Source organism: Chlamydotis macqueenii, chromosome 21 (genome assembly GCF_036417535.1).
Source record: "Chlamydotis macqueenii isolate bChlMac1 chromosome 21, bChlMac1.mat, whole genome shotgun sequence".
NCBI lineage: Eukaryota > Metazoa > Chordata > Aves > Otidiformes > Otididae > Chlamydotis > Chlamydotis macqueenii.
The window spans coordinates 3,828,180-3,889,127 of NC_141576.1; the positions used below are offsets into that span (position 1 = coordinate 3,828,180).

Sequence of the window (60,948 nt, forward strand, 5' to 3'; positions counted from 1 at the left end):
GACCTCTAGATACATCTGCCTCTACTACAGACAGATTTCGCTTTTCTGTAGCTCCATCAAGCTCACACTGTACGTAGGACTGAGGGCTTTTATAGTAGCAGACTATCAAAGGAACGTAAGGAATGCAGGGTGTAAACAGATTAGATCTTTTCCCTGTCTTATAGAAAGACCTAGATTTTTTCCCTTTCCTCTGAAGCTTTAGAAATTTGAAACACTGAAGCATGCATGTTACTTAAGTGCGCCCTGTCCTCAGTCCAGGATTCAAAGCCAACAATTCACAGGTTTTTCCTGTTTAATCAGGGGTTGTGCAGGAACTTAACCAAGCTTTGGAACCGGATCCACTGGCAGTTTGGGTTCAACTGGAAAATAAATAAATAAATAAATAAAGACCTACAGCACATTAACCCCTCACGTTGCTATTTAACCCTTATTGAAGTGTTTACCCTACAATTAGCAACGACAATGATAGCCACTGGTCGTGCCTCCCCTGACTGGATTTACCATCCTACTGGTATGGAGTTTGCTGTACTGGATAAACAACAAGAGTTGTTTATCTAGAGTCAGTCTGGATATCTCAACAGAAGCTAAATCAGCTGACGTCTTGCCTTGGTTACATGAAGTATTTAACTCATGATTCAAATACCAGCCTTAGGAAAGCCGATGCACTAGCAGAAGAGGGATACGTGAATCGCTAGAGAATGATTGACCCATCCTCTGTTTCCCATCTGTACTGGACTCCTTTCATTGCTTGACTGGAGGTTCACATTCAAACGTCTCACTGCCTTTCCCAGATCAGTACTGCCAAAGGTTTGGCGCTTCACGCGATACGTGAGATTTCTATTCTCGTTTTTGTACTGCAACTCTACACCTACATTCACGTGGAGAGGCAGCCAGCTCTGTCAGCTAAGGAGAGACCAAGGACTAGCGCAAGATAAACACCTGGAAGGCATAGACCTCCGATTCAGAGATGTACTTGAAGTTCAGAAAGCAGAAGTACTTTAGACTAGGAACACTGTCCTTCCACAGAGCTCAGTGAAGACGCAGGAGGAAGGCAGCAGATATATTTAATGCCAGGACCGAGGTAGCCAGCTGTATCTGCAGGTGGGAGCTCAGGACAGCGTAAGTAACGCTAACCATGATGGAGATATACTGGCAAACCTGCAGCTAGGTGGAAAAGTGAAGTTAAATTTCTTAGCTAATTGATCCAAACGGTCAACTTGAGACTGACTACAGCATCCTTTGTATGAACAACACTACAAGAGCTGAAGTAGGTGGCAAATTAGTGAATAAGTCTGACATGATCAACTTCTCCAAAAGCTTAACCCACTAAGAAAGATCATTAGCACATATATTGAAAGCAAAGCAATTGCCTGGAAAAATCAAATATGTACCTAATGAGTTAGAATATTAACAGAAATCCACGGAATTATAACGGTAGTAAAATCAAAGGTCCCATCTGAAGAACCTCATTATCCTAATTTTTTGAACTACGTTCACGTTGCTCTTTTGCACATTCAACAGCACTTGACATTAAGTAGTGAATAAGTATTAATTAGCATTCCATCCTAATCAGGGCAAGAAGGTTAAACACTATGTAGCTAATCTTTAAAGAAAACTAAGAATTGCCTGAAACCCTAAAAGGGGAAAGATTTCAAGTGTGTATCCTAGTAGTAGAGACTGGAAAAGGAGAAGAAACAGTGTGAAACCTTCCTTCACTGATCTTCTTTCTGAAATATCATTTAATTAGGAGGGACCAAGTAGATACTTCTTGTCTTCTGTTCTCATTCCAGGAAGTTTTTTAGCTAAGGATTCTTGAAATTTCTCTCATGTAGTTGTTTATGTATCCTGCCCACATCTTCATAAACAGATAGATCAAGAGACAGCGTGTAACCTCTATTCTTCACATGAGCACCCCGCTTCAGAACTAATATAGGTTCCTCAGCTCTCCAACAACTGCTGTTTTAACTGAGAATCAGGGTGGAAATTAAATAAAAATAAAAATAAATAAAAATCCTCTCTCAGACACTCCCTCGTCTCCTCCAAGGAATAATTCAATGGAGAACTCCTCAGGGGAAGCTTGTGAGTTTGTTTAGCTCTGTTGTCTTCCTGGGAGTTTTGCACCACGTGCTTTATTCTGCTACTAAGTTCAGCAAATGTTTAGCACCTTCAGAAGGTTAAAGAGTAATTTTCTCAAGAGTCAAGGTCTCTTTTATTTTAGACTAATTGATTTGGTGTTAAAATCTACTGAAATCTGAAGTTGTAAAAAATGACAATGGAGCAAGAAAACAACAACAACAAAAAATTGAATTATTTAAAATGTCCATGATCACTGGAGCCAGTTCTCACACAGCTCAGTCTTTTTAACCACTTGGCAGCTGGGCAAAGAGCTTCAGAAGCTAAGCAAAGCCAAGAATACAGCCTTCCACATCCGATTCTTTCCCCAAAGCCTGTAGAACCTCTCCTGATCGACGGACTCACTGAGAAAAATAAATGGAAAATGCTTTTTTTTTTCCCCCCGTTTCAGCTATAAAAATACAAATCCACATACTCTACCCAGAGACTTGAGCCAAGCCTCATTTTTCGGTATGCTGACGAAAACAGAGATTTCAGAGTGAAGCCCTACCTCCGTCATGGGCTGCAGGGAATCAATACAGTGCTTTGACTATCTTGTTTTCTTTAATCCTTGTAGAACAAGCATCTCTGGTTCGAAGCAGACTGACAGGAGGCAAAGCTATTGTTTGGGGGCTGTTCAACACCATCAGACCTTGTCACAAACCTGTGGTGTATTTTCATTTTCATCCTTTCAGCAAAGGCTGCGTTAAAAAGCAGTCCCAAAGGCAGAAGACAGAAGGATTAAGTATATGATGCAATCTTTGCCTAACTCAGTCCTGCTCCCAGGTTCAAATCTAGAAACAGGCACTAAGGTAGGGAAAAGCTGCCTTTAGAAGATTTATTTGCCCGGTTACCTAAAGGCAAACACTGTAAGGTTCGTGTGAGTCACTGCCATCTATCAAAAGGGCTGCTCCCACCGGATAACGCAAGAGCGACCTGAACCCAGGAACCTCAGACAGAGTGCAGATCTACACAATCAGGAAAAGAAACCAAGTGAGCTAATGCTCTGCATTGCACATCGCTGGCATGAATCACCAGAGATTCCGATCAGCAGTTACCACAGCCAATCCCTTCTCCCTAATTCTGCTTCTCCTACAGCAGACCCAGGTTTACATGACCAGCAGGAAATCAAAGCATCCCTCAATATACCTAACTTGAAAACTCAGGGTGACTTACTGTAATTAGCTATCCCGTTAATATAGCACCACACTTGGGTTGACGTCCGATCAATAATACAAAATGGAGAAATTTAAAACTGGGATGCCAGCAACACTTCCAGAAAAAAGGAAGTCGTGTCCAACTGGAAGCCCATGCAAGCTGTTAACTCCAGAAAACCTATGTGTTGTTTAAATATTGTTGTATTCCAGGTCTTACATTAATGGGAATCCTCTAAGCTCCAAATTTGCCCCTTAGTATTACAGCTTTTACCATTCGTGTCTTTTGCGATGCTCCTTATCGTTCAAGAACGGAGCATCTTCATAAAAAGAAGAATCCTTGTTTGTTAGCATTCTGAGCTGGAAATGCCTCTAAAAGGCTGATGAGATTCTGAAGAAACAGGTAACACCCATGTAACATATGCAACATATAAATGGTGACGTGAGGAGTTCTGATACCGTGACAGACCAAGAAGTAACACGCTGGCAGAAAGGTGCTCCTAGACAGGGAAGGACAAGGATTTTATGTGTAACTGCAAACTCCATCCTATTCTATCTAACTACATCTAACAAGCAAAAATGTCCTTACCCCTCATCCTTCGTTGTATTACTTGAGCTTGTGAAACCAAAGACCATTTTTATTTTTTTAACTACCTGGGTGTAAATTAGTGTTATTTTGTACGCAGTTGCAATACTTTAGAAAACAGGCATTTCTGAGTTGATAAAAGTGTTTCATAGTGGAGCTTCTAAAGCCTTATTTCTTCCTGCTAGGGGATGCTTCCCGAAAAAAAAAAGGATTAAAATACGATCCAGGCATAAGTAACGCTTTTCTTTGGGAAGGCAGAAGCTGCTGGTTAAGGTTTTAATCGGTAGCTCTAAGGAGTAATGCACAGAAGAAAAAGAGAGTTCTCAGGTTTCTAAATCCCTAGGACTTGGGCCAATGAGCTGCTCAGCTGAGTGCACATCAGATAACCGCATGGATTTGTGTTGGCCAAGAAGAAGCTGTTAAAAATATTCAACCTGCTTTAGGTACAAAGAGGAAAGAGGCAAGCCTCTGCCCGAAAAGAAAAAAAAAAGAAACAAAAAAAAAACCCCACCACCCTACAGTTGAATTTTAATGATAAATACTAAAAAGTAAAAATCATAGGCTGCAAACATTCAGAGAAGAAATATGAATTTTCTTTGCGAGGAAGGAGTGCTGCTTAGGTGGGAACTACCACCTCGGGTTTTACACCAAGGCTGCTGACTCAGAGCAGCCACGCAGGTCCCTGCCATTGGCTGGCCACTGGGAAACATGAACCACACCAGTGAGCTATCAGCCAGGGTGGAGGAACGTCTGACAGGCAGAAGATTAGGTTTTTAAGGCCATTTCCTCACGCAGTTTCTTTAACCCCTGAAGGACAAACAGCAACAATCTGTCTCCATACCCTGCCACCACAGCACGAGAAAGATGTTTTATAGCACGTCAGGTCTCTCCCGTTGCTCCTTGGCTTGCCAACAACAACAGCAGCCGTTTCTGACCCATGGACTGTACTCCAGCTGGTAGCTGAGGATCAGAAGATCCAAGATCCAGGCTTGCTGCTTATGTTGTGGTCCCAGATGCTGGTCTTCATGGGCCCAAGAACCGCTTATGTTGCCTTTAAACTTAAACACCTCCTTTTGGTGTTATCGCTACACTCTTCTGGATTCTTAACCAAGGGAAGAAGCCACCACTATTTTCCCAAGCAGACAAGAAACGTGACCTTTAAGAAGCACTCTGCAAACCCAACACACTAACTCAGCTTTTCTAAGTGGAAGATGCTGGCCTGAGACATGATACCACCATCCTGGAGTGTCAATGAGAGTCAGTTCTACGTTATCACATTCATTTTATCAGTGGAAAAAAGAAAATAATTTGTTTTTAACATACTATTCTGCTTCCCCAGTAGGATTAACAATGAGGAACCTGAATTCTTACAGAAAAATTGTCAGCCCAGGGAGGCAATTTGGCAAAGGTTCTGCAGTGCTCTGTGTTCCACCTAGAACTTTGGTTACCTTTAGGTGTCCATCAAGCACAAAGTCAGCAGAAAGCCTCTTGCTGAATTCCATGGATAGTAAAGGAGGCTGAGGCTGCGTTATGCTCAGCTTGGATGTAACTACAACATGAAAAACAATTTCTATTTTTATACTGGTGTTGAGGCAAGAGCCTGCATTCAGGTTCCATTCACTCAGTATCAGCATATTAATTTTGATTTATTCTTACATCAGAATATGAAATCATCTTGTTATGTAAGATAGCGTAGGACAGCATATACGTTATATAAGGCAGCGTAACTTGGATTTCAGCCGGAGCCACACAAGCGTTTCCACAATCACCACCGGGTCTCACAACACCTTTGCAGAATACGCGGTATTACGATGCAGATTATAACATCACAGCAAGTATCCCTGCGGGCCGAGCGGCGTGTTCACCTGAGCACGGAGAGGAAAAGAGAGATCCCTGTCCACGTCAGCCGGTTGCCGCAGACCTGGAGACATCCACCTTCCAAGGCACATAGCACGGAAAGGAAACTCTGTTTAGATTGCCCCTTGGACCTGGAAAACTATCCCAAATTCTGCTTCTCAGGAACCAGAAAGGAAAGAGATCTGTCTTGGGGGTTCCCAAGGCACATCAAGGGATGCCAAAAGATGTGTCCCTGTGTACCCCTGTCCTCAGACCAGTTGCTCAGCAAGGTCAGAAAGCTCCTGAGTGGGATTTCCCCCAGAAAACATTTTGAAATGTGTTCTCATTTTACCTGTCAGTGCCCTATAAATCATTAGCAATAATTATCCTTTTCACGTGAGCCAAAATGAAAACAAACCACTTTTTCATTAGAGAAGACATAGTAGATACTGATCAAAATCCTGATCCAAATTCCAGGGAAGTGGGTCAGAGCTTTTCTGTGGCCCTCTATGGGCTTTGGACCCACTCTGGTTTTGTTTTTTTTTTTTTTCTTTTAATTGCATATAGCCTATATATATATATATATTTTTTTTTTTTACATACAGCCTAGAATCCTAGGGCTGATTTTACCCAAAGAGTGGAAAACGACAGCAGTCCCAAGTGAGGTTTTACCCCCTGCAACTGGGGATCTGGCCCCGCACGTTCAGGCAAAGATCCCTGATGATCTCCCAGTGCAGACAGAATGGCTGGTGCTCCTGTCATCATTACCACCCCGGTTCAACCGAAGGCCACAGCGCTAAAATCGAGGGTCACGACATGGGAGGGCAGGTTGTGGCACAGAAATGATGTGAAGAGACCTTGAAGCAGGAGAGCATTTGGGAAAGAAAGAGGGAAATTAAGAAAGTCCTGCATGTCCAGTACCTCCTTTTTATACATTGTCATTTTCAAAATAAATCATTAACAATAAGCAAACACTCCCTTAAAAGTCCTGGCTCCTCTGCCGTGGTGATTTGCCTCTACGGCATCTGTTGTGGAACAGCAGGAAGCCTTTGTGCATGAGTTTCCCTGCTAGAGCGTAAAGAAAAGGCACCACAACAGTAAGAAGGGATTCTCACAGGTATGCACAGATTCCCCAAGGGAGGGGACAGACGCTTGGTCTTCTGAAAATTTCCCACTGAAGTAAGCGCCAACTGTTCTTACAGCGTCCTCAAGGGCAATCTGAAGCGACCTGAGGGCTTCGCTGGTTTCTTCAAGTGGCCCTGAATGCTTGGCATCACATCAGCAGGGGCTGCAAATTATTGCCGTGTCCTTTTGGAGGATTGTATTTCAGGCTGAAACCCACGTTTGTCTCCCGCACTCTGCTACAGCATTAACCTGAATCTGCATTTCACATTATCTAGGTTTGCTAGGATTTTAGTATCTTTAAAAAAATAAATAAATAAGAAAATAAAATAATTGCCCCTCCCTGTGGATGCTGGACATACATAGATGTATAAAAGTATCTCATAAAAATCAGAAAATAGCACCTAGTTACTTCATTTTCAGACAGCAAGCTGGAAACACTCCCCTGCACACAATTTACATCTGCCTAAGAAGTGAATTCTTTTTTTCTTTTTTTTTAGCTATCCACTCATCAGAACGAACACAGATTTTGCATTAGGCCTCCTTTGTTGAAAGGCTCCCCGCGTACCCATTTCCACAAAACCCACACAGCAACGTCAATCTCCTGGCTTCGCCGCTAACCCTTCTACGACACCTCTCAGACCCCTCGGAATGGGAATTAACTGGGTTTCACAGCCTAACTGGGGAGCACGGTAAGAAGCCAACAATGGAAGTTCCCATCCCGAAGTAAATCTCCCAGATATGATTACAAACAATAGAAATCACTACAGATCCCTGTGGTTAAAAAAAAAAAGGCAAGTAGAAAGTGTTTTGTCTTTGTTTCCCAGTGGTAAATTCCCACCTGCTTCTCAAGCAACCATATCAGTGGCTGGGCATTTTCAGAAATTATCAGAAAGCTAGGAAATAACTTGCAGGTAGATCTTCTAATACACAGGTCACCGACAAGGATTGCCTTGCTACTAATCACTCTCAAAAAGTCACCTTGGACCAGAGAACTGTTGCCATTTATCCTCATTTCATTCGACTCTAGCGCCTCAAAATTCAGTCATTTTTACCCTTTTGTTCCTAAACCACTTACAAAACTTCGTCAAAGCATTGCAAAGCACAATCACAACTGTCCCTCAGTAAAATTCTGTGCTAAGAGAAGATAAAGGCTAACCACTTACTTGTTCTCTCCAGTCGTTGTAATTTAAATACAAAGTAAAAGCACCAAACCAAATAATCTGGCTTCACTTGGCGTTGTTCGCACTAAAAAAAAAGTTAAATATCAACTCTAAGTTCAGGCAACGTCTTATTAAGCAAAGGAAAAACAAGGTGGAAGATGAGCACTCCGATGGAATCTCGGAACTGTAGATTTATTCCGCCAAGCGCTGCGCGGTGCCTGTTATCTCAGCCTTGGCTAAGCGAGAGAATGCTGGTGAAAATCTTTGCCTGGTACAGTGCAGAGCCTCTGCTTCACAGGCCAGGAATTTTACATTGAATAATTTTTAACTTCAGCTCTGGGAGGAAAAACAGGGTCTCATACACTCTGCCTGCTTGATTAGCTTTTATTTATTTATTTAGCGGAAAGAGAGCTCCTAATTAGGCAGGGGAGGGGGAACACATGCGCTACCCCTTCCAGCTGCCGTCCCGGGGTGGAGGGAGCAAGGGGAAGGGGTTAGCACAAGGATGATGAACTTTTCTGGGAAAAGGGAGAGACAATCTACAGTTCTTGAAAGATACAGTCTCTCAGCTGTGTGGTTATGTGATTACCCAGCTCATTTTCTTCTGTTTTTTTAAATATAATTTTACTGCTCTGGCTAATACAACCGAATCGACCCAGAACTGCTAAAACAACAATAGTTAGCAATTCTAATCAGCTATATTGTTATTTGTGTTCTGTTACCTCTGCTGAGGGCCAGCTGAAATTCAGGCCCCACCATGCTAGGCACATTACCAACACAAACTGGGAGAGTCTACCTTAAGTCACAAAATAAATATGCAAAAATCCAGGATGAGAAACAACGGAACAAGCCACCTCAGCTCCGTGAAGAAGTTATATATCAAACAAGCTGGGATTCTCCTGAACTGTACCCAGACATTTGAAAGAGCAGATTTTCAAATGGACTGACGTTCAAATGGGTTTGTGTAGTGTGAATTATTCAAGCCCTCTTCCATCTGGCAACGCGGGCCAGGAAACTGAGAAAGAGGAACAGCAAAGTGCATCGCTCAGTAAGACAGCGCCGAGAAGCCGCGGAATCCCCGGCCCGTGTTCATTCCACTAGTCCGTGATATTTCCAAGCGATGTTTTTCCTCCTTGCAGGGTGATGAAGTCCTCAGCAAACAATCACAACCTAATCCAATGCCCAGGCAGAACAGAACACTTCATTCAAGGCTTTAAGAACCTATTTCATCATCCTCAGTTTTGGCCTCACGTACATTTTACCACACTCCAGTAAGAAACGTCTATTCTCCCAACAAAGCCCAGTACAGAAACTGCCTCCTTTCCTGCAGGCAGGAGCACACCAAACCACAAACCTGGCAATGCCAGCTGAGCCCCGCTGCAAATATCTCAGTCCTTTCACAAGCCACCATGTTATCATCGTGTAGTCATTGTTATACTCGGGTTGGATCGCTTTCTTCAATGCAGCGGCTGCCCTTTCTACACTGAAAGCTGCGGAGTTCGGAATATAGTTGCTGAGCACCTGCACAATTAAAGCTTCGTTAAAACAGACATTTAAAATTGCTGTCTCTGTTGATTACATGTTGTTAGACCAGAAAAATCAGTTGAATAAAGCCTCTGAGTTGTTTAGGAAGTAAACAAAATTCCCCAGTTTGCTCCCATCTTGCTCTCCGTAGCGAACATCTGTAGTTCCCGGAGTTCAAATGTCTGTCCCCATGAGCAAACTGGAAACATAGCACAGATTTCATAGAAGAGGGAAACGTTCCCTTAAAAGAAACGGTCAGTGCTCTTAACTCCAGAGAACGTTTCTGTTGTCACACGTGTAATTTATTGCACACCGCGGGTAAGCAAACACCTGCCTGGGATGTACGGACAGGTACGCGCGTGGTTACCGTGCAGACAGCTGGGTTTCATTGTTCAACCGCACCAAAAACGCAACAGCAAGAACCTGGATGGAAAAAACTTGGAACCTTCTGGGTGGATGATGCAGCGGTTCTGGAAAGGGAATTGCTGGGAACACGCGGAGATCGGATAGGCGGCGGATAACAACGTCACTTCGAGCTCCTGTGTTTGCGGAAGGGGGTAAAGGGCTTGCTTCTAAACCCAGGTACGGACTTACTCTGCGTAACGAACAACAAAACGGCTTACTGGAACGGCAATAGATGGCCTAACGTGAGAGTCAACTGCTTCAAAAGACTCCAGCCAGTCCCAGTGGTTGGAACCATTATTTTCAAAGCACTCAGCACCACAGTTACAGATAAATTAAGTGTAGAAACCAGATTTGACCAAAGGAGAAATAAAACAGAACAGTTTAGAGAAACAAATAATCTCCATCTCAAATAGAGCTCTAGCAAAAGCATAAAAATTTGAGCCTATAGACAGTTTACACATTTTAAAAGCTATTTTATATTATTATTGAAGTGTGACTTCAAAGACACCCTCACGTGCCAAGTACAGACAAACATTCACAGTTAGGCTCAAGGAAAACTGCAAAGATTTACCATTTAAGTCTGAAAACAACAAACGTCCCCAAATTCAACTTCCTGCTAGCCATTCAAATTTGCATCAACTGAAAATGAAGGCCTGTTGGGGAAGGGCTGAAAGACCGGCCGGCCTGTTTTTCAGGTAGACAAACAGCAGCATGAATAACAACCTACGTTAGCTGAAAGCACTGAAACAAAAAACCCTGTAAAACATCCGTGACCGACGCCGCTGAATGTAAACCTCATCACGCCCATCGCCGGACAACCCGGGAACACGCACGCAGGTGTTTCTCAAACAGATGCTGCCCACAGCAATTGGAAACGATCGCTAAGCAACATCCATCACAGCGAGTTCAAAGTCACAGCTTCCCCACCCACACAGCTGATGAAGGACAAACGCTTTGTGTTTCTTTTCTGGATACAGGAGGTTTGGAGGTATTTAAAATCACGCATAGAGGATGAATTACAAAAGCTTGGCTTTCCCAGGGTGTATGTCCCTGAGCAGGGCTATACCAGCAGAGAGGGAATCTTCACTCTGGAAAAAACAGCTGAGTAACATTTGTGAAAGTCATTTTCCACCTTTCCACCTGTAGCAGAGTAGAAGGTAGAGCCAGACTGGTTTGGCCTCCAGTGATACCCAGCCACCACGTTCCGTAGGCTGATGCAGTAAAGCATCAGAGTCAAGATTGCAGTGGGAAACAAACAGGTCCAGCATGGATCACCTTTGCCTGTCGATTCCTGACGTCGAGCATAGTTCACATCCACCACCACAACTTGCACAAAATAGTCTGTTTGCTACACGTGCCTTCTCAATTACTCCCTCCACCTTAAATGCACGCACGGGCCAATAAAGCAGAACAGAAGTACCTCACTTAACCACCAGCTCAGGTCGTCAGCAGGCTGAATCACAGGCAGCCTACCTGTTGTACACACCAAAGGCAACCGAGTAGTTCTTATGTATTCCCAAGAAAGAAAACTTTTTTTAAAAAAGTCCTAATTTCAAGTAAAATTAGTGCTCAGAATTAACAAGAACCTTGCACAACTCAAGAACTGACTGACGTGGAAGACAACTGGCAATGTCCTCCTTTGTCAAATGCATGCAAAAGCTTCCCGTGTACCTCAAAATCTTGCCCCAGCAATCCCCGTGTCACAAGAAAACCTCAGAGCTTGTATTTGTACAACTCTGCCCCTTCCAAAGCAAACAGACACCATCAAACTGCAGCAGGCGTTTCGTATTGAGATGCATCAATAAAATGTGATTTATAGCAATGTCACAGGAACGTTTTGTACTTATCAAGCTCAAGATAAGATAGGAGGCATTGAGAAAGGCTCATTAAAGCACAGTCTGGCAGTCAGCACATTAACGAACTTGCTTTTCAAAGCTTATTAGTAAAGAGGCAACCGGTATAAGCGAACAGCTTGCAGGAGTAGGTGTGTGTTGAGAGGGGAGGATTAACCTGCTGGTGATGATTATATGAAAATTTTGATTACAACACAACTTCTGTGTTCAAAAAGTCCACTTATTTTATGATCCTGAAATATTCAAAAGCTCCCATGAGGATGAAAAGCTCACCATGCTCCTCCCATCCACATGTATTTCTAGTTCAAAGTTTAATCAGAGACTAAGTTTTATTTTTTCTCTCCTATGGGAGTGCCCTGAAGCAGTACCTGTATTTTTCAGGAGCACAGGAACACAATACAGAAACAGCACCAAAGTTAACTGTCTACGTTTAGCCTCCTGTAGTCTTTGGATGAGGCAGCAGTCAGGCCAAATCACCAGCTGAGAGCCAACTGGTGGATGGAGAACTGGTTAGTACTGGGAGTTACGGCTGTTGGGACACCCAGATGGGACTGAACAATGGTGAGCGGCAGGTGTGACACCGCTAAGAGGAGGGACTCTCTTGGCTGCAGCCCAGGTGGGGTCCTTTGTTTCTTATTCCAAAACCAGTCAATGCTGAAAGCCAAAAATTAACCTCTTTGGAGAAAACTCAACCTTGTAGAAGGAGAAAGGCTTCATTTCTCTCGCTAAGATGACTTTTTTTTTTTAATTGCTACTACTTTGTGTTTGCCATCAACCACCAAGTTTCCTGACACTCAGAAACTTGACCAAACCAGCAACGCTGCCTAAAATATCTCCTGGAACATGAGTTTCCCCCAGCCTTCCAGTGCTTTGCTGGAAATTCAAGTGTTTCCTGGCAGGAGAGCACGACGCCTTGCGTTCTAACACCCTCAAGTGGCCACCAGAACAGGGCGCTGCTTGCTCTGGGTCTGTGGTTTCCCACTGCTCAAACACCAAGTCGCTTTCCCTCTCCAGTTGCACGTTACATTTTCCAGCAGAAGTGCTCACCAAGACTGACAATTTTGTGTGCGCGTTACAACTTCGATTACTGCAGCCCATCAAAGTCACCTCTGAAATCCACAGAGCCTCCTGCCACCGAGGTACGCCAACGGCACTTTGTTGCACTGCAAACTCTGAAAAGCTTGGAGCTTTACAACCATTGCAGAGCGAAGACATCACATCTACCCCAGTTCTACCTTGATCTACATGAAGAATCATTGTCAGCATTCCGTGAAATTAAATAGTTAGAGCAGTCAGCAGCTCTATGTCAGCTTACCACAGCAGCAGTATGATATTCCATGTTCATTAAAAAAATTACCAATCAACTGCTAAAAAGTTCCCCGCGATTGATGGAGGGAGGAGCGAGGAAGGGAAACAAGAGCTGACAACTTCCATGCAATTCCCTGGGAGACCCAATTAAGACAAAATAAAAGAAAGCCATGTTCTGAATCCTGCAAAGTCAGTTCCTTTTCAGTTGGGACGCTGTATTTCTCACGGAAGGAATGGGCATTGTTGCGTACATCTATTTAACACCAAGAGTTACTGACAGCTATGCATGTAAACACCTGAAGATGGAACCTGTGGCTCAAAAATATATTTAATCTGTGCCTGCCCAAGGATAAATGGCTCTTACACTACTTAGGGCGTTTAGGGAACCAAGGCAAGCTGACACTGAAGTTGCATGGCCTACCTAAAATTTCAAAGTGCTGTAATGGTTTACTTGTCTTGAGTAAAGGAACTTCAGAAATGCTTACAAGGGCTTCCTTCTTCTGCCAGCTTTCACTAGGAAAAGAACAACTACAGGCACCGATCAGTCCCGCATCTAGTCCTACCACCGATCAGTCACCACAACTGGCGTTTCACCTTCGCTAACTCCGCTCCTTCTCTCCATCAGCAGTTTGAGTCACGGCTAGGGATACACCCAGCAGGAAGCCTGTCACATTTGAAGCCCAGAAGACTGCTACCATGCAACCGTAAAGGAAAAAAAAAAAAAAAAACTAGAAAGCCAAACTAGACAGACCAGATATCTGCTGCATTAATCACAGACATTTATCCAAAGAGGAAAGCAGTGAGGATACACTTGTTCTTCTAATTCTACTACATAGAGTCACACTCATAATGTGTTCGCCCAACATTTAAACAAATTTCCAACTACCAGCAAGGCAGCAAGGATGTGCGCTATCCCAGAGCTCATTAGTCCACTGCTAGCTAATCGAATAATAAAACACAGCTCACGCAATCAGCTTGCATATTCACACATCTCCCTCCCGAGTTCTATTTTTGCATTCCCTCTCAAGGCTCATTAATACCCAGTGAAATAAAAATACCTTTAAAATAGATTACACAACCAAAAGAGAGCAGCGTAAGTAAGGTAACGCATTTTCCGCTGTCTATGATGCCGTTACAGTAGAGGAAACCCTAACCTGTACTTTCAGAATTATTTGACCATAATGTAATTATTTGCCAAATCTGAAACACCCTTACAAAGGGCTCGACACAAAGAGAACGTTGGCTATTTTGGAACACGCAGTCTTCTACACCGCAAGGACAACAGTGACCTAAAGCACTCAGCTCCACCTACCCTGAAGTACGCAAGCCTTCAGCCTCGGAGCCTCCTCCGACACCAGCAGAATGGAGTTAAATCCTTGAGGTCTGGGAAGTTGACTTATAAGCTGCTTCACTTTCATCCCTCTGTCTCTGACTTCTGCCCCTTCAGCTTTTTCCCTCCCTTCACAATCCATCCTTATCATTGCCTTCCTATTTGTGAGCACGCATTAAGATAAGGCAAACAGATAAGTAACCTCTCCCTCGTAGATTTACTCGCATAATCTGATAATTTACTACAACTAGAGCACAAAATACTTTGGTCTCTCCATCCTGTTTAACCCAGTTCGTAAAGTAAATATTTGCCCGGTGGAAGCTCCTATTGCCGAGGGCACTGGGATGGTACACAAAAGGCATCAATAAACAGATCATGCTTCGTCTTCCTTTAACGTGAAAGCGGTCCGCAAAGGTAAAAGCACGGCAGAAGTCATCACAGGAGAAATTAAAGCATGGGAGCACCGTATCTAAGAACATAAGGGATTCCCCCGTTTGAAATCTTGGGAATCAAGGCTGAGTAGTGAGCAGAGCTGGCAGGAGGAAGAGGTTCAAGCAACCAAGATGATGGGTCTTGGTTAAACTGTTTTTTGTCCTGGTTTTGGTGCAAGTTTGGTAAGATGACAAGATACACACAACAAGTATGAAGCTTGTTGATACAGGATGTCACCTGTTGTGTTTTGATGAGAACAATACCAATTTTTATTTCCTAATACCCTGACCATTAGACACATTCTACACGCGCCTCTCTTCCTCTCCTTCCCAAAATCTTGAAATATCAGAACTTCTGCTGTACAGGCTGCCTGTCAGCCTCTCACACACTCCCATTTACCAGCTGAGAGGAAAACAAGCACAACAGAGACCACTGCTGCCAGTAGTCTTTACAATAAAGAACACAGAGAAACGATACCAAAAATACTCTATAAAAACTACAGCAAACACAGGCCTTCAAATAATCCTAAACATAAAACGCCACTTGAAAATGCCATGAACACAAGGCCAAAGGGAGGAGAGCCAGGCCTAACGTACGACTTTTCCCCACCGGTTTTCAATACTTGTTTGTATATCTGTTCTCCAGGGCACTGCACAGACAATAATATTTACTAATTAGCAATTGTTGCCTTCCCACGTCTCACAATGGCGACATTCAAGGCACTAAACCAGTTTTTGAGCATATTCTAACATGCGATACCATGAAGTAACAGGAAGAGAAATGCAGGAGAGTCCTTATTCAACACAAAGTTGAATTCAATCATGCGCATTTAAATATCTGCTGCTTTCCAAAAGCAGTTAGTTTGCATGAAAGCGTTGAAGATCGCAAACAAATAAGTTAACTAAAACCAGCAAAGAATCATCTATAAGTGAGACGGGCTGAGGAGATATGAAAGCTAAAAGACTAGTTTTTGTTCTTCTTTTGAAGATATGCATTCCAGCATATTCAAGTGAACCAGGTGCCAAAGGTGATTTTTTCCCTTTCTTCCCAGTAGCTGCTCCACAAAACCCTTAACTTCACAGGCTTCTGAAGGACAGGAGAAATACCTTCTCCCACCACAGCCATTTTAAAAGATGTTGCTTTTTCAAAGAAACAATGCATAGGTGGACTTGTTTAAGCAAAAGTCACTTACTTCTGTGGCTGAAACATCCACGACGGTGCAATCCTTGGGCCAGAAGGAGAACGCTGGTACTCCACAAGCGAGAAAAGGGAAGAGCTGCCAAAAAGCCCATTTTCCCACTCTTCCATAAACTTTGCAGGACCTTTTGCATTCTGGTTGTTCTGGCAGAAGATGGTGGAGCTGCTGAGCACCTGCCCAGGGCCAGCCCCTCCAGCTTGAGCATTATTAAGACTCGCTGACACCTGGTGGGGTTTATCAGCCTCAGGTGGGCAACCCAGCAAGGCACCACCCAGCCCAGCTCTCTGTGTGGGTCTGTTCCTCAGCCACCTGCAGGCATCAGTTTTGCTGGAAAATGGAAGAATCTTTAGAGGTTCAAATCAAAAGTGTCTGCTGATAGATGGAGTACAGGCCTGTTATCTGGAAATATCGCAGCCTTAAGTAAATCTGATTTCAAAAAATTGTCATACCAGACACATTCTAGAGTAATTATGGATCTTTTTAGAAGTCATCATCTGTATGTTGAACTTCTCTTTCCACTGTTCTGCACACAGGGAAGAGGTATTCCAGTCTGCTGGGCTGCTTTATCAGTTGCTTTGGATTTAATATGTAAGCTTAGCTTGTCTCATCTACACAGCTGAATTCATAATGTAAGCAATTAATTTTACAATATAGCAACACAGGACACTCTGGTCCATCCAGCGGACGTATAAATATCTCAGCATCTCAAATTAGATGTGATATATGTTTGGACGGCCATGCTTGGAAACTTGCTCTTGAAGTTACAGAGCAAGCCAATTAGCCAAACTTACATAGCATGGGAGTTCTGGATTTTCAAAATCAACTCTGACAGCAGGAGTTGAGGATATTGCGTTGTTAACTTCTGAAACACCTTGGAAACAAGCCTTAGACAGCAGTCACTTGGGACAGGGGAAAAAAAAAAAAAAAAGTCTTCCTGCCTGCAACAGCAGACAAACATCCCTGTTTAACCAAAGTGCTTAGGGGAAAAACGGCAACTCCAGACAAATTATCTTTTAAAGTCCATTTTACATATGCTTGCAATTGGGAGGAACAGTTATGAATGTGAAGTGATTAGCAAACATCCATATCCATTAAGTATAAAGGCAAAAGGCAGACCAAAGCAACTATCAAAACTTTGCTGCCTTTATTGCTTTAGATTATGTTATTTGAGCTAGAGAATCATTTGCCAAAACTCAGTCTTAGCTCTTTAAATTAGCATATGGTAGGGAAACAAGAGTGAAAAGCAAAATGTTTATGCCCAGCTTTATATGCAGAGGAGGTTTTGTCTGATCAGAGCAGAGAGGTTGCAAAATGTAAACATAGTAATTAAGGCACTCACTCTAATTGCAGGCAGTTAATTGTACTGTATACTGCCTAATTGAACCCCTCTCTGAACTGCAAGCCCGGCATTAGTACAGCCTCCCGACAGATCCCTGGAGTTCACTCGGGGAGAGGGGCTCATCCCCTCACCTGTTCATTCATCTGACATCTAGGGGTCCCCTCCTTCCACTTCAGCTTTTCATCATCATTCAACTCTCACCGCTACCCTCCTCAGCGTGAGTTACTAGAAGAGTTAAAGAACAGTGTCCACGGAGTTAAGGAAACAGATGTGAAATGGGATTTGCGGAAACACGTTTTATAGTTTTGAAATGACTTACGCTGTATTTTCCTTTTTCTGAGCAGTTTTGTACATTGCATACCACTAAAATGAAAAATACTTTATGAGAAAGTCCTCCAGCTAGTTAAGGTTATAACTCCATTTCTTCCAAAATCAGTTTTGATACCTCCTGAAAGCCAGACAGAATTCAGAGGAACATTGCTTTATAATAATAAGAAGTTAACAAAGGCTCCCCTGCATCCAGCATCCCAGTCCCGGCATTGCAACGGAAACACAGTAGCACACCTCTAAAGCGTATTTTGGTACAGTAACTGAAACACACTTTTGCAAAGCTCACAATCTTTCTCCTCCAGTCTCAACACAGATTGGGTCTGCTGCCCAAGAGATTGTCTTCCCCAAAACAAGGAAGGGAGGTGGGGGAGAAAAAAAAAAGAAAATAAAAAAAAACACACTGTGAAAAGTACACTTGTATTCACTGTCTTGAAGTCTAAAGACATGGAAGTGCCAAATTCAGGACAAGACCAGCTCCACAACAGATTTGTTGTTCTTGGTTTTGAGGCAGACCAACAAACAGCTGCTTCCCGCTCTGCAGAAATTCACCCGCAGTCGGGGGGTGTCCTTGTTCTTCCGTCTTCACTCAGTCATTTAGATTATTAATTGTGAGACTCCACATACATTAACTATTTCACATCCTGCAAAATTCCCACCAATAAGGTAGTGCACAAGCAGGAAAACATCGGCATGGATTCACCATCAGGGAAAAAGTCCCCAGATAAAGTTTTAAGCGCGTTTCCCAGCAGGATTCTCCCACGTCTAATCTGCCCTGTGGCACAGGCACTAAATACACGGAGACGGCCAAAGCCAGTCCCAGGCGCAGCAGAATCCCCTCTGTATTCCTCAGTGCTAAAGAGAAGTGAAGAGAAGCAGCAGGGATGCTCAGGCTCTTGAAGTGGGTTTGATGAGCCTAACACGCACTATTAAACAGTGATATTAAACATTTACTCCCTTATAAAAGTGTAATTGCTACAACCCCTCCACACAAAAAAAAACCCCTGATTTTAAAGACAGCAGCACCGAGGAAGAGCCACAATATGTACACTACTGGTTTTATGTTTTTCCTTCACGGTAGTCAACTCCTGAACAGCGAGTGCCTGGCTAACCTTTTACCGAAGGCTCATGCCGTATCTCCTGAGCGTAGAGCACCGCTAGGTCAGCGGGCTCTCATTACAGATGATGCTTTTACAGGGAGTGACATTCTTGAAAGAATAAAGTCAGAATAAAAGGTAAGGCGGTAGCAGAGCACTGCGGCTAGGGCAGTGGAACAGCAATAAAACAGACCGTTCGCTGAAGCCTACCACCACCACATCAAGAGTACCGTGGCCAAGTCTTCCAGGCTCGAATGTCGCAAAGCCTTCCCTAGCCCAAAACAACCACCTCAGAAGAAAAGGGCGTCCCTTCCATTGACATCACAGTTTTGGGTGTCCTAGGATCTCAGCACGTAGGACTGGAGTGCTCAATTTGTATCAGACAAACATAAAGTGGATCCTAAACCTTCACTGGAAGGTTTCTGCTTCGTTTTCTTATCGAACAGGTAGCAGCCTTCTGCGAAAACTGGGCAGTGAGCAACCGGCAACTCTGTGTGGTTGTAGGCATTTGGGATTGGCAACACTGACAGCTATCCTGTATTCGAGGGCACTGGATCCCTTGGGATGGAACGTTCATGCTCCAGATTGCCTAGGCTGTTCCAATAACTGGGAAAAAGAAGTACAGTACCTGTTGATTAGCCACATCTCCATTAACAAGGTCCCATTTCCATCACCCCGTCCCTCTGCAGCGGTGCAGTGTCAGAAGGAAAACACAGAATTCATGTTGCTCAGGCCCAAATCTACTTGCTTTTTGTTTAGAAAAATCCTGTTTTCCACAGAAAATGCACACGGAGAAAAATGTTTTCCTTCCATATGCACTTATTTTTTTTGCAGTTTAAATTTGATGCATATCACATACATTAATTTGCTTACATCCCCATTCTCTCCTAAATAAAAAATTCTAGCAGCTCTTCAGTATCTTACAGTCACTGTATTTAACTGCTGTTCAGTGCTTCTGGGGCAGATGTTCCCATCACAGGAGAGCACAGACTCATAAACTAAAACCCATACTCACCTGGGGTATGCTTACACTGTTATCAACCGCAGTTTCAGGGCTCCGCCAAAATTTAGAAGCCTTCAAGCCAACACTGTTATGGAGAATTAAAATTTGTTTCAAAAGTCAACACTGGAGATAATGAAGGTTTCATCAGAGAGCAGTTCAGGCATTTGTCTCCCTTTTGGAATTAGATAAAGTACTTTCCCTGCTGAATCTGAAGTGAGAATTTGGATAATTCATGAAATTACACGCTCGGTTCATCTTAATCACTATTCAGCTCCGAATCTCCTGAAAGAATATTTACCTGTAGAAACAGATTAGCTCTTGCTGCGTTATCTGAGGGCAGCATATGCTTTGAATTAGATTTTTAAATATTATCTCCCCACTTGTTCTCTTTGTTATATTTTCCAAATGAGAATTTCATATGAAGTAGAAGATTTTTGGCAGGTTGCAACTAAAATTAAAAGCAGTGTTAGGGCTTTTTTATTCCTCATTCAGCATAAAGCCCTTCTCCTATCATCATGACAATAAGATTCTATTTACCTCTCTCTCTCTTAATCGGAAATACATTTTCTTACTGAAATTGGACTGTATAATGAAGAAATAATCTGTAATAAAAATAATGCAGCGCCATTATTTTATATCTGTGGTGTACGTATTTAAATTATTCACAACCAAGCCAATTAAAATGTCAAATACTTCTGCTGAACGGATTCTCGATCTGCTATAAAAATGTAACCTGGAGACTGCTTCTCAGAAAGATTGGATTCTTTTTGATGTTTAATACTTTGTGCCTTGCCGTTTCACTGCGGTGAGGTGCTACAACATGGAAGGAGTCAGCTCTGGAGTGGCACTCAGCACACGCCAAAGCCAAAGCCGTGATTCTCTTTTTTTTTTAGCAGCTTCTGCACTGGGAAAGCTCCATCAGCTTCTTCTGCTTTGGCTTTAAGGGAGCAAAGAGGCAATGGAATTTTGGCGACAAATAAATGAGGCTAGTGTGTGCACGCTTCATCGCGGAGCAGAGAGCTGCGGACCGGCTGAGCGTTCATTCTGCAGATGTGTAGGAGGATGTGCAGTTCTGGAGATGATGCCATGTACCACAAGGTGTCACTCAGCCACCGCTTACTGTCCCTGGAAGCCTGCAGAATGAGCCCTCTCCTCAGAGCATGGCAAAGTTTTGACAAGGAGCAGTTTTTTAAGGAAGGGCAAGCAGAACACGATGCACAGGATCTCTGTTTTACTCACTGGTGATGACAGATGCCTCAGTGCTTTCTGAACTGCCTCTGGCACAAAAACTTTTACTGCTAAAATTTATCAAATCCCCACCAAAACCCCCCCAAAACAATACCGGAGGTTTTCGGTGTAGCTGACCAGAAAAACAACCTTGCGGAAATAGGGAAATGTGAGCTTTCTCAGAAAAGCTTCTACAAAAGTTTTGCACGCCCAACAATCATCATGATGCAAAGAAACAGAAATAAGCATCCAAGGGAAGTGCTGTACTACATTGCTTCTTTTCAAGTAGTCTCTGCTAGGGAAATCTGATTTTTTTCCTCCACAGGAATATATTAAAGGCTATATTAAGACTGTACAGTGAATGAATGAGAACTGGTGAAGCTGCCTAGCTGTTCTTTGAGGGGAAAAACCTCTGATAGCTGATCTACGCCAATTACAAGCCAGTTCTACATCCCCAGAAGTCTACCGAGCAGATATTGCAAATCAAGATAGTCTGGGCGATCAGACAGGCGGGAAGCTCAGGGAAATGGAGAAAATCTCTTACAACTTCATGCATGAACAGGCTTTAAGGCCCCTGCCTACTTTTGTCCAGAGCCTCTATCAGCTGGGAGCATTCCTTTATTGCCTTTGTTGTGTCCGCACAATCGCCTCCCATCAGATCCTCCTCTCTGCCTTCCTGCTCTTACGGCGCTCTTTAGAAACACGAGGAGACGCCAGCTCCATCAGGTAGCAGAGCGCATTAAACTCTGATTAGAGACCGCCTTCTCCTTCCCCTGGAGACAAAGAATCCTCACGTAAGTGGCACTCAACTCTCTTCAGCTGCCTGGGGTTTCTGAGCAAGCACTGCCCAGGGGATGTTTAGAGCATGAAGCCCTTGACAAGCCTCTGTTGGAGCGCGTAGCACAATGCCAGCTTTGTCCCACTGAACTGGCTTGCCTTTCTTCCTGCATATAAATATGACCGCGGGACTCCGCGCCTCCCAGGAAAAGCAGAGGCCTCAAACACAGGGCTTGAAGCTGGGAACCAGAAAGAAGTCCTGTTATGTGCTGGCAGAACAATGGGGAAGGGGTGGAGCAGCAGCCATGTGAACATCAAATACAGAGCAACCTCTCCTCTACAGTACGCCCCAGCTCCTGCTGCAGAGATGCAAGATGCACGAGCTCTGGGAGGAAACGCTGCCCAGCTAGTGGAAGTAACGCTCCTGAGCCCTCCGAACTCCCACTGAACTCCAAAGGAGAGGAGGACCAGGCCCTGAGGTCGGAGTGCTTTAGCACACAATCCATCTTCTGCTGAACAGACCCTGGAAAGGACAATGGCTGAGGTCTAAGCCAGAGGACTGTGTGGACAAAAAGTCTCCCACTCTGTAAAAATGGGAATTAGCTCTCTTCCTCGGCCTGATGGAGGGCACCAGGAGCCTAAGGAAGAAACACGCCGCATGAAGTCCTCAATACCTGACACCCTGCTTGCACGGGCCATCACCTGCCTTCCACAGAAACGCAATACAGATCAGAGACAGGCATGGCAGCAGCCTGCAGCTTTTACTTGAAAAGAAAGAGACACCAAAGATCTATACACAAACACTAAGTGGTGCAAACCACAATCACTAGAATTACTTTCTTGCACACATCACAGCCTTCCTCCAGTTTCCGTCTGAAGTGAACACAATGAAGGATCCTTCCCTTTTAGTTACAGCGAACACCATGAGCACTCGCAGCTTATCGGAACCCTTGCTCCCCCGACGGGCACGACCAAACAAACGCACAGACTCCCTGTGTCTGCCCACCCACCCTTTCAGGCAAATTGTTCTTCGAGCCCAAGAAGTGCAGATCCGGCTGGAACGTGATTTAGCCGCACCAGGAGAGGTCCTGTTTCCATACTGGTCATAACCAGCTTTTCGTTTACTTGTGTAAGTCAGGGCTTATAAAGAAAGCACTTATCTCTTCAAGCCATCATTGTTAAAGAAAATTCATTCAAGAACTGACGCAGTTACAAAGTGTTTAAAATGTAAACAAGAACAAGTATCTCCAGCCATCTCTTCCCCGTGATGCAGCTGTAAAAGTTGTTTTCAGACTGATTTAGCTCTTTTAACAAGAGGAGCATTCTTAGAAGCAGGTCATGAGCGAGAGCACTTGTGAGCAGGGCCAGCATTTGCTTTGAGCTATATCTAGTAAAGAGCCTTACCTCCAGACGGGGCAGAAACTGCCTTTCCAGCAAGCATTCAGTTAACATTTTTCAATTTGCTCCTGCATGAGGGCTCTTGAAACTGTTTTGTTTTGGAGAAGCAAAATTTTCATTTAGCTCCTTTTGTTCAGAAGGTGTGTTTTTAGCAAAGTATAGATATCACATGGAAAGTATGTAGGGTGTAAAGGGGATCTTGTGGCTGGCACGAATCATTATTTTCATAAATCAAACTTAAAAACAGTTTGACAATTGCTCCAAGTCAGTTTTGATAGAAATGGGAGCTTCCAGTATCAAGATTTTAAATAGAATCTAACTTTTGGGACACACAGGATGAAGTGATAGCCACAACCAGATAGCTGATAAGAAAAGTCAGTGATTTACTGATGAAATTCCTTAGGGGAGAGTGAGAGCTTTCCAAAGGTCATGGTCCTGGACTTCGTGTAACCCAGCAATAAAGAGCTGTGTGATGTGCTGCAGTAACACATACCATGTCTTCAAACAATATTTACTGGGATGCTGGTAAAAGCAGGAATCATCAGACAGGCCTCACAGATAGTGCCTGAGGCAGCGGGAACCGCATCGTACAAGAAAGGTGTAGGGTGGCAATGCACAAAGGATTAAAGAGTTCCGTCTTGGTAGCAAAGCTGAAAAGCCAGCATCAGTCTCAGCTCACCTGGCCTTCGGGGTGTGCGCGCACCAGCTGGTCACAAACCCAGTACGCAGTGTCAGACTGGAGGTTACATGTAATACAGAAAACTGGTAAGCAGCACAATTAGCCCACATGCAATTTAGTAAGCCAAAAACAATTGACAGGGTTCTGGTGTAGAAGAACAGGGCTTAAGAATTCCACATAAGGAGTCCACCAAAGACAACACATTTTCAGAAGGACCTTGCTATCAGTATTATTGGGGCTGAAAGCCCATAGGGCCTTCACTGAAATGATCTTTACGCAAAGGAATTTATTTCAGAAAGATGCATCAAGACTCCCAGGTTGTAGCTGGACACAGCATAATCCAATTTCATCATTTTCTGTGGTGAGACTGGGTGTTCTAGATTCATTACGTACACATATGGGACTGGTCTCGCAGAGCTTCTCAGATTCTTCAATTTTCCTTGCCAAATACTTGGAAGATTAGCAGAGATACTAGGTTATCAACCAGGTACCAATAGCTAGAGTCTTTGCCCAGAAAGACAGACACAAAGGACAAGTCCTCTTCTCTCCTTGAGCTTGTCTGGCCTCAATAAAATCACACACTCACAAGGGCATTTCTGCTGTTAAAGGCCAAATCTTAGTTCAGTTACATAAATCCCATCGACAGCTAGAGAAATCCTCTCTGTATGTGCTGTATTTTAAATACACCAGACCACATCTGGCGCGAGACTGAGCCTGCAGCTAATCCCCTGCTCTTGTGTCTGAAGTTGGGTCCCATCTGATTAACCTGGAGATGCTGTTTAGCAGGCTGGCTGCATTATAGGAAGCCTTAAAAACTAATTAGCACTTGTTTGTTGTGATATAAGAGAAGACGCTAAGCTGATACAGTTGTACTTAATTTACAGAGATGAACGTTTTAAATGCTAAGAGCAACTAATCAGCTTTGTTCTAACTTTGAACAACAAGCCAGGGGAATGCAGAAAACACCTCAGATGCAACCAAATAATCTACAAAGAGCAGTATGACAAAAGCTCCAAAAATCCTTCTCATTTTGGAAGTCCACAGAGAGTTGAATACACACAATAATAAAACTAGCACGTCAAATTCCTTCTGCTAAGCCGCCCGGTCCCCTCATCATAGACCTACTCACGTAAGATCTACTGAGAATTTGGGCTGCAGCATCTCCTAAGCGAGGGGTATGGCTTTTCCCCTTTAGACAGAGTCAGAAAGTCAAAGCAATCACACTGAGTAGACGGGTAAAAATCTGCTTTGTATCTCAAAATAGCGACATGTCAAGTCTTGGTTTAAACCTGCAGCCTACGGGTCTTGCAGGACACACGTTACCGATCATTCTCCACATCTCCTGCCCATCTTTCAGATCAGCACCAGAGCCCATTCTCCCAACAGAAATCTCTGTCACAGGGTACAGCAGTCCTCCACAGAGTAATAAGCAACTACAACTCCCCACCAACAAGCCACCTCCCTCAAGTGTTTGCTTTCTGACCTGGCTCCCCGTGAAGCAACATTTTAACAATTGTTTTTCTCTCTCACTCCCCTGCCTTCTATTGTTGGCCTAGCACTGGAGTTAGCAAGCTTCAGGATAAGCTGCTCTCGTTAACAGATCTTCCTCTTCACACGCTTTCTTCACCAGTACTTCAGCATTCCTTTGCAGTTCAAACAGGACTCAGATATGTCAAGGAGGGCAGGGACATGGGCTCACAGAGCTATCTGAGGTGACGGTCTCAGGATGTGTGTCCAACGCACTGCTGTGGAGGGATGAGAGAGAAAGGAGGCGAAGTTTGCAGGCTACATTTCCCAACCCTGACCTGAAGGCAAAAATTGCAACACAAACAATCGTTTCAAGACAATATTCATATCAACAGGTATGTAAACACTCTTCAAATTCATCATGAAAGCTGCCACAAATTTGCATCAGTGTGATTTATTATGAGTACAGAAAGCCTGATGTAGTTCTCTATGTCCACGTTTCTTGTCCAGCCCATGCTCTAACAGGCTCTTGAAATGACAAAACTTAACTGACACACACACAAAATAGTATTGCTGAGAGCAGGTTTAAGCTGATGCCTCTCGAGGTTAAAATATCTCCCACGTCATTAAAGCAGAACTACAACAGCACACTGAGTAGACTGGAGCATCAACTTGCAATTTCTTGGCTTCTCTGGGTAGTTAATTTATTTTTTTTAAACAGTGCTTCTTTTAGATTGTATTGAAATTTAATTTATTTTTTTTTTTATTTAATTAGTTTTAAATAAAAAGGAGGGGGAAAAGCTAATGCTCCAAAGGTTTTCAGCAGCGAAATACTCTGCGTGGTTCAGAGCGCACCCTAATCTATCACGCAATTAACTTACTTAGGATCTTTGCCATCCTCCTTGGAAATTGATGAAAAAGTAATTAACAATGGATGCTCACTTACAGCTAAAAGCTCCCAGAATGACTGACAGTTTGGAAAGAGCAGCAACAATACGAACAGCACTGCCTAAATCCAGGACACCCAAATCAGGTGTCAGGGAGTTTTTTTTCCCCCTTCTTTTGTAATCAGCATTAAATTAATTACCTTTAACTAACCACCTAATTTGAAGAGCTAGAATATTGATATCTAAAGGATTGACTGATACAATTCCCGGTGCTAGGGAGTTCAGCTATTTTCTGCTTTACCAAAACGAGCTCAGGCGGTGAAAACGAAAGTTAAGCTCTCCTGCAGTCATAGATTTGCAACAGGAAGCACCTCCCATTAAGTCTTCTTACTCTTTTTTTTCACTTCCCATCTTCAAGATCAAGAATGTTAAACCTAGACAAAGAATTAAGCTATTAATTTCTGTGAGTCAGACTTAGATTTCTACCAGGAGCATAAAACCGTCATCGGTGCTAGGCTGATTGATCTTCCCAGGGAGTTTCTTAAGAAAACATCACCCTGTTTTATTTTGATGAAATCTGTCTTCCTAATTATGTAAAACATAAAGGAAGTCTAACTGCAAAATAGCAACCCTTTCAGATTCAGGATTGCCAAAATAAATACATTTGTAAAGGGTTTACAGTCAGCAAGACGTGCTTTCCCGGCACTGGAACAAAGCCCTGGGCCATTTTGTCCTGGAATAACTGTGCTTCAGAAAGCCAGGCCCACACAAAGACACCACCCAACAGGAGACAGATCCAAAACCAGAAGGAAGCCCAAACGAAGCAGCGCAGTTGGAAGAAGAGTGACATCACCCAGCAGTCATTTTCTCGATGCCACCCATCAGCAACACGTTAGAGAAGAGATTCAACGATTCTGGTTTCCCTGCTCTCTCTCCGCACTCCCTCACCCTGCAGACACAAGAGATCGTATGGAAAGCACAGCTAAATGCAGAAAAATGGGAGTTTAACTTCTGCTGCTGTTTCTTTTAGGACGGGGATGAGGGGGAAAGAAATACAGTGCAAGAACTCAATCTAAAAACTTTTCTGCCTGGATGGATTTAGGACCTGCTTTACAGCTCACCGAAACCAGTGTGACCAGCCACTAAAACACCCAGGCCGACCCAGAGCAAACCAACAGAGAAGCTAAAGCATGCCACAAGCCAGAGCTGCCTACCACGCCCAGGGCGTCCAGACTTCCAACCACGCTCTGGAGCTGCTCCCAGTTCCCACAAGAGCCAAGGGAAGGCTCCAGGCAGGCTCAGGCCAAGGGAACACAGGCAGGCGGGATCCACATGGCAGAAGCTGACGGGCTAAACCGACCTCTCGGATAAAAGGACCGGCGCTTTCCCAGCCCCTGGCAACTTACCGCAGTCTCCCAAGGTATCACCCACCACGCGCCAGCCTCGCAGGTGACTCAGCCGCCCTCGGCAGGGCTGAGGCCAGGCCACAGAAGAGCCCAGCACCACCCCCAGACCCACAACCCACCCCAGCGCTGAGAAGGACAAGGAGGCGCACGCCAAGTGCCCCAGGTAGTTTTATCTGACCTGACCCAAAGGCACTAACGGGCCCAGCTGGGGTGACACCTGCAGCCTCCCCAGCACCAGCCTCCAGCTCTCCTCTGTGCACCACGCTCAAGAAATCTGACTGGAGACACCAACATGAGCAGCAAGCCCCTCAGACTTCATGTTCTCAAGACTCATACATGTCAAACAGGCAACGCAACATGGAACACTCAGACTGCCTGCGCTTAGGTGAGCGTGGTAAGGTCAACGTCCCAGATCCTCCTCTGCTTGGCCTTCTGCTGGTAGGAGGGGTTGTCCCACAGTTTGGGAAGCTCTACGTCTGTAGTCACGTTGTGGAAATCTGCAAATAGGACACTCCAAACTCTTCAAGACTCAGATTAGCCTGTGCTAAAAGCCAGAGCTATTTTTCTGGTTCATGTTGCTAGGAGATATAAAAGACAATGACCCAGAATGTGAAAAACAAACCAGAAAACCAAAACGCCACGCCCCGCACCACCCCCCAAAAAGTCCTCAACAGTAAAATTAGGAAGAGTCTGAAGTTAATGTCATGTAAATAATACTTAAAACCGCCTACAGAAAGATCAGCACTTGGCTTGTGACACCAGTCACTGGACTTAAGGAACACAAACCATACCAAGAAATCAGGGCACGATCAAAGTCAAGATAGGAGGTTTAATCTCGTACCAAATTGCAGTGTGTAACACCACATTCCATCGAGATAACTGTCTTTATCACTCCAACAATAGAAATGTGGCCATCTGGCCTGAGTAAAACCTCACCCTCTCCTGGTTTAACTGGCTCTGTAGTTAAGATACAGACCATAAACTCTCAACAAATGAGCATCCAGTTCAAGTAATGCTTAACCTTCACTGGCGCGCTTTGCATTTTGTCATGTATTTGACCACTGGAATTGCAGATTCAACCTATTCCCTTGAGAATGAAGATCTATTTTACTTCATCCAGTCGATGGCACACATATACAAATTGATTATCACAATTTGTATCAACTGTTCCGTAACTGAAAGCTGTTAGCGAGCTTTCATCTATTTAAGTTTGCCAGCCCAGGCGACAGAGGAAGCTCAGTCAGAGTGGATGCTGGAGGCTTAGGGAGAGAGCAGAGAGCTGCACAGCACGCTTTTTCTCAGCTGCTCCAAGGCACAACATGAAGCTAATCATACCTACTGCCTTTTTGACTTCTACTGAATGTGGGGAAGGTTCCCAATGGTTTAATTTTGTCGGCATGTGAAGTTTTACGATGCGGAAGCTCCGACTGTACACAGGTCGCTCTCAGACATACATGTAAAAGTGTGTTTTAGCTCCCACCAGCTCTCTGAGCCGGCAGGACAGAAGCCACCACCGATTCAGGAACTGTTTCCGCACAGAGCTAATACAAACCCATGCCCGTCAGATCGATGTGTTAGCACGGGCACACTTCCACACTATCAAGGCCGCAGGGGTTTTGGAAGAGAAGTTGTTCAAATCCTGCTAACAGCAGCAAAGCTACTGAAGGACTGTTTGCACTTCGCTATGGAAACTTGCCCTTAGCAGATAAGGTCGCGCTAAAAATAATTCGGTGGTGACAGGGGTCCCAAGACGTAAAGAATCTTCTGTCTCATCCATAATTTCTACACTGCCAAGACTGATTTGTGGTTTGCTTTTAACGTTGGAAGTCATGGTCTGGACAACATTGAAACATGACTGACTGCTGTTTTTGTCTTTTCTAGATTTTTTTTTTCTTTTTTTTTTTTTGCCAGCTGTGACATATGCTCAGTTTTCACACAGAAAGGGGTAGTGCTGATGCAGAAAGCAAATCCCACCCTTATTCTTGAATGCAGTAGATACAATGCAATCCTGCTGGGAGGGCAGCAGCAGTATCAACCACATTAGCAAGCGTCCCAGTTCTGGAGGCCTGGGACACGGTCAGTGAGGTGCTGGGAAGAGGACTGCCAAACTCATTTCACGGCAGACTGCGGAAATGTGCAGTCAGTAATGATTCAGGCTTGAGGTAAACGGGCGGCAGATGCTGACAAAAAGCATTTTCCCCTCTTTGTAACATATCTAATAGCAAGTGTCCTCAGTCAAGGTCCTGCACCTTACTACTTACAGCTCATTTTCATTACATTATAAAATAGGAGTTAATTATGTAATATATTAAAGCTGCATGCAAACAAGATGCCTCCCCATAGCTAACTTATTCCTCAATCATTATCTTTAGCACAATCACTGCTAAAAAGATTTCTGTTGCTGTTTTAAGCTCTCCCAAAAATAGTCTGAGCAGCATTTAAAATTAGCTTCATTTTGTGTATGTCTGTATATATATATATATATATATATGTATCTCTGTGTGTATTTTTTTTAAACTAACTCTTTTTGCCGGTCTCCCTTTTCCTTACTGCCACTGAAAGTTTCAGATTTCCTAAGGAAGTCTAGGAACTCTTCATATCATAAGGAGCACACAGAAATATCGTTGCCACCACCTGTCCTTCGAAGGTTGTATCTTGGGGGCCTGCGGTGTAACACGATGGAGAAAACAGAGAGAAAGCAGCAGAATGAGGTTGAAGTTTGTAAGAAAAGAACAGTTACATATTGGTATTTAAAGGGGAGTAATTGCCATCAGAAAATCACTGGGTTTTTCCAGGTACCGACATCAGGTTGTAGTATTTGATGAGTTGATGGGCTACACTACAGCATGGTGGAACAGCCTGGGCGTTTTAGGAAGCCGAGCGCTCCACTCCGAAGGACTGCATTCCTGTGGGGACCGGGATTGCGAAGCAGAAGAGCACGTTACAATGTGATGGATGTAAAATTGCAACAAAACAGATGACTTGTTTATAAACAACACTCATTACAAAATCAGTATGACATGACTAAAACCTAACCCCGTCTGTATTAGTCCCATTATAGAATAGAGCAACCTTAATGGTAAAGGCCTAATAATTTGGAGCAAACATCTCAGAGCTGCATCACTTCTTATTGAAACGATCATTTAAAACCACTTCTACCACTTTACTATGGGACATAAATAATCAGGCTCTGAAACAGGAAATGCAACTATCTGAATACTGTTGCTTCCAATGGGTTAGCGATAAAAATACGTCAAGGCTATTAAAATGATAAACACTATACCATTTCAATTTTTTTTTTCTCACCAGGGAGCATTAAAAATAAATGACAAAAATGCAAAGCAGCCTCTAGACATTTCAACAAACCTCAGAGTGTTGGTAGCAAGGGCAACGCAAGCACGCTTCAGATTCTGACTGTATCTTAAGTGCCTTCTTTCAAACAGTTTAAAGCGACAACCAAATTAATTCTGAGTGCAAGCAGGTACAACTTTTGTTTGCATTCTCAAAGTTACTATCACCCCATTGCAGGCACTGGCTTGGCACAGCACAGCTACACTTTCCTGCTAAGCTCAGCCGTTTGTAGCAGACGGCATTTCTGTGCGCGCACCGCTGAATCTCTCCACCCAGTTATCTGCAAATCCCAAGCAGATGAGAGAGCCTCAAGCTTTTGTAGGACCTCAGCATTCTTTCCTTCTCCTCCTTTCTCTTTGCCCATGCAACTTAGATCCCATCCTGTGTGACTGTAGAGGGACAAGAGCAAAAACCTTATTGTTCCTTTTCCCCCAGTTAGCACCTAAGTTGTCCCCCCAGCTTCTTTTTCACCTCCCTTTCAATTTCTTTTATAGTTCAACAGTTTTCAGCCTTCAAATCTTACTGTCAAGAAGTTAGACTTGCGCCCATAATCCCAGCTGTATTTCCAAGCAATGTTCCCAAGAAGCTTTTGATGGAGGCAGTGAAGATCAACAAAACAAAAACCAAAAACCCACATGCAGAGAAAGACACAAGAGACAACCTCACGACATAGCTTCTGTGAACTTTGATTAATGCCTAGGGGAGGGCACGTTGAAAATAAGTCATGTTTGCACAAGTCTTCATCACTTAATCTAGCAAACTCCATGCAGTTTCACGCAGCGAAATGCTTTAAGAGTGTCTGTATACCATTGAATTTGTTCCATTCTTTACGCATATGACACCAGCCTCTGGGAGGGCCTATATCTGGATAACAGATTTTAGTGAAACACAAGGTTTTAGACTGAAAATTGTAAGAAATTGGCACCGTCTCCCGTCTAGGATGAACTCACCTTCAGATGGTGTCATATGGATGAGAGAGACACAGCTCCTCTCAGGTGTGCAAAATACACTCCCCAATTGTTCCCTCTTGTTGTACCTCCACTTAAGTCAATTCCACCTACTGAATTCAGTCGGGTGACTAACGGCAAGGACGCTTGGTACTTCCTCTTCCCAACAGCCGTTATATTTTGTTGTGCACAGCGGTCAGAGCCCATTAACTGACAAATCCACTTTCAAGTCTTCCTCTCCCAGCAGGATAATTTTCCAGGTCAATTTCTCTTTGCATGTGACACTGTCACCTTGGCTTTGACAACAAAGTTTATTAGACTTTCCACAGTGCGTGCACAGTAGGCATTAAAGCATTTGGCTCATCCTTCCTCAACAGCATACTTCGTTAAAAGCAGCATCTTTCTCATGCATCAGGCTACTTCAACCAGTTTTGTGAGGGGGGGAGGAAAAAAAAAAAAAAAAAACAAACAAAAAACCCCAAAAACAACCAAACAAGCCAACAACAACAAAAAGAGTATTGCTGAATTTAACTACTAGTATTTCAGACCATATGGCTCAGCATCCCAATTTCCTTCGGCTCAGCCCTCGTTATTCTAGATTGTTTTGGCAACTAGAGTTAAGAACACAAGATATATTTGTAAGAAAGAAATGCAATAAGACTACCAAATTGCCAGGGAGCAAGGGGAAAGAGGAAAAAAAAAAAAAAAAAAAATCACACTTTTAAAAATTAATCAGAGATCAGATGGGGGAAGATATCCAAACCTCTAGACCCAAGACCATCATCTTCCCTTCAGTTGATGAGAGATTATCCTGATTATCTCAACCTCTAGGATATTTGACAATGCTTAGCAGTCTCCTCTTCTAGGAGTAGTAAGAAAACTATCTTCTTTGAAAGAGATTGAAAGTAAACACACTAATGTAAAAATTGTCACTTACTAAAGCTACATTCTCTGCTAAAGAGTTACTTTCACACCACTAGAGGTAAGGCCACTGTGGGTGGCTTTTGCCGTAGGGATTTGGTTATGAACTGTAAAGACAGAGCCTGCAGAAGAACAGCCTGGCTACCTCCTACTGTAGAACTGGGCAGGATCATTCAGTAGACTCCAGCTTCGGTTCTGGTGGAGGGAACATGCCGTAAGAGCTGAAACAGTGATCTACTTGGGGTGTTAGTTTTGCTCCCTTCATTCTGTGCTTGAAAAGGAAACACATGAATGACCTCCACAGTCATTAAAAAAAAAAAGCTCAAATATGTTTATTTTGGCACAATTTAAAAATATACAAATACATTAAATATCAGGGTTTATTAAAGCCAATTTTTAAAAAAATATATATACGTATGTAGTATTTTTTGGAGGGAGATGGAAACCAAAACACCACATTATATATTTAATTTGACAGTGCAAACACATGAGAAACTGTTTAGACCAGGAGTCCACCATGTCAGACAGCAATAACAAAAGCACAACAGTTCCTGAAACACACACACAAAAAAAAAAATAGTAAAAATATCTGCTGCATTTAAAAGAGTTTCCTGGGTGGGAGAGTACGGGAAGGGGAAGAGAGATGTTATCATTGAGGAAAGCTTGACAGCACAGAAGTCAGAGCATGAGATGCTTGACATTAGACCCAGTTACAATATGCACTTGATGATAAGTTAGGGTTCAGACAGTACAGTGACACGAATGATCCTTCCGTAATTTCAGTGTAGAAAGAATACATTAGCAACCAAGCAACACAAGAATGCACTATCACAGACATATTGGCAAGCAGAAACTCCCTGCTTTCAAAGGTGCAGTTTCTTGGCATTATTTGCATAGTTACTCCTTTTCCTTAGCGGTTAGGAAAATATTCAGCAACTAAGTTCAGGAAAAACCTATGACCTCCAGACATAATTTCGACCTGTGGAAAATCACAGCAGCACAAAAGGTAAAAAGACAAAGTGACAGAAACAAAAACTGCCACCTCCTGAACGATAAAGCGCAATTCAGATTGAAAACTGAAGGTTCTCAAAATGGCATCGTCTGCTGTCTTCAGTTTTGTCCAGTAGAACAAAAATTTTATTTATCATTGTGATAGAAAGACAATCTTAATTTTCTCCATACAGCAATTCAGGCTCTTCTTTTTTTGACACAAGGGCCTCTTCATGGTTTGTTCTTTATCCCCAGTCTTTGCGTAGCTTGTTTGGATGCTACAAGAGATCTCATTACCTTGTAAGAAGAGGATAAAAGTAAATACAACTGCACTGAAACTTATTGAATAGACCTGGTTTCATGTAAGCTACATACTCCTCCTCCTATCCCAGTTCTCATCTTTCAGTTCCAAATAAGCTTTCAACCACAGAGAAAAGGGAACCTGGATCACAAGGTTGGACTTTCCATATGGGTGTCATCATCTCAAGACAGTTATGTTCACATTTTCCTGAAAAAGAGAACCGACTGTTCCAGTTCATGTTCATGCCAGTGGATGACGATGAAGAGCTTCCAAGTAATTTATTTTAGGAGCATAAACCCATAATGGAGTGCCAGCTAAATCAAAACAGGCAAGAGCAACACAGGTAGGTGGGAGTGCACAAGCTGCATAGTTATCGTTTCACATATGGTGACAGTGACACTTCAACCAATTTAGCAACCTCAAGTTTTTCACTTCTTTCCCAGTCACCCACTCTTATGCCCATATCAGTGTGCCCATTATGCTGATATATATGTTCACATGGCAACAGAGGCAACCAGGCCAGGAAAAACACTGGTCAAGGACAACCTAGCCAAAAAAAAAAAAAAGTTTTACAGTTCCTTTAATTTCCTGATCAAGTGACTACTTGGCCACACAGCTGGCATAAGATGGGCAAGAACAAGTATCTGAGAGTGGGAGCCATTTAGTTTGGCACTTTCAACAAAGAAATAGTTGTTGAGCTCTGTCATAAGGTGCTGGCCTGCAGATGTCAGGCATGTTAATGAAAGGCTTGACCAAAGAAACCCCTTATTGCATTGGCAGAAGTTCACCTGACCTCTCCAGTTTGTCTCAGTACTCACTGACACGTCTAACAGATGCACAGCCACCCCGCAGGAATTTTAGTTTCCCTTCAACTTCTGTGTTAAGGGAAGGAAGCTAGCAGAGACAGTCTTTGCAGGGCAGACATAGCAGCCTATCAGTTACAAAGCCACAGGAAATGGCTCTTTGTCCAAGGACCGAGCTGAAGCCATTGGAAAAGCTTCCCAAGAAATTCCCACACTTGGGATTGCACCCATAGCGACCACAGCCTTCAAGAGCACCAAGAACAACATTATCTGGATGGTGGGTCTATATTCACTCTTAAAAACCAGGGTCAGCTATGTCACAGGCTGAAGAGGATCCTCCAGGAGGCATCATTTTTTTGCTTCAAAAGGATACTGGGTGTTAAGTATTGTTCTATGGTCCTACAACATAAAGCAGTGGCACTTAGTGTTAGCATTTGCAAGTGGGTCCTTCAAGGAAGTCCACATCCTTGAGTTATCCCAGTATTTTGTGTTGGCCTGCAGCACTGAGACATTCAGCTCTGGGGACACACAACACATCACTACACAGGAAGAAGAACTTGCCAAAACTGAAAGTGTACCAAGAGAGAGGCAGATTCTTTAAAGATTTTAAACACAGCATCTGTAGGAGACAAATGAAACCACAGAGCTGGAACAGTGCATTTCAAGATCACCAAAGCAGTTCACCGAACTGGATGTCGCCTACCACCAGTATCTTTGCATGAGTTCGTTTCTCTGTGAACATTTGGCACAAACCCTTTGACACAGTCATTTGGCTTCCATTTAGGTCAGCTGCTTGCGATGTTTTCCTGGCACTTCAGTGGATTCAGAAAAAGTTTCTTCGACACCGTGTACACTTATAAAGTTCTCAGGCAAGAATGAAGACTAAACATTGCTGACCCTGGTTTCGGAAGAAGAGATCATAGCAGCAGATGAAGACGTCACTAGTGACCGTTCTCGTCTGACATAGCGCGGCTTCCGAACTGAAAGGGTGGGCACAGAAACATCATTAGCACCTGCTGTGTAAGCATGCCTTTATCACTGATTCATAACACCACATGCCATCCAACAACTCCTGAGTGAGCAAAGTCATTCTGGACCTTAAAAGAATCATCAAAATCAAAACACAAAAGAAACCTACATAATGCTGAGACGTAGCAAAAGTCCACAAATATACTTTTTAAACAAGATTCTAATGGCCTAGTAAATAAAGTCCTCATTACAAACTGGCATTTCCATTATTTGTAAGCATCTGCAGTGCATGTAGCTTTTCATTTGCAGCCCTACCAAAAACCTCCACCACTCTACTTGCTTTCTAAAGAGATGTATAAATTGGTGTAAGGAAACTGAGACTGTTCACAAGCTGTACTGGTTGTCCGTTTAACAGCCAGACCCAGACCAGGTTTGGAACACATCTAAAAAATGTTTAAAAGTTAAATTTTAATTACACCACCTTGATTAAAGAGGCCTATGCATACATGAGGAGTGAGACCAGAAATATTCCTGAGCTTGGAAAGCCATTATTTCTTACGTTTTCAGAAGATTTGGTCTGTCTCACTTTTAAGTCACCACAAGTTCTGTCATTGTCTTGAAAGTACATGGATGAAGCACAGAGACAAGATATTTTACTTTATTACCCGGACCAAACAAATCCACTTTCCTAGCCACTCAAGATTAATTTATTATATAGATATAAAATTTTCTACCGTTTGCAAAACAGATCCTTTACTACCTGCTTCTTTTTGAATTTTGTTACATGGTCAGAACTGCTTAAAAAGAATGTCTGGATCTGATTAGGTGTAATCCATTGCCCTTGTAAAGATATATTTTGGGAGAGTCATATTTAAATATTTCATGCTTCATTAGCCTCTCACTGGCTCATCAGTAATAGAGGAACAGCATGTACTATTTCCTAGAAGTAGCACAAACTTAGAGGCCCTCCAAGAAGCAAGTTTTTCGCTCTTGGCTTACCAAGGGTCTAAACCAGGGGACTTGAGTACAAGCTTGTCAGTAATATTTATAGGTTGAAATTACGAAAAATTTGAGGGGAAAACTGAGACAAGCTGATTCGAATAGATCTTCCCCAAGAAATACATTTCTGCCTGAGTTTCACACATATTAAAAACCCACCTTGCCAAAAAAGAGCCAACCTACAAGCACCCCACACACCACAGACAAAATGACATATTCCAAACAGTCTGTGCTACTTGCTTCAAGAAGCTGATGAGCTTCAAATCAGCAAGCCAGAAAGTGAGCCAACCTGGCATTGTCAAAAAGATTCCAATCCTGAAAATAGGTTCCAGATTGAATAATTTATTTTTGAGCACTTATGAAAAAACATGGCATCTACTTGTAAGACTTCTCTATTAGGATAGAGGAGTAGAAGATTATTTTAGGAGCCCTCAAAGATCTCTCTTAATATAAAGTACTCCATCAATGCTATATGTCTACATTAATTAAAGCAATAAATCCTATCAAAAAAGACAGATTTCACTGGATTTCTGTCCCCTCAACAGATTCCACAGTTCTATATCAGGCTTTACAGGTAATTATTTTGACTCGCTGTGTGTTCTTAGCATACCCACTTTGAGATAGTTTGCCTGCTTTTCAATAACCAGATGCACAAAACAGAAGCCAACAGGTAAAATATCTGTAGCAGCATGCCCCACAAAACAGTTCCTCACCTGAAGAAGCTGGGGGAGGTATCATGGATGCCTGCATAACAGAAGAACGATCATGTCAAACAAAGCACCTTTTGTCTTCACAGTCTTTCATTAATACATACAGGAACATTTTAGGGTTCTAATAATATTTACTGCGTGCGTAGTCTGCCTTGGAGAAAGTAACTCAACAGAACCCATACGGTCAGTATTCATCTTTCACCTTTTTTCCCCAGTTTGGACAAAGAACCCCAAAACATCTTTTATTTTTACTTCAGACTCTTGTACATCAGATTAAGTAGCTCCCTAATGAACTGTTAAAACTTTAAGTTATTTTCTACTTCATGTTTTTTGCTTGCTTGTTCCTATTGAAAGGAGAGAATTTACTTACTGTTTCACTAGGCTGGAGAACAGATGCTAAAAGAGAGAGAGAGAGAGAGAGAAAGACTAACCATCATTAATCAAGAAAGCCAGAACTGCTAGTTTTCTCAAAGTACATGCATGCAACAGAATAGTTCTATTGGTAATAAAAAAAAATAGTTTTGTCAGGAAGACCACCAAAATAGATCAGAGCATTCAGAAATCCCATTAGTATAACACATTGTCTCTAGGACTCTTCTCAAGATTAGAGATGAAGGGTTGCAAAGGTCTCTAAGAATGATTTATTTTGCTTTCAAAGAAAGTAGCCACAGTAGTATCTCTTTAATATGAAAAAGCTTCAACGGGAAAAATGGCACTTTGAGCCCGCTACCAGAAAAAGGCAGAACCGACAGAAAGCAACTGAGCAGTGAAAGGTGCAAGCCTTCTGCCTTTATTGGCCACACGACAATCATCATCCAGACAGAACGAAAGCTGACATGGTAATAAGGCAGATAAATGTTTCTAATGCTCCTCCTTTAACAAAGATCAGTGCTTTAGCCTGCTGGACCAGAATGAGCCATCAGCACAAAACGCAGGAGTCAGATCAGTATCACTGAAGCCTCAGAGGTCTGGTGTCCTGCCAGCTTAGAAACGTCATAGCACAGCAGCTCTTGACCCACTTAAACTGAAGGAAAATCTTGTACTAACTAAATTAACTTGAAGACACATGGAAAGGCAACCTAGCAGCTTCAATATGGCAGTTGCAATTAGGATACTAGCAGTTCCTGAGGCACTGATCAATTTAGACCTTAGCTAGCTACCTGTTGCTTACTTTGACATGAAGTGATACCACAGAGACTGGAAAAGCGGTGTTCCATCAAGTTACTACAGCTAGATACAATATTCTTAGCCAAATAACAGAATGGTATTGCTCCACCCACTCCCTTCTTTTTATCTTTTTAAGCTTATTTCTACTGTGACAGTCGAGCTTGGTCCTGTGAGACACGAATGACAATAAGAGGTCAATTTGTTTAGCAGACCTAACCAGTAAACAGCTTGCTTTCAACAGAAGGAGCTCTAACACAGCAAATACTGTGCTAGAGGTTGTCAGGGGAATCATTCAAAGTGCCTGCACAGAAGGGGCGAGACAGAAAGTCACAGATCCCCTTCAGTTTCATGCAAAATAATGGGCAAAATGGGGACATCACCTTCCACATATTTTGCTCACCATCTCCCAGAAATTGAAGACCAGTAAGTATGTGGACACATAGAACAACTTCACAAACTGAAGCATCTGAATGAGTCAGATGTCTAAAGTCCTGGTGCCCTACGGCTAAGCGCATCCTAGGTGTTCTTTCCCTGGCTTTTCTGGAATCCCTTTGGCATGAAGTCAGGTCACTGCATTTTAGTTACATGGCTTCTTTTCTCAGTAACAGGAATGGCAGAAATAAAGAATAAATTTCATTATAAAAAGAAAAGCTATGGGGTGTTTGCTTTAAAAAACAAAAACAAAAACAAAATAATCAGGCAGTTGGCTCTTCCAAGCCCCAGTAAGTCCTGTATTTCGAGGGCAAACATAGTTGAATGAGTAGTGCCATAATGGGGAATCTCAAATTCCATTCCCTTTCTCCTGCTGCCGACAGATTCATGGTAAGTACACTGCCCTTCAGTATTACAGTTTCCTTCTCTCAACCAAGAATAAACAACAACTGCTCTTTGTAAGGCTTTATAAATGTCTGGCATTTATGAAATATTTGTTTACGAAGTAAACAAGTATTACTAAGTTCTATAAAAATGCCCTGTGTGCAAAAAAGCATTGACAGATTTCTTTTTTTTCCCTTTTTGAAATCCGATACCTAATATTCTGTGACAACAAATGTCAAGTATTGTATTCTGGCAAATCTTTGAAAGCTACAGAAAAAAAAACAAAACACAATAGCTGAGTTAGTGAGAGATCTTGTGTAATATGCACCTAAGCACACAGACTGAGAACAGACATCCTCTGCGCAGCCATGAAAACATGATACTGCAAACACATAGCAGGAGAAAGTTTTTCATTAGTTTGCATTGCTTTGGATGATCAAAAGAGACAGCAGTAGTAGCTACACTAAGTTAGAACACTGACATGAAGAAATTGAAAAGGTTTTAAACTGAGAAACTGAGGAAAAGCCAAAACTTTAGAGATTAAATACATATTCAGAGGTATTTTACCTTTGTTTCTTCTGTAGAAAATATTAGGAAGTTTATTGGCACGTTTGAGGTAGAAGAAAGAAGCAACAGACAGAATCAGGAATAAACTGATGAAAAATGTCCCTAAGATGAGAGAGGCTGCCACTTCTGGGCCCCCTGTACAAAAAAAAAAAAAAAATAAAGAGAGAGAAAGAAAAGACTATTATTGATGAGAAATCTCTTCTAATAGAAGGGTTAAACAAAAGACAAAGACCAACTTCCTGATATTCATAGGAGAAAAAAAAATAGTGGGTTTTTTAAAATATACAGACAGACCTCAGTGAAACATTTGCAAAGATCTTTCAACACTCATTTTGTTATATGAACACCTTCCCCAACTCCACTTACCAAACGTCAAGAAAGCCTTAGTCTCTTCAGACTATCTTTCCTGAAGATAGCCACAAGTTTTAAATCCATCATTCTGTTTCTTTTATGTAACTTTCAAGACCAGTCCTAGGAGGCACTCAACATTAATATCGTTCTTTTATTCCTTAAATTAAGTCTCCTAAAGACAGAACTTTTCAACAGACAATACACCACTGGTACAGTACACCCAGCATTATGTTTTCCGCAAGCAACTGATACAGAAACCATCCCAAGGAGGCAGACATCAGCAAAAGGTGGCCTCCCTCACCACTGTCCCGCTTTTCCTGCCTCAAAAAATGCCCTGCACATTTATTCTGCTGGTTTATTTATTTAAGATTATGATGCCAAACAGCACGTATTTTAAGAAACAAAAGTTGTTTATGATCTTGTTGCAGACAAACAAGGACAACAGATCTAGCTGACAAGCTCGGCTTGAAAAGTCCACATCCTGAAGAGGAATAGATACTGCAAGTCAAGGAGACACACGTGACAAGACGAATATTAGATAGGGATCAGCAGCACCCAAATTTGACATGGCTGTTCAGCTTTCCTTTTTAAGAGCACTGATGATAAGCACTCACCCTGTAAATCACTTCATTTGGCATCCCGTCTCTTGCTGAAGTGGGCAGTGCTGCTATCGAAATGTTGTCAATTTGTGTTACTCCTACCAGTGGCAAACGAGTGTTTTTAGGAAATTAAACAGAAATGACTGGGCAGAAGTCAAAATGAACCTATAGAAAGGCTAACCAAGATGTAACAGATACGTAACACGTTTTCTCACCCCTAAAAACCAAAACTCCTGCAGCATAAGGTTCCAAACTCAGCTTATGGGGAATCAGAAATAACCAGCTCAGCTGTACCAGAATATCACTTCAAGATCAATAGGATGGGATGAAAGAACCATTCAGTAAAATACAGTCACCTCAAAATTCAACTCGAAGACTTACAAAAGCTTCATGTTGAGAACAAGCCAGAAAATGTAAGAGTGCCTACTACCTTTAGAATAAAACCTATGCAACAGGAAAACACATTTTACAGCTTGTTTCAAATGCCATGCTGGTACACAGTGAACGATCACAAAGGCTGCACCCAATAGCTGTTTCCATTTACTCACCTATGTTCTGTACAAAAGGAGTTACGGTGCTTATATTCGTTTGGAAATTCATTCCTCTGATACCAGCTGTAATCAAAAAGAATTATTTAAAGTAAAAACCTGACAAAAACTACAGCTATATTGAAAATCTTAGTAAAAGGCTATTACATTTCTAAGTAATTATTTGATATTCCACAAGAATGATGATTTCTCCCATGAAAAATTCATTCTTTGTATCACTTTCAAGAACTTTTTAAAAAAGGAAGCAAACAAGCATCACCGTAATTTGTCCAAAAAAGATAATAATTCACTGGTGCATTTCCCAGAAACTTAGATCAAGTTTCTTATCTCTTCCACTAAAAATATTTACAAGGAACTGAGTGTTTCTCACCTCTCAAACAAAGCACATGTACAAGATAAATCTAGCCTTCTTAAGAAAGATTTTTCAAGGAACTCAAGTAGTCTGAGCTATTTTGCGCTCTGGAGAAGTCCCTAGCAAACACCCACAGCAAATGCCTTTTTCTTACAGCGGAGATTAAAGCAGCCACAAAACTAAGTATTCACTGGATGTTTGATACAGATTCTACCCTATAAGTTTAATCATTTTCATGTTTAGGACTTTAAAAACTTCTATTGGTGAGAATTTTTTTTTTAATGTTGCATTTAGCTTTGCAGATTAAGTACTCTAACACATAACAACATTTTGATTCCCCCTTGCCCCAACCCCAGACTCTGGAATGGTTCCAGAGCACTCTGCACAGTTTCCGCAAATTAAATTTCAAAGTTTCCATAGCTTTTGTTGCATGCTCAAAAGCTCAGTTATATTAGGACTTTGGAAAAGGTTGAAGTTTTACAAGGGAGGGGAGAAAAAAAATCTGCAATATTTGATGCCTTCTTGAACAGTCTTTGCTGGGCCACGCAGGCAGGAAGAAGTCTCAGTACCAACAGACATCTTTCAAAATAAAGGGATGGTGAATGACTCACTATTTCTGCATTCAGTCAGATTGTAAACAGATGAAACAAGAAGGGTTTCATTTTTGCATTTAATGCAGCTACTACTACCATCCTCATTCCATCGTCTGTAACAACCTGCAGGAGAATAAGATGGACAGAGGTTTGAAAAGAACAAAAGCAACACTGGAGATATCTCCTAGTGTTCAGAAAGAGCTAGAGACAACAGAAATTCCCTCTATTTGGTCTACTGGTTACAACCATCTCCTGCATCCCATTATATTACACAAGTTAAGAGATTTCATTTCAAAGTGTTTATTCCAGAAGAGATTCAACCTTTCAAAGGCCAAAAAGGAGAAAGAGTCACAAACAAACAATTCCCAGAAGGCAATTTCAACATCGCCCCATTCACTGCTTCACATTTAGCTTTTGAGAAAAGCGGGAAGCGTCTAACAACCTGTAACTACCCTTAACAACACTAAAAAAAAAAGCAGAGTTGAACCCTTTGTTTTCAGAAGTCATACACCGTTGAAATAAAATTCAATGTCATTTTAACATATGGTATTGAAAATAGAAGTAAACAGGGACAAAGCAGCTAAGAACTGGAATGAGTGTATTTGGATGAAAAAAGATACTGGGCTCCCTATACTCAATCACGTGAAGCATGGCATGCTAAAAAGACAAATACTGCCATAATACAGGTGTTTTTTTTTTTTCACATGCCTCAGTCCTGTTAAGTATTGTACTATTTGGTCCACTTTAAGAACCACCCAAGCCTGCGTAAACTATTCAGTGACAGATGGCAAGTGTTTTGTGTCCGTCACCCTACCACGCAGGCTGGAAACCCACTGAACTTTCACCTTGGCCTATGTCTTCGATGTTCAGATCTCTTAAGTTATATTTAAATGCACATACTGCTATGTCTTTGTTAAGAAAAAATAAAATGTTAGGGCACATCTTCAGTAACAACTCCATTTAATACAATAAAGCTGTGGTGGTTTCACTTGAGGCTTAGACTTGAGACATGAAGATTAGAAGGATATTCCTACTAGATCATATTACAGTCTACACTTAAAGGAAAAAAAAAAAAACAAAAAAACAAACCCAACTTACTGTGCTGGCTACAATCCAGTTCTATAGAGCCTTGAGCCAAACTGGTATCAATTATCCCACAAAGTAAACCATTAGTAAGGTGCGGATTTGGAAACAGCTCTGCTGCTACGTTTTCCTTAGAGAGAAGCAGCATGTTTGATGCCCACAGTAATAAATTACATCTGACATTTAATCTAAACACAAACAGACCCAACGTAAGGGCAAAGACTTTCAACAGTAATAGGAAGGAAGCATCAAAGCACTTATATGACACCAAAGGTATTGGTAGATTATCAGTTTACAATAAGATTTAAGAGAACGTGATCTCATAATTTGAATACAATTGTTTGTACCACATCTAAGATCACTTAGAAGCAGAAATGAAGGCATTAAATGAAGCAACAGTTGGAGAAGCTAACAAGCAGTGAAAACAGATAGGCTTCAAACGCTTTAACAACTGGTGCAAGGAAATGACTGAACTCAGAAGCGGACTCCAGTTTTTAAGTCACCAATTACCTTGTTACTGTGGGCTTTGAAGCCATTTTCCTGCTTCTGCTCTCTGATTTTAAATAAAATAGCATTTCAAAAACAGACCACCCTTTTGCTGCTGCTGGAGAGCGACAAAAGAATTTTTTAGCTCCATTTAGAAGCAAACTCCTCTACATACATGGCATGAGGAAGAATGAGGCATTCTGTGCTAACAAGACAATATTGAAATTATTCTTAATGCTTCCTTAGATACGCGTTACAGCGTTTTTGCTTTTTATGCTCATTATATTGGCTTTTAGGGCTTTTAAGCATTTACAATAGCTCTCACATAATCCAACCGCACACTAAATAAAAGAGATAAGAATAACCTTATTAATAGTTGTCTATTCTCCTTACCATGCAGAACAACATTTGTGAGTCACAAGCAGCATTAGCTTGTGTATAGAGGAAGAAAGATTTCAACATGTACGTGCACTAATTATTTTGTTTTCACTCCCCAATTAATCAGACACTGTATTTTTGTAGTAATTGTCAAAAACAATCTGGAATTTTATTAAACAATGACACACTGTACCTGGACTGCACTGGTTGGTTACTGGACAGGAACTGTTTGAATCCAACATATCCACACAGCATTCTGTTTCTGAAACCTAAGAAAAGAAGTTACATTAGTAAACTTAAGAACTGTGTGAACTGTAAAGTGCTTCAACCAAAAAAAAAATCTACAGAGAACGTAGAGGAACAAGCAGTAACTGCCGTTAAAACTTGCTGTAACCTTTTCATTTTGCATGAAGCAACCTTACAAGGAGAGAATAAGCTAGATGCACCATCAAGCTGATTTTGACCTGGCAGCTGCCACCCAGACTAAGGCTTTGAGAACAAATGCACTCTCTACCGTTGACTTCAGACAAAGCCTCAAAAAAAAAAAACTGCTTTAGAAATATACTTGGTAAATTCTTCACTGAGGCACAGTTCAGAGGAGTTATCCTTCCCACCGCACCACACAAATGCCTTCGCAGATTTGCAAAGAAATACTATTGGCAAAATGACTGGCAAAACCCAGCTTTTACTGAATACCCGTACTGCAAGTGATGCTAACATCTACATCTGGCAGAGCAATCCAGCAGAACATTTAATGTAGAAGAATAAATTCACATATCCTGAAGGCACGTAGTTTATTTTTATTTTTGTTTATACAAAAGGCAGTTTCAAAGTTATTTACAAATTACAACAAGCTGTGACATAAACGTTGAGATAAACAGTTGTTAGAAAATCTGTGGTTCTTTTGATAGATATTAGTAACATCCTGTATAGGCTTGGGCATATCCACTCTCTGAATCTGCGCAAGAAAAAATAAGTCACAAAACTCCCATGTCTTTTAAAGTTCTGCAAGTACATTCCCCTAAAGAATATAGAGGGTCAAATCAGTCTTAAAAAGGGATGAAGTATTCTTGGTTAAACCCAAGAAGACCTGATCTAGCAACAACACCTAACATGTGACAGCCAGTATTATTCTGCTAATCAGCAACATCCATCAGATCCAGGGGTGACAAACATCAAAGCCATCAAGAGAAATGGTTGGGACTGTCAAAACTAAAATGAGTAGGCTGACTTCACACTGTTAGTGCGCCATGGGGAGGTAGACTACAGTAGAGAACCAGAAGATCTACAGATAACATGCTTAAGATCAGTTTCTTAAAAAGTGGGGGTTTTTTTCCTGCAAGCAGAATTTTTATCCTCTGACCTATTTCAGTGACTTGAAGCAGAGTTTGCTTCAGAGCTTCTCAGTGATTTAAAAAGTTAACTCTGAGTATCCACGTTTTAGACTGTTTGTAGTTAAACTGCCAAACAGCTTGAAAAGTGGGGGTTTTTTATCATGAGGGTGCTTTTTCCCCCCATGGTGTGAGGCGTTATCAGTTGCATCCCTGCTAGCCTACAAGCACATGACTAGGAAGAATTCAATGCTTTAATAGGCAATCGGTCCTCACAATAAATTGACCCACTGTAAAAGTTTCAGGTAATGACTGCTAGCAGTTTAAGTAATTTCTATTGAATTAGAAAGCCTTCTAAAAACTGCAGTGCGAGAGGAAAATACTCTGATACTTCTGACTTTATAGCACCTAGCATGACAAAGAACATGAAGTACCTACCGAACTTTCAGTAGATTTGCTGGCAACTTCTGCTACGAGTCTAGTTAAGAGAAGGACATACGGCACCTCCATGCCCAGGGAAGACACAGGTCTAAATAAGAACAGGGAAAGAAATTAGAGTGTCTTATTAATGACAGAAGTTATGCTTTCCTTTTGCCAACACATTCCTTTATTTGAATGCAAAATTAAATATGCCAGGGTGAATGACTTACCTTGGTTAAAGATACAAATTTGAGGCATTCAGAATTTTCCCTCCAGCTGCAGAGGGGCAGGTTTCTGGCTACGGCAGACTGTGGTTGCTAAGAAACAAGGAGCCTTATCAGTCTGCTCCAAACCGGGCCATGCAGAGACTATTCCACACCCATGATCTCAAAAATCAATGCGACTGCTAGAGAACAGTTACCGCCTGGCACCAGCGCTGATAAGCCTCCCCGCAGCTACAGGCTCCTCCGGCTGCAGCATTGAGCTGTGATGGATTTGTATCAGGACAGAGAGCACGTGCCACTTTGAAAAGGCAATACTGTAATTAATTTCTCCCATGACAGCACAGTCATGAAGCATTAATGAAGTCTGTCTGTTAATAAGCAGTATTTGTCAATGTGGAACAGAACGCTGAGGACAGTCTGCTACAAGCCTTGCTTTTCCCCCTCCCTCCGCTTTTGCCATAGAACTCCGCGCATAACCTAAAGGTGGTCCGCATTTCTTACACTGAATTAACTGGATAAACTAAAAGGCGCTACATCACACGTGATCTGCATTGTCCAGACACTCCCTACGTCAATATTATAAAATCTGCCTATTCTTTAGGCAATATAAAGCTGGAAGCCCCATGCAGTTCTCAGAACTACTGCACCTGCAGCCGGGTTGCTTTAGGAAAACAGTCTTTCCTACTATGAATAAAACATGGGAAGAGACAGGGCACTCTAACCAGAGCTCAGGAAGAGGAAAGTGTCTGAAAGAAAGCCTTCAACTGTAGGGGAAAGCTCCTTCGGTGACTCATTTCACAAACTGAAATTTGTTACTATTTTTGTTAACTAAAATCCAGTGGATGAGTTTTAAATTACTGTAAAATACCTATCATGACCCTTGGCAAGCTGTTTTTCTAAAGAACAAAGTCATTGAGCACTTCCTATGATTAATTTCTGTTCAGTTTTTTTTAAATCACTTACACACAGCCTGTTGCCTCAAATTCAAAATAAGATTAGTTCAGCTTGGTAGGAAAACTTCTTATTATTATCCCCTGCTATTAGCTGAAAGCTCCCCGAAGAAGGACTGAAAACCCTGAAAACCAAACTCCAGTCTCACTGCTACAACTCATTTCTACAGCCAGCGAGGACTGGGGCCGCGCAGGAAAAGCTTGCACTGTCATGGTACCTTCCAATTTAAGTGTAAGAATGGATGTCAAGCTGCAGCAGCCATTATTTCATCAGTTCACATTTGCACACACATAAATAAAACGACACCTCTGCTGAAATAAAAAGCAGAGAGTCAATATAAGTGCGCTACGCGTGCGATGCTAGCGACAAAGGCCAAGGCAGCACCTGATCAGCCATGCTGTTGGCAATGTCGATCACAGGAACCGAGGAACACGAGGAGCCTTTGTACCTACAGATGTTCTCCAGAATAAGATACTAAGAGCTAGTTAGTTTTGGGAATGGTACCACCACCGTTACGGTGGTTTACAGAACTGCTGAAAAGTTATGGCACAGCCAAAAAAGGCAGGGAATAATTTAGCTTTGGGAATTTTACACAAGGATGGAAAGATACGTTTCTAATCTACAGCTAAGCTCAAATTGCTGACTAAAAAGCTTAAATAATATTTTTCAACAGTACCTGAGGTGAGAAGATACCTCCAAGGCAAACACCTGTTTTAACAAAAAGGTGAAGGCATCTCAGAAGACGAAAGGAGACAGCCTTTCCAGAGCGCAGTACACACCCCCAAACGCCAAGAACACCTAGCTTATAGCTCTGATAGTAACACAGTTTCTTCTTGAGCGCATTTGAGCGGAACAGAAGCTACTCACAACTCAATAAACGATTGCTGATGTAGGCATTGCGCTTATCTAGTTTGACAGAGAGCTCTCCGCTCCTGTCTGACAGTGTAACACTACTTACATCAGTGCTATGAATAATTCTCTTTTAGATCACATTGGATGTGACTTTAATCTGCACAGTTAACCTTTTAAAAACCAGGGTTTGGTTTTTTTTTCTTTTTATGCCTTTCTAGTGCAATAAAAGTTGAGTAACTACCTTGAGTTTTTCAAGGTAGTCCAGCAGAGTTTAATGTTAAAACATCAGGATGTGCATAGGGATGGATGTATTTTAAACAAACACATTCCGAGAGTTTGCCTTATTACCTATCACTTTCCTACACTCTGTCTTCAGAAATGAGCTGCTGCTTCTTGGCTAAGACAGACTTCCTCTGGGGAAAATAGAGTTGGTAAAGACATTTGCCGATAAATCCTTCACCGTTTTGGTTGCTATGCACAGATTTTTGTCAACACCTGATTATTATAATATCTGTAAGTACTAAGAAAAGGCAGATTAAAAAGGCCTTTGTTTAAACAAGGATATTCTTGTTATCTAGAAAAATATTTACTTTCAGGAACAAGTCATACTAAACAAGAAAATACTTGTGAAACCAGCCACTTTATCTAAGTGCCCCATCCTCCTCTCTGTGAATGCAAGTAGCTATACAGCATAAGCTCCGTACTGGTTGTATTTCCATTCCTGAAGTAAATTAAAATACTAATCAACAATTCTGCTGCACTTAAGGGTAGATATTTATTCACAGCCACTAGTGATTCTAACTAACTAGAACACCTGCCCTGCAGCTGTTCCAGTAGAAATAGGACACGAGATCTATTTGCCCTCAAATCATCAGCCAATATTTTTTATTCCTGTGAGAGAGAGACAATATCTAAGCTTTATATATAGATATAGATTTGTTGTTGGTTTGGTGTTGTTTTTTTTTTTTTGTTTGAACCAGTTTTAACTGCAGGAAAATAAAAGTAGAGATGGTCAAGCTGCTTTAAAGCTTTCAAACATAACAGATGGATGTTGTGTTTACTCAGTTTACATTTTACATCAGGTCCCAGAATCGCTTCTTCACATCCTGCTGGATTCTCCATCAGCCAGTAAAAATTAGAAGCTATTAACATAATATATCAATAACATCTGCCTGAACGAGGCAGAGATTCAAGCCATGAAGGTAACACTAGATATCTACCTTTTTTAGGGTAATGCCCATGAAAGATATCAGACAGAATTAAGCATCCATACTCTTTATAGATAATATGAAGAACCTACATAGAGTGTTCCCAAAGTCTGGTCACACCGCACGACAGCAAGGTTGGAAAGAGTTTGTGACCTGTAAGTCAAAGAATAAATCAAGTGCAGAAGTCGCAAACAAGACAGCAATTTCAGGCAGGGATTTGTAGCATTAATTGGTCTCCCTGTACAAAACAACAGAATTAACACAAATAATTTTTCTGCTTTCCAGCCACGAGTCAATCATAAGTGTTCTATTGCCAACTTGAACACTATTTACACCATAATTTTAACTTTAGAAAGGAAAAAGCCCTATATCCTCCAAGACATTCAGTATACACAAATACTAACCATCCCTCTGAATGAAATTCTAGTTTTTAAACTCAGTGTGTGAATTTGACACCCACAGCAGAACAATTTACAAGCCCATGGAATATGTTTCATGTTTGGCAGCGTTTTCTCTTTGGATTATGGAAGAAAAAAAAAAAAAAAAAAAAATGTCATGCACAAACTGGAGCCCAAATTAGAAAGTATTTATATTTGAGATGCCAAGACAGTTTTGAGAACACAGACATTTTAATTAAAACAAGTATTTCACACCAGAGTTCCACATTTGAAACAAATCTCAAATCACTGTCAACTTGGATCTCAAGTGACACAATACACATAAGCTAAACACATCAAGATTCACTAAGGGAATTCTTCCTCTTGTTGCTTTTAAGAAAAGAACGGAAACAATTCATGAACACTAAGCGCTAGAAGACTTTTTCCTCCCACTCTTGGAAGCAAGTGTTCTTTAATTCATCTTTTTGTCTACATTTTCCATACACCAAGCTGCATATGTATTATTTCTGTTGTATTATCAGTATCTTTCTTGCTTGAAGTGTTGCTGGAGCATTGTTTGAGCAAGGTAATTTTTTCAGGTACATGGAAAAAGACAGCAGTAAAAAGAAACATTGCCTGAATTTCAGGTGGTTTTATAATTCACTGGGCAGATCAGACTTTGAAACCAAGGGCTTCTTAATTATGATGTGACCTTGAATTAGTCACAGTAAAACACTGATACCACAAAAGAAAAGATGCAGACTCACAAACGACAGACTTCTAAAGGCCTAAACTCTCACTTACCAGCTCCTTCAGAGGCACGCACTAGAACACTGCATCCTCCTTAGAGAACGCTTGTGGTATGTGGTTTACTGCTAATTTCTCATTGACGCTGCAACTGTTTCACAATAAACCTGCACGGTAGAAGAACAGATAGGAGCTGCGCTTAGAACAATCTTTAATAAATTAAAGCAGAAGGAGGACTTGTTTTTCCAGCTTTCTTAACTAGGTACCCATGAAAAGAACCACTATCTCTACCCTTACATCAAAATGATTATGTAGTAGGCCAACAACCAACAATTAAAAACACGCTCCTTCTGCTCAAGATAACAAAGATATCTTCTTTAAGCTAAGCTTTGCTTCAAAAGCAGCTACATACCTGGAACGTGCCTAGAGCAACCACTTCACACCAACACTTACTGTTGTTGAGTCAACAAAAATTTGGCAGTAACACGTTCTGCTGTTACAACAGCCTTAAAAACTGGGAGAAAAAAAAAATGAATACTGGTGCAATTTGGCTGCCAGTATAGCTATAGACTTTGCTTTGGAAGGTCAGCATATGCATGGCCTGTTTAGGGCTTTTTTCCCCCCTAAATAGTGCAGCAAAACTCTGTGTTATAGAGGTAGATATTTGCTTGAAGTTTTTCTATAAAGAAAGCGAAATACCACCAAAGACTCGCAACCCTAAAAAGTCTCAGATTGCCAAAAATTGTAGTAAATTGAGTTAGCTTATTAGGAAAAAAAATACCCACAGTTTTACTGGACCACGAGAAGGAGATGCTGTGTCTCGAGAATACCACATTGCAATGGAAAACGCACCAGGAACCAGGTAGCCTTGAAAAAGCTGGGGAACAAGGAGGAACGAGGGGCGACCCCTCCCCGGCTCCACACGGCAAACCGCTGCCGCTGCCCCCTCCCCGCCGAGAGGGCCGGGGGCTTCTTCCCCCACAGGCGTCCCCCCTACCCGGGACAGGCCCCAACCCCCCTCCCCAGCGGCAGCCGGACACCGGGGCAGATTGGGGGGCCCTGGGCCGCGGCTCGCAGACCGCTTCCCGCCCGGCGGCGCTGGCGGGGCCCGTTCCCGCCTGCGGCCGCGCCGAAAGCGCCCTCGCTGCCCGGCCTCACCTGCCCGGCGGCGCCTCCCACGCCCCGAACAATGGGGCAACGCCCGAAGGCTCGCCGCCCTCCCCGGGGCTCAGCCACCCTCCTTCCCTCCCGTCGCCCCGCACCCCTCCCGCCGCCTGAGGGGCCCGGCCGCCCTGCCCTCACCTGAGGGAGCGACCTCCGGCAGCACCGGCGGCAGGTTCCCTTTCGTACCCCCCGCCCTCCGGCGGCGCCCTGCCCGCTGCTTCCCACGGCTCCCTGGGAGTTGTAGTTCCCGCCCTCGCCGGCCGACGCAGGGGTCGTTCGGTCAGAACTACAAATCCCGGCAACCTCCGCGCCGCGCCCTACCTGCGTCCTCCTCCCCGCAGGTAAATCCCCTCCCTCAGCTCTTTTCCCCCAGCGGCTTCTTCAGCGCCGCTCTTCTCCGCGCGGTGCCTCCTGGGAAGTGGAGTCCCGCGTCCCAGGCGGCCCGGGGAACAGGCGGGTCCTGGGACTGCGGCTCCCGGTATGCCTAGCGCGGGGCCGCCATTTTAGGCGTTGCTTGGCGACAAGAACGCCCCGGGAAGGGACGACAGGAGGGAGAAGGAAGGCGCAGGTGGAGGCCTACTCACCCGTCCCTCCAGTCTTGCCCCAAGCGGGGGATATCAGGATGAAAAGATTAAGTATTTCATTACAGAAGTGGCAGAATGGGGGACACAAGGAGGCTACGGCACGCCTGAACTCCTCCCAAGCCCATTATCGCCTGACAGGAGCCTCCTGACAAGCACCAGGATTTCAGAGAAAGCAAGCAAGTCTTGAGAAATTCAGGGCAATGCTCTTGTCCAAGGGGATGGCACCCACCACAGAGGTGCTCGCCCAAGCCTGCTCTGATACCGTCACGCCTCAGCCCAATTAATGGCTGCTGAAACCAGCATCTCTTTGCAAAATTAAGACTCCAAACAAGAGGCAAGGTAAAAGCAGCACTTCTGATCCAAAATCTTCATGCAACGGAAGTTACCTCGCTCTTGAAGAGGAGAATTACAATTTGTTCCAAGTTTTCCAAAGTTCCAAGATGGCAGTACCTTTGGTTACAAGTTTAAAATACAAATATTATAGACAACGCCAAACGTCATTTGGGTAAAGATCTCAATTCTATAGAATGCTTTTAATTTTTTTTTTTAATAAAAGATGTTGACATATTTAAATTCTTTGAAAGTTGCTCTCTCCTGGACCACATTTGGAGATAAGGACAAAACTACTCGTTGATTGTAATAAAAATAGAAGCATTTATCAAGAAAAGTAATGTTTGTTTTTACTGAATATTTATATAACTGTGCAGATGAAAACTAAATACAGCTCTTTACAAATTTCCTAATCTGGACGCCTCGGAAGAACTGCAACTTACTGTGATTCCCCCCCCACAGTAGGTGCAATGTTTCAGAGCAGAACTGAGAATCTCAGAGAAAGATTTACCTGCACTACTTATTCTCCAGACTGAAGAAGTCAGCAGGAAAAAGCTTTCACTGAACTTTTGATACACCAGTCCTAGAGCTTCTCCCACAAAGTGTGGCTGCATGGTAGAATTCAGTACACTTTGCTAAAGAGAGAAGAAAATGGGGCAAGTGGGTGGACAGGCTTCCTTGCTTTCTGCTCTTTGTGTGTAGCACTCAATGATATACAGCGTGCAGTTTCTGGTGAATATAGAGTAGCTAAAGTGCTGAAACTGCAAGCAAATTGTTATCATTGGTTTCGTTCACAGTTACGCAGAACTCCGAGATGCATAATTCGCATGTTAGCAGAACAGTGAAAACAATTCTCGGATACCTTTGGCTTCAGTGAGTTACTGGATGCAAAAACACACATACAATTATACTATGACAAAGTATTTTGACTTAAAAGCGCTGCTTCATCTCAGTACCAAATTCGTCCTTATCTCTTCAAAGATTAAGCCTTCTGCCTTTGATTCTATTCACTAGCTATAAAACTTACAGTGACTTCACAGCCAGGAAAAACATTTCTCGCCTTCTTTTCTTGGCTGTGTATTGTGGTTTGCACTACTTCGTCAACACGTCGCTTGAAATTTGTTCTGCAGCTTCCTAAGCTTTCTGTGATCCCTTCCCACCCCAGCCTTCTGTCGGCAGCTCACAAAATACACCACTTGGCTGAATGCACAGTGTGACTGCAATTTTTCTTGCCTAACAGATTCAATGCATGTAAAAGGCTGCGATTTAAATCCTGCGAGTAGTTTAGTAGTTGACACCCAAACTTATTATATTTTTCCATAACCAGTTACGCTATAAAACTCAGTTATCTTCCTCTGCAACGTGCCTCTGCAGCACAAGATACGCTACTTTCAAGTTTATAGATGGAGAAAGGAAAGGTAGAAATTCTGAGTTTTGAATTTAGGGTCAACAAACATCTTAATTTACAAGGCAGAAAAAAAATGCTGCGCATGGACAGGCACAGCTAGGTTTTTTTTGGTGTTTTTATTTTCCTTCGTAATTCAGAGAGCAGCACTGCTGTGAAATAAAATTGCTGGAAAAGAATTGTAGATGCCAGCAGAAAAAAAAAATACACTAAATATCTGTCTTTCTGACTGGTCACATAGTTATTGTCACTACAGCACTAAAACTAAAGTGCAGACCTTCACAACTAGGTTGCTGCTCGTGAGCGCGTATTTTAGCGGAACAAAAGAGTAAATGAACAGGACGCAGAGTCCAAACAGCTTTTTGCCGTGACCTTTGCAATCCGAGGGTGAGGGGAAAGGGGGAGATCACGCAAAGTTCCGTTGTGTGAAGTTGCGATCTACTATGACAATTAACTGCAACCAACTACATGATTAATCATTTTTTTTTTCCAAATATGCCTACTATACCTCAATAGTGCTTTTAGAAGAATTATTCCTGTATTGGATTATTCCTTTCAGCTCTGTTTATTAAGGTTTTCTCATCCAACATGTCCAGACGAAGGGATGTTGGCAGCCGTGACTTTGCAGAGGTTTTAACTGTTACATATTGTTTGGAGTGCTTGGCAGAAAGGTGTTGAAATTCGCATTCCTTTACAAGGCAGAGAATTACAAATTGCTTCAAAATAAACAACACAACTATTATTGCCTGTTACTCGATGGAAAGATCTAATCAACTCTATTGTCAGGCTGTGAGAAAGGAAAACAAAATACTCTTTTAGATCAAATTATCCATTTTCTCTGGAGGGTATTTCCAGTATATCTGTGTAATATGTAAACATCTCCAGAATTTGTATAGCTGGGAGGAAACCACGCTGTTTCTGGTATGTTAGGAGGTAGTTCAGCATCCTGCACGTTTAGGTCTAGCCTTGCTTTTGCAGTGGTTGTTTTGATTAGATTTCTGCACTCGGCTTCCTGACTCGACTCTTTCTGCACACAACTGCCGCCGAAGCGTTCTGTCACACGGGCTTCCTGATTTGTGGCTTTTAAGACTTGGTTGAGGCTGTTACCAAGATTTCCCCTGAGAGACAAAGCAAAACCACTCTCACTTTGCGTGTTACACGGCAGCTCTGAAACAAAGCAAAAAATACAGCCAGCAGTTAGTCAGGCAATTCTTTTCTTCAGTGAGATTTCTGTAACGACAGCTGCTGTTACGGAAAGACGTTCTGAAAAGTTGCTAAAGGCACACGAGCAGGTAACCCGATTCTTTTCATCCACAGCAGAGATGATGACCACGTGCTGTCTGCTGGTGCTGTCTGAAACGATGCTTTGATAGATTTGGGGAATGGGGCTGAGACTCCAGGTTACTGTAGAAGGCTGGATGCCTCTGAGCATGCGCTGTTTCTTTGACCAATGACATTTTTCAGCGAACACCATATCGTTAAGGAAAAAGCATGGAATACTGAGTCATGCGCAGCGTAACACCATCTGTACCAATGCTGACAAGTTTCCCCAGATCTGACCTGCTATACTTCTAGTAAATTAAAGCATCAGTTCTGTAGTGATAGGACAAAGGGTAAGGACTTTAAACTGGAAGAGGGTAGGTTTAGATCAGACATAAGGAAGAAATTATTCACTGTGAGGGTGGTGAGGCACTGGCCCAGGTTGCCCAGAGAAGCTGTGGTTGCCCCATCCCTGGAAGTGTTCAAGGCCAGGTTGGACGGGGCTTTGAGTGACCCGGTCTGGTGGAAGGTGTCCAGGCCAAGGCAGGGGGGGTGGAACTCAGGTCCCTTCCGACCCAAACCATTCTGTGATTTTTTGTACTCACTCCTACTCAAACTGCCCCAAATTAGTCATGACGTTTGATCTTCTACTCCAGAATTCTATTAGGCTGGTTGCCCTGACAGTGCCTCTAAATAACATCATCTCAAATATCCAGGCTTTCTCTTCACTAAACAGGCACTGCTGATTTCCTATTGAGAGTTTCACAGGTCTGCTTTGGATCAAAGCAGGAGCAGGAAGGCTTAAACCTTTTTCAAATCAGCTTTAAATTATAAACGTCTCTTGGTAGATTTGCGTTAAAATTAAGGAAAAGCTCAAAAGCTTTCTGTTTTTAAGAAGAATATATAAGTTATTTGTGAAATATGTAAGAGGACTCAACCCATGCTTACCAGATGGTCAATGACACTCCCTTTCACAAATGCGCTTGCTCCTCCTGTACCGTTCCTGGAGGAATACCTGGGTGACACACAGCTAAGCAGTCAAGCAGAAGGTTATTGCTCTTCAGCAGATCTGACCTACATAGCCAAAGTAAAAACAGTAGTTGCCTTGTCAAGAGCATTGCTGCCAGCATTGACATAATTTTATAGTAAACATATGGGTCTATCTGCTGCCACGTGTGATGCTCCTATCAAGCAGAAGCCTTGTAAAGAAAGAAAGTAAACCTGGTAACTTTTTTGAGGGAGGGGAATGTGGGGAGCGGGGCAATTCCAGACCAATTTTCCTGAACAGTTTGAAATTAATACAGTACCATCAAAGTAACTTGCTCTGCTGTGAGTGTTGAGCTGGGATTTTTAATACTAGCAGGATGAACACGCACATCGCTTGACATTCCAGCTGTATTTTATTTACAAGTTTCCTTTAAACATTATTTTCCCTTAAGGCAGTGCTCTAGAAAGGAAAATGAAATCACAACTGCTTTTTTACCGTAAATCCTGAAAGTTTAAAAGGAGAAGAGGAATGAAAAGCAGTCACAGACAGGCTGGATGCATACAGGAGATGTTTCCAGCGTTCAAAATAAAACAATCTATGGGCATAATAGCTGGCTGGGGTACAGCAGGGTGTGAGATAAGCAATTCGCATGTAGTCTGATAATGAACAAAAGGCATTCAAAACCAGCAAGGAATTATTCTAATGTCCAAGGTTGCTGTAATTTGTGACAGAAGAATTCAAGTCCTTTTTCTCCCCGAGCTAGAACCACCCTGCGTTACCTTCCTGCCTGTTAATTCCACAGTGAATTCCATTTAAAATATTTTGTGAGTCTGTGTTTAAGATACACCAGCTGAAATTCAAATTTTATCCTGAGAAATGTAGCTAGAAAAGCTCAAGTTAAAATTATAGGAGAACAAAAAGTAGTTCAAGAAAATTTGCTCAAGTATTCCCAAGAATATTGCGTTGAAACTGAAATTGTTCCTGTTTAAAAACAACAACCAACAAACCACAAAAACCCAACCCAGTAAGGTCAGAAGTGTACGGTATTGTCCCAGTTTATGGTAAACCTTCTTTCTGCTCAAAATATGGAAACCGATGCTGTGCAACTACGTTTACTGTAACAAGAATTGCCACACTCTCACCGGTAACCTGCCGCTGTGCTTGTGGTTTCACCGACGCCGTGGAAAGGTGGGAGTTAACGTAAGCACACCCTTATCACATCGCTGAATGGCTTTGCCCTCTTATTTAGTATTCAAGTAAAGGATGGAAGCATGAAAACTTCCATCGCTTTTCAACCATTTCCGATTTTCTGTTTTTCTTCTGCTGGAGGTGTAGAATCCTTTATGAAGAATTCCTGCACAGGCAAAAATACCTTTGTGTTTCTTGGCTCAGCGTTGATACATAAATCCCTTAGAAGTGACCTGCATATTCTGAGATATCTGCAAGCCACAGATCAGGTACCGTAGGCAGAGCAAGTTTATTCTGCAAGGAGCTGTCAACATTACGTCTTTTTTTTTTGGTGTGGTTTGTTTTTTCCCCCTTTAATCTGTGGTTATTTTGCATGTATATGAGGACTAGCAGCCTCCCCAGTTCTAGAGCTGTCCTACCACTTTGGAGCACATATATATTTAAATTTGGCATTCCTAAAGTCAACTACCCATTAGCATCAGATGTTTCGCCAATAGGCTACAGTTGCAGGCTGACAACAGAGTTGTGGCAAATTAAAAACCTTTTAGGCTTCATCTGGAAGGTGGACGTGCTGGGAATTGCTCACCACCTTTATCCTGCAGCGTGAGAGCGAGATCCTAGAGCTGCTGTCCTTACGTCACGACTTGGACCATTCACCCCTGAAACAAGCCATTATCACTAGCCATTATCAATGCAAGATTTCAGATGAGCCTTTGGAGCCAAGGCCATAGAAAGCTAGGGAGATTGCTCTTGTTTTGTGGCCATTTGGGCTACTGGAGAACACAACTGTTAAACAAGGTGGACATACGTCTGCTGCGTGTATTTTTATCTCCCCAGCAGTTACTTCAAGGAATGATGCAGTAGATAACTCATATATATATATATATATATTCATAGAGTCACAGAACCGTTTGGGTGGGAAGGGACCTTCAAAGGCCACCCAGTCCAACCCCCCTGCCAGGAGCAGGGACATCTCCAACCAGATCAGGTTGCTCAGAGCCCCGGCCAACCTGGCCTGGAATGTTTCCAGGGATGGGGCATCCACGGCCTCTCTGGGCAACCTGGGACAGTGTCTCACCACCCTCAGTGTAAAGAATTTCTTCCTTATATCTAATCTAAATCTACCTCCCTCTGTTTTGAAACACAGAAGCAACTCATCTTTCCCTTTGCACCAGAGAAAGGATACTCAGGCATCCCAGGAGCATCTGAGCAATTACCAAAACTTCAAAAGCTGTGAGGAAAACCTGCTCTCCTGCCCTGAAGAACTTATTTCTCTGGACTGATGCAAACTCCTGCATTTTCTCACTGCCTTTTGCATTGTCACAGCTCAAGGCGTTCCTCCTTTATCAGCGCCTCTTTCACATCTCTGCTCTGTTCACAGAGGACTCGATTGCTGAGTCACAGAAAAAAAAAGTCAGTCCACGATGCAGTACTTACAAATTTTCCAGAGCGAGCAGAAAGAGCACTAGAGCATCTCAGAGAGAACGAGCTTCGCTTTAGGATTTCTCAAAAGGACCTGAGAGAAAAGTCAAGCAGAGAATAAATCAAGGCACAGCAAAAACTCAGTTCCTCAGTCCTTCACAGCATTTTAAGAGATGGATTGTTTCTGAAAAAAAAAAAAAAATATTACAGCACGGGAAGCAAAAAGGAAACAGATTTGCGCAACAGGATTTCCTGCCAGGAGGCTTCTGAAGCCGGGCGATTTGGTGGCTCTCCTACTTACAGCAGCGTGAGGTTTCTGCCGTTTGTTGAGCTGGCCCTGGGGGCTTACGTTTTCCATTCCTGAGCAGCTGATGCTTTGTAAATTCCTCTCTCATATCCAGGAAATTCACAGCATACTTCCAAAGGCATGCCTGGAGCTGCAGAAAGAGGAAGGAGCCAAGCATATTTTTTTTTTCTGTTGTTTTTCTGAAAGTGAGTAATTCCCATAGTTTTTGGGGAGAGCAGCACGTGACACCCAGCTTCAGATCCGTACCTCTGGATCTCTCCGTGAAAAGCTCAGGGCAATTTTATTTCAACTATTCTGAAAGCGTAACAGAACTTGTCTAGGAAAAGCCATTACCTCTTCCTACAAAACCTCACCTTTACATTCCCAAACTCTCCCACGAGTTCAGCTTTAAGCTGTTGTCTTGAATAACAGAAGAAACCCATTGCTGGCTTTAAAACATATTTTGCTTTAAATTGGTTCAGTTTAGGGCAGGAGAGGCTTATAGAAAAAAACTGTTCACTAGGTTTAGCTGCTCAGTACACACACTGGGAAGGGAATTCTCTTTGAGGAGTCAGTCACAACCTCGTGCTATCTTCCAGAAGACTTTGCTGAGTGACAAAGCCTCCACAAAATAGATTTCACCACCAGCTTCCATCCTGCAGCTCACAGCCTGTCAAGTAAGACATTAGCAGACATCAAAATTGTAATTACAACTCACTTGCTTCAAGTTAATCTTCCAGCACTTGATTAGCGCTATCCTCTTCGGTTCATGACAGAAAAAGACACAAAAGAAAGAAGGAAAAAAAATCCTTCCTGGCCTTGGGCTTTTCTATTTCTACTCCAGTCCTCCCAAATTAACACCTATCAATGGGCACACCTGCAGGAGCTTGCTGATCAGACGTCTCATTGGAATGCTTTTTAACCCTGTGCTTGCCTTATATTCAGCAAAAATTCCAATGATTTATCTCCTTTTCCCCCCTTCTCTTTTATTTAACAGCTATTAAATCTCTCATTCCACACCTCCAATTTTCCGAGTCCAGAAGCAACATGTGATCTCCGCATGCAGCAGTATTTCGATACTCCTTTGTTCACAGTATCTGCAAATAAATAAGTAAAATGAACAAAAAAAGATGTTGTATGAGTATCGGAATGTTGATAAAGATTCTGTAAGAAAAAAAATAAAAACTAGACCCAAGGAAAAGCATAAACAAGAACGTAACACGATAAAAAAATAAGGAATTAATTGGCCAGTTTATGAAAACATGTATTTAACCCTTCAGAGAATGAAACCTAAACTTTACCCTGGTGTAATTTTTAGCATTTTGTCCCAATAACTGAGGGTGGGATGAGGGATGGGGCAGGCGTGTTCTAATCAGGCCTAGGACAAGCTCTTCTGTGCCCAAGGCCACAGCTCCGCAGGGGCTGCGCGGGGTCTGGAGGGCACTGGCACCTTCTGGAGCTTCTGCCAGCTGCTTGGTCCCATCCTACAAGGTCACCTGTACAGCACCAGTTGTGAGCACTGGGAATCCAGCTCCCTAAACCAGTCTGCTCCTCCTTCCCCACCACGGTATTCCTTCCCCATCGCCCAGGGGCACGGGAGAGATGAGGCGGTGCGTGTTTATCCAGGGCTGGAAAACCACCACGGAACGT

The 60,948-nt window shown here is 42.5% G+C and overlaps 1 protein-coding gene and 1 long non-coding RNA gene across 4 annotated transcripts; both read right to left on the reverse strand.

Moving 5' to 3' along the window:
- Window positions 1–33,166: 33,166 nt before the first annotated feature.
- On the reverse strand, window positions 33,167–52,033 carry C21H1orf159 (chromosome 21 C1orf159 homolog). Of its 2 annotated transcripts, XM_086764705.1 has the most exons (10): window positions 51,974–52,033; window positions 50,729–50,838; window positions 46,331–46,421; window positions 44,755–44,830; window positions 42,633–42,737; window positions 41,670–41,735; window positions 40,172–40,306; window positions 37,992–38,017; window positions 37,625–37,655; window positions 33,167–35,923 (listed from the first exon to the last, which is right to left on the reverse strand). In XM_086764705.1, exons 3-10 carry the CDS (start codon window positions 46,400–46,402, stop codon window positions 35,826–35,828), a joined length of 609 nt encoding a protein of 202 aa, XP_086620831.1. In that variant the 5' UTR covers window positions 46,403–46,421; window positions 50,729–50,838; window positions 51,974–52,033; the 3' UTR covers window positions 33,167–35,825. The 2 variants fall into 2 exon arrangements, with proteins under 2 accessions (XP_086620831.1, XP_086620833.1); XM_086764707.1 differs by lacking the exons at window positions 50,729–50,838; window positions 51,974–52,033 and having other exon boundaries at window positions 44,755–44,823; window positions 46,331–46,405.
- A 1,164-nt stretch (window positions 52,034–53,197) lies between these two features.
- Window positions 53,198–59,150, reverse strand: LOC147598164 (uncharacterized). 2 transcript variants are annotated; one of them, XR_015260855.1, is made up of 3 exons: window positions 59,028–59,150; window positions 56,363–56,488; window positions 53,198–55,321 (listed from the first exon to the last, which is right to left on the reverse strand). It is a non-coding gene; the product is annotated as an uncharacterized LOC147598164 (long non-coding RNA). The 2 variants fall into 2 exon arrangements; XR_015260856.1 differs by having other exon boundaries at window positions 56,363–56,472; window positions 59,014–59,150.
- Window positions 59,151–60,948: the final 1,798 nt, after the last annotated feature.

Coding starts and splice junctions, on each gene's coding strand:
- C21H1orf159 (XM_086764705.1), bottom strand. CDS start 46,402: ATGGAGGTGCCGTATGTCCTTCTCTTAACTAGACTCGTAGCAGAAGTT. Junction 40,307..41,669: donor TCCTTTTGTACAGAACATAG/GTGAGTAAATGG, acceptor TTTTTTGTACAG/GGGGCCCAGAAGTGGCAGCC. Junction 35,924..37,624: donor ACCTCCCCCAGCTTCTTCAG/GTGAGGAACTGT, acceptor CCACCCTTTCAG/TTCGGAAGCCGCGCTATGTC.